The sequence below is a fragment of the Myzus persicae genome, unplaced genomic scaffold (assembly GCF_001856785.1).
Source record: "Myzus persicae strain clone G006 unplaced genomic scaffold, MPER_G0061.0, whole genome shotgun sequence".
Lineage (NCBI taxonomy): Eukaryota > Metazoa > Arthropoda > Insecta > Hemiptera > Aphididae > Myzus > Myzus persicae.
The window spans coordinates 249,621-321,709 of record NW_019103123.1 but is presented as its reverse complement, the minus strand read 5'-3'; positions in this window follow the sequence as shown (position 1 = coordinate 321,709).

The window sequence follows — 72,089 nt, the reverse complement described above, 5'->3', positions numbered from 1 at the left end:
GTTGATTAAGTTCATACATTTTTGTACACATACACAGTCTACAAATGATCATAATACGCATAAATGACAACAAAGAAGAAAACACATTGTAACAAGAAAGTTTAATTGCCTATTGAAAAAACTGTAAACTGACGACACTCGAATCCACACATCCTGGTCATTATTTCTAAGTTCACGATAAATAATTGTAAGGTATTGTCTTAGAAAGCGCAATATTGTGAGTAAATTATAACTGGCTCCTTCAGACGCTATTGATGCAGACGAACACGGAGACGCTAATAATATTATTAAATTTCAAACGATTGGAAAAAACTCAATCCTTACGAGTGCTCGCACATTTATAATTGATATTTTTTTCCCATTGAAAAAATATCGTTACAATAAAAGACGTACAAGGGAAAACGAACACTCCGATCGAAGACATATTATTATAACGTGTGAACACACAAACATGCTTATTGCCAATGATACACACGTTGAGAATTCAACATCGGAGAAAAAAGCCAGCGGCATCGACTGTACGTTTATCTTCCTATCGTAACATTTCTTTGACGGCTGTCAAAGAGAAGACTTTTATCGTCTATTGCGACGCTATAATAAGATTTCGTGGTGGAAATATTCGTTTCAGTTATTTAGCTGTATATGATATTATATAGGAACGCAATAAATTGGACCAATATATAGACTACGTTTACGACTGTGGTCGTCGTGATGGAGTTTTATTTTTATTTTACTCGAGCTTCTTTTTATACTCGACTTTTTAGACGGCTCTTTCTTTGTGAGGATGATGCTTTGCAAACAGTTTTCATTTTAAACGAATAAAAGAAGCATTTATATTTTGACGTCTGTAGATAGGTATAGATTTGTCACAGCGTATATGGAATATGTATATATCGTTATACTGTTCGTTTTCGATTTAGATTTTTCAAAAAGGGAATAGGTTTAAACTTTTATAGCATATAATGTAGCAATACTTAAAACTTATGTATATGAATAACACACATTCTATATGCACATAATGATATTATGGGTTCATACATAATAGGTATATAGTGTAAGAATAGTATGTAAGAATTAGTTTGCGTACGAATTTAGAATAATAAGCATAATGTGTAGGTATAAAAGATATTGAAAATACTCTCGAAAATAAGTGATACAGATTCTGATATTCTCAAATTCTCAGATATTTTATCTACATCAAAAATACTCTTGCAAGTGCTCCAAGTAATGGCAAATTTTATCCAACTAATGAAGAATATTAAAGATTATTGAGCGATCAAAGGAGCACACTACAGAGAACTCGCCATACAGGCGGAGGACAAAATAAATAAATATGTATGCTTAATAATAATGATAACAATATTATGTAGTCCAACATACTCGGTCGTATACAGTTACAACTAACAAGTAACAACAATAATATTTTATAGATTTATATCCAAACGTCTACGTGATAGTAGTTGTTAGTCGTGTCCACCGGAGATCTCGGCGTCATAATTTATCGCGTGAACGAATTACTGTTGACTGTCGACTGTAAAATAAAAAATGCTGACGAGTTATCTGCCGTAGGACCGACGGTTTTGTTTTTAAATATTATATAGTTACACGCAAAGATTAAAATAAAGCAAACATATCATATTATTTATATAGTTTTAATAATTAATATTATATTATCTTTACATTATATTCACTGAGCGCCGTGGGGGAAAAAAACCATCGGTTACCGTTTGATTTAAAAGCAATATTTATAAACCTTTTACATCGATAACCAAAGAGATTAAACGCTCGGCACACATCGATTACGTTACATATATGTACGCCAAGTACACATGACGTCACCGGTAAACAAAAGTCGATGGCGAGACCATAATATTATATTGTGTTTACGTCTCACAAGTATTTTTCCGAAATGAGCACGAGATTAAATTCCTAAATTTTCATCGTTTGGTTTTTCTTTTTTATTAAACATTCCGGCTTTTACCTAGAGTATAATACGCTATAATATTATTATTATGCTATGATATTTTATAGGAAGGACGAGAATCATATTTATTATGATATTATATCATATATGTAAATATTCGGACAAATATTGTGTAAAAAAATGAATGTAAAACAAAATAATTTTACTCACATTCATAAACGAAATATCAAACGTAAAATTAATAAGTATACTAATAGTATAAGGCAATCTATACAACTGAATTTAAATATTTCACAAATGTACTATTAAGCTTATTCTTATCACCAAATTACCTTTGTATGATTATTATGATGAATATATATATATTATATAAAATATAAAATGTAAATTGTTTTCCCGGCTACCTGATGACTTTATTGTTGAAACCATAATAATTGTAAATAGTATTTAACTTAAAAACCAAGACTGGCAGTCGTCCAAATAGCAAAACTAGTTCCTAGAAGATTCCTTGGATAATCCTCAAGAGACTCCAAGGACTATCCATAGGAGGAAACAATAAAACAACCAGTTGTATTACAAAGAGTGTTAGATTAAAACTACAAAATATAGAATCTAAATTAAAAGCTATACACTTTTTCCCGTTACTAAAAACAATTGCGTTTATTGATTATTAGTTCTAACTATTAGTTACCTCTTCTATTTTTGTCTATGGTAAAGCTATTACTTAACAGACTGTATGATAATAATAACTTATATTCGAATACCTAATAACTGTTGAGCTATTGGCATATGATTCCCAAATTGAAGTTAGGTAAAATCCCCATGGAATCATTTCGAGGTTTCCATTTAGTGGATTCAGTGGGAGCTATTTATACGAGAAAACTCCCCCTAGCTTTTTTGCTACTGTAATGATACAGTTAACCGCATCAAGGATAACGCTCGCTTTTTCCAACTTATTTTTTTAAAAATACATTTATGAAATTAAACTGCTTAAAAAGGCAATTTTTTTTTTAAACCAATAGTTTATAAGAATAAATCATCTACACCTAGAATGCCATGAGCAATCTATAGGGTTACTCGTATCTTGGCATGCCTACGCACCTGCAGCGCGAACACTCGCACAAAAAATGATTTGCGCCTTTGTGGGATTAATTGGAACCCAATGAAAGACGTTTTTGAATACCATGGACCTATATTTAGTGACTATATCAGGCCGAAACGTCTCGTGTTTTATTATACACCTAAATATGTTTGTGACTTAGTTGTGGTTCGAATGGGGGCTTTAGCCGTTTGAGAATATTCCACGCAAAATGCGCATTAGCCATTAGTGTACATGATTCGTTTTACTTTACACTTTACACATTTATTGTGAAAACGATAAATTAAAATAATTGAAACGGAACGCACTACCTACGTATAGGCGGTAATAACGAGTAATTCCGTTTAAATTCTTGTGCTGTAATAATTATACCACTACATTATTACATCGTGCGTGCGTTCGTCTCTAAATGCACCGTGGCACCGTACCGAAAAATTACCTATTTTTAATACGCATAATATAATATAAAATATTATTATTGCACCAGCAAGTTGTTCTGGCGACGCCGTTTAGCGAAGTGTCGGTGTCAATTTATTTGAAAGCCGTATAACGTTAAAGTCGACGAGTAACTGAGACCCGTTATTATAGGAAATCGTCAATTTATTATCGTTGAGCATCGTTGCGGCGTGGAGTGGGGGCGCACGTCGAAAGCGAGATTTTGACTCGTTCGAATCGATCATGTGGTTCTGTGTAAAGAAAAATAAAACACGTAAAACCCAAAAAGTCCCAACGATCCGACTCGGTTGGTATTTACCGCCGTAGTAGTTCCAATACAGTGTACAATAATAAGACATTATTTAAAATATAATGCTGGTGGTGGAAATGAAATATTTACCCATTTCAGCGAGCACATAATACGATTCCGTTTTGTATTATAAATATTCGCCGCCTTCGTTCGATAAATGTATCGGAAAATACGTTTTTAATTGTTTTATGTAAATCGTTTAGAACCGCTCACGCCGCCTTGCGGTCCATTTAATCCGCCAAAGTTGGTCTGGAGTTTTTAATTTACGATTTACCGAAGGGAAACATTATGTACAAACAAAGTATAAACGGAATATACACTATATATGCGTGTGTGTGTGAGTGTACCAGGTGTATGGGTGGGTGGAATGAAAAACGAACATTGTTCTCAAAGTTTTTTTTTTTCGCGAGCTCGACGACAACAAATTCGACTACGGTTTGACGGACACAGACCGATTAACAATTGAAACGTTCTCAGAGCACGTACCAATCGTTGGGTCGTTTCGTGTCCCACATCGTTCCAGGCGTTTTTCGCTGCGCTTCCCGCTGGTATTTTAACCGCCCTTGGCCATGTGTTAATTTGATTCATTTGCAACCCGTTTCCTCGTGCATTATACAGCATCTTAAAAATGTTAAATTATAACAGTATAGTTGTATCACTGTTTGGCATCATCCGAATTTCGTGCACAACCTATAATTTGAGTCGAATTGCGTACCTGTTTATTTGAATAAAAATGTCCACAATAATGTGATCAATTGTCAAATTTCTCTTACAATTTTTTCGGTCTTAGTGATCTGATATAGTCACCAGCTGACAAAGTTTAACTGGTGTGGTCAAAAGTCTTGCACATAATATTATTATATTGTACTAGTTATTTAATATACATATATGCACCTAAAATTAAGGTATAGTATGGAAATATTGAAGACATACATTTATAATAGGTACCTAGTAATAATAAAAGGATAATATGGACACTGAGTATATAAATAATATATTATAATTATATAATCTGTAATATAGATTATAGGTATATAATTATTTTAAAGTTATTATTTTTTTTATTATTATTAATAAATATACATTTATAAATAATGATAGCTCAAGTTAAATTTTAAAAATCATTTTTTTTGTAAAAAAGTATGTCTATACCTAAACTGTTATACTTATACTGATTTGTCGACCAATTTAAGCCATGCTATTTGGTTATTTTCACATTTAATATCTATCTATTACATCTATTATGAACATTTCTCCATTTTTTTTTATATATATGACTTTTTGTTTGTCTTATTCAGTTTTATCGATATATACCATAAATTAAAGTAAAAGATAATGATATTATGATAGTTATCACTTTTTATTTATACTGTACTCAACTCAAAAACACCAAAAATAAATCTCGCATACAATCCTGATGTTTCTATGTTTAATATGTATATGCCACAAGCAATAATTCGGATACACCACTATTTATATACTATCAATTTTTACTCACATTGGTATTCATTTGACCTCAAAATAAATAATTGAATTTTTCTGAAATAAAATATATGTGTAGATAGCTTACACAATATTATTACAACATGTCCAAATTACCCTCGAAGCAATGGATTAGCTGAGAAATGTATAACATTAATGTATTTGTAATCTCATAAGTCATAATATTGTCTGCACTATCATATAATATAAATTTAGTTCATGGTAGTTCATCATTATTAAGACTTAGTATTGCAGTTATAATGCCAAATTTACAAAATACAACGTTTATTATTCAAGCACAGTCGATATTTTACAATATCAAAACATAATTTCAATGTATTTATAGATCCTATATAAGGCTTAAATTATTGATGGATCAAATGTGAACTATCAGTGAAAATTCATTAAAAGTTACAAATAATGTGCTTAAAAATTAAAGGCTTCATTTTAATTTTAAAAGTCACTTCCCAAATATGCTCTTTTTATATGATGTAAAATAATTTAATAGATATAATTTTTAAAATCTAAATAAAAATTATAGTTCAAAATTGTTTTCACATAAATCATTTTTTTCTAATTTAAGAAGGTATATCATTATTTATTAGTCTAGTGCTTGGAACCTTATGTCCTTAATAAATAGGGCAGATGACTTGTAACATTTGCATGTTTGTTTTGCAAGATCACAAAAATAGCAGAGTAAGAAACAAATACGTTTCATGCTGAAACAAAGCTAGTTTTGAAATTTTGTTTTGCATATAAATGGATATTTTGAGTTTTTTTTGGTTTTAGTGCATATTTCATAGTTTATTATTAATGAACATTTATTTAAAGTTTTCACTAGATATTATTGATTCGTTTTTTTTTTAATACCTAGTTGACACATAATTTCCAGTTTTTATTGATAAATATTTAGCAAAAATAATCAATCATAAAAATGTGTTTAGTAAAATATTTGTGCTTATGAAAATTATAAGTAAAAAAAAAATTAAACTTATTTTTAAAGCATATTTGTTCTTTTTAATATAATGTACCTACCTATTTATTATTTTTTTATTGCCAAATTTTCAAATTGTATTATAAACTTGTCATTAACCATCAAATATGATCCAAAAAATTGTCAAATTAAGAAATATGCTAATAAAACTATAAAATCACTAAATATGCATTATATAGTTTTAATATTTTTTTCGTACTGTCGTGAAAATAATTTCAAGCTTACTTCGCGTTAAATATAATAGTCCAAAAACGAAACATTCAAATGCAACAACTTCCCAGCCCCACGTGAACTAGTGATATTTACGATTTATCGTTGCACACAATTTGAAAAACCCTGTATAAATAAACCGAAACTTTATATGTACATTATACACGTTATATATGTTATGATTATATGAACGTGGATTTCCAAAGTCAACTACGTGTCTACGTGTAATACTAAATGTTATTGCCATGTGCGCATCGGCTTCCCCATCGCGAATCGAGGTTTTTATGGCTCTATACGACTACATAATAATATTTTAATATTGCATTATATCCATAGCAGTGTGATTTAATATACAAGCACGCAGCAAATGTGTTGCTTGAAAGACTCGGTCGAGTGTGCAAAATGTTGTACCAAGGTCATTTTTTTTTTTTCAACATTTCGTCCATTATTATCGCAAAATAAATAGCACACCTATTATATAATGACGCCAATATCATTAATGTGTATTAGTGTCGCGTGCGAGACTGTCCTCCGCCACCGACCGAATCACCGCAGGAATGCCATATTATTATGCCCGTGTATTTTCGATGATAATAATATTGTAATAACTTGTAAGTAATAAACAATAACTATTATGGCACTTATTATTATTGGATGGCTAATTATTACCATTCCCGTCTTTTACGCACTTAAACGACTGATGACGAATCCACGATTATAAAATAGCGTACCATTATCATCGTTACCGTCGGTCGATACGTCATGTTATAATAAATAGTAGGTACGTGGCGGGTCGATGTCTGCAAACGATTATAGACTAGGTACAATAAAATGCATTTTTTTCGACCGCGTCTAGCTGCACGAATATACTAAATACGTTCGATTCGCTTGCAAAGTAATTAATCAAGCAATTAGCGCTTGCGACGTTACTCGAATATTTTTCCTAGAGTTGGTTTAAAAATAAATGTTAAATATACGCCAAACGAATAAATGAATATTAAATTACCCAATTTTAAAGAAACGTGACGCATGCCGAATTTACGGAGGTACATATATAAATCGTGTACACACTGCATACATGGTACTTTTTCGCTCTCGGCGAAACGAAATTAAAATATCGAATAAAATTAATTCATTATTATCGTTATAATTAAAAATATATATTAACCCCGCACTAATTGGTTTTTAAATACCAAAATCATTGCATAAAACCGCACTCATTAATGACGTAGATATATACATATTGGTGGACTTTATAAAGTAGACTTGATTATAATTTATTTTCCAACACACGTCAATAATTATTACTGTTATAAACATTAATTTACGAGTAAAAAATCTACCACCGCGGATTCGAGCCTTGTGTAATGGGCGATGCGTATATGATATAATATTCCCTCCTCCTCCACCCCATGCGCACGGGAACGGAAAATGTAAAATTAATTTTCTACATGCGTGGTTTCAAAAATGTCATTTCCCCGCAGGAAAATTGCATTTATATATTTACTATACTATTCCATAAATTGAACGCGATCGTTCGATTTAAAAACCCGTGAATAATCTAATCGTATACGTACGCAAGTATAATAATAATAATAATAATATACGTTGGTACCTATGATAGACGTGAAGTTGAGTAATCGACGGACTTGCCGAACGTTTCATGAATACGTCGTGTGCACAACAAAATATATGACGATAATACCGTGCACACCACAATTACAAATGTACAGCAGTGTTGTAAGCAGCCGCGGACATGAAATTTCGGACTTTCGGATTTGTAAATAATATTAATCTAATATTATACGATATTAATTATTTGAATAATATAATTACTATATCGTGTGGACCGTGTGTATACGGTCCCTGGTGTCCGTCCGTCCGAACTTCGAGTGTAAAATAAACAGACAAGCTACAATTGAATCCCAATTAATTTCAACCAAACCCAGTGCGTGTGACAATAAGTGTCTTGGTCGTAATTAAATTAAACTCTTCGCGTGTACTGCACTGCAATGCACACCTAACACTATACTGTACGTCTGCAGTGTATAAAACATTAATAATCATACACGATAAGTCGATTGTTTCTGGCCGTGTTGATTTTATTTCGTTACTAATCAAAGATCAACTTGCTCGGACCTGGTATTTCAAATGAGCTGCAATGATTCTAAAATACACATAAACGGACTTCAATGAAAAGAAAAAAAAACTTGGCAAACGACTGCAAATCGATATGCACTCTCGGCTAGCGACGCGTACGTTGTACAAAATTATCCGGTTAGCAACGTAATAAACGTGAACGGAAAATTTGTTTGAGAGATCAACGAACTTCTATAATATGTCATACATATTACATATTATGCGTAATATATAGCAAATGGCAATAAACGTATTTACGATTGTTTTTCATTGCTAAAGCATCATTTTACTTTTCCGTTAAAACGAAAATACACCGCTCGGCAAATTTGTTTTGCCTTACACGACTTGCACGCCGTCCGTATACACGTAAAATAATAAGTACGCAGTAAAACTCGCGGGCAACCTAGGTCTTGAACGCCATATAGATTGTAGCAATAAAAAAGTATATACCCACGCCTTGACATTTGACCGGGTCTCTGTTTTAGTTGTACCGCGATTGAAAAATGAAATAAACATGATTAATAAGGTAGCTATGATAATAATAAGATAATAATTGCTATATGTATAAGGAGTACGTATCTTATCTCAATTAGCGAATGCCCAGTCCACCTTAATTATTGTAACCCTACAACCATGTGAATTGATGAAAGTTTCAGACGAGGTTTTTCATAAAAGGGCAACTATAAGACTGAGTAAGACTAATTATGGTTATTTCTACTTTTTTTTTTTATTGCTACTGATATGCGCCGAAAAATGTGTGCGAAATAATGATTTCATACTCAACATTTTTTGGGACAAAATTCTAGTAAGTACAAAGTAGTATGCGGAATCACATAGTTTGTTTATCATAAAATTTCGGGTTTTAGTGAATAGCACACATATTATTATGAATTTAATACAGTATTGTGTTTCATTTATGCTAAATTAATAATATTATAATAAAAGCCCTAACCACATTTTGCCGACAAATAGATTCCACGCATGTTTACTGATATCATCCATAAATTCTCATTAAATGTTTTATATGTGCACTTTTATTAGAGAATAATAATATAGTATACATTTATATATATATGTTTATTTCAAATATGCAAACAAAATATTCAAATATTTTTTACTCGTTCGTAGTATTGTGCACAAAAAATTACGATTATAATATGTTATATGAGACGAGTACGTATGCATCTATATATAACGTTGTATGATATATAATATTTCACAAACGTTCATTTCGTTCATGTTTTTAAATTAAAGCATACAATGTTGAATGTGTAGAAACTTTAATATTTGTCTGTAACACACAATACATAGTGCCTTTTGTACATATTCATCCTAATTGAATATCCATTACATATTGCGTCCGCCGTAGAAGTTTAATTAAGTTTTAGAAAATTAATATTTTAAAGTAAGCACATAATATTTTATCATATAGCATTTTCTAGGGTGGAATTAAAATACATGAATATGAAATTAATTTCACTCACCTCTAAGCCAGCCACCGTGTATTTTGTATACTCGTATTAAAAAATAAATATATGAACGCGTATAGTACATACTTTAGACAGGTCATACTGTACCTACGAGATTTCAAAGCGTTTATTATCGTATTATAAAAACCGTTTTGACCAAAACATTTTTTTTTCGGTATTGTATTTGATTTTATTTTAATAACATAATCCACTTACTTTTGTACCTAGTTTTAATTACAAGAAATATCAAATTACATTAATTACTAAAATCATTAAGAAGTAGCTTAGAAAAAAAAGATGTATTATTACGTACTTAAGAGTTAGTATGCATCAGTAAGTAATTTTGTAGTACCTATAATACATAGTATTAGTAGGTACCTAATATTAATTATTTAATCATATTAACTACATATTGTTTTTAATTTTTTCTTATATTTTTAAGTTTATATTTTCCACAAACAAAAATGAACTTATATTGAATAACGGAAAATGCTTATAGCTCATCAAAAACTGTATCAAAAGAGTTGGGAAATGTAGGGCCTCAAAAACATTAGTACCTACCGTCTCTCGGTTCTGGTAGTGCACAATATATTATGTGGTCGTAGTAAAAGTGTACAACCGTCTTTACGAGTTTCTTAATTTAAGGTTAGGACTCGGACGATAACGAACAGCGAACAGACACACAATATTATAATATGGTCCGTAAACAGAACAAATTTGCGCGCTTGTTGGTTATCGTTTGAGAATTTTATATCTCGCATTTTACTACTTGCAAACGACACCCGGCCGTAGAATACTGTTACGCAATTCGAGCATTTTTTTTTTTTTTTTACACGACCGAATTAACCTAGTTTCTTTTTTTTCATTCGCCGTCGCCTTGTTCGCTGTGCGGTAACAGTAACGATAATAATAATATCACCTGATAGGCATGAAAATATTACGACCGGTAACGGACAGCGTCAACTCATTTTTATGTACAAGTAGGCACAATAATACGTCTATAAAATAATGAACTTATCATGAGCGAGACCGCTCAACGGTGTGCCTATATATCTATTACGTTGTGTTACTGGCGTAGGTGTATTATAGTTACGGAGAGTATTGCACTATGCCATCAGCCACATCATTATGCTCACTGCGTTTTACGGTCTTTTGTTTCGTATATTGTATTAAAATATAATCTCTCTCCCTCTCGATTTTTTACTCAGTCTCGCAACTTGTATCATATATTATTATTGTTATTATAACTAAACGATCCGATGGTTGTCCCGAGGACGGGTTATTATTATTTTCTATTCCCTTGGTTGGGAAATTTGTATCTTCTGTATACCAAACTATATTATGCATTCTCCTACGAGAGGCGTTCCGCCGATAACGATCACTGGCCGCTGATCTCGTGTGTATAGGTGTTGTTCTGTTGTGTGTGTGAAGTCGACGTCGACGTCCTCGTTCTCCTTTTAACGGGGTCCCGTCGGTCATGGGGGAGGTATTGGAGACACGATATCCATCTCGGACGAGTTAAATCCTGGTCGGCCTATTTAATATTGTATATTAGGTATATTATATTACATACGTGAACTAGAGGATAGTATCGGTTAGTATAATATGTACCTATTGTGTATAATATATATATATAAATATAGAAAAAAAACAGTGGACCTAGGTGGAACAATAACATGGACGTATAATGAGGAAAGCAAACAGGAATTTCGTGTTGTATCACGACAACGGTTATGAAAGTATGTGTATGTGTGCGTATGTGTGTGTGTGTGTGTGATACAATTAGGTACTGTTGGTTAACGCGTGTTGGTAAACGTATTAGGTAGAGAGAGACTTAATTCTTGAATAAACAGAGGCGTAGCGGCAGAATATTCAGATATACTTATTAAACAGTGTCGCGTAATACGGAGATAACGGACTACGAAGTCTTCTGTACCAAATGTATTTCAAGGGAGGAAAGATGAATGGTAAAAAAATAAAACCCCCATAAAATACCTAGCGGAAACTATATGAGAAAACGTGTGTGTTATCGACGCGACGATAAAATATACCTTTTTATACGCTTGTCGCTTGTGTAACGTGTATAGATATTACTTAATGTTGTGTTAATAATTCGGATATTAATATTGGCCGGCCACAAAGCGAGCGAGGCCTATTGTACTGCAGCACAAGAACAGTATATTATAATAGTATAACTACATGTCACAACGACCGCCTGTCTGCCTGCATGCCTTCCTCCTATACCTTACAGAACGCGTTCAAGTCTATATTAATATACACACTGTGTGGCGAAGTTATCTCTGGAATACGTCCATTCCATTCTTGTAGTGAACTATATACGTGTCCATTATTGCGCCTAAGAAAAGTTCCTTTATCGCCGCACTCATTATTACCTCCTGTGCATCTCGACCAGTTTATCGCATCCCACAACAGCGCATTATATGTGTTGTGCATGTGTAGGTGCGCTACGCGTTGTTTAACGATTCGTGTGTTACGATACGCTAGACTCCGTCTGCGGGTTATTTGAAAGGAAGATAATATTTACAAATCGGTCGTTTCGAGTGCCCCTCCAAATGGCGTACGACGTATTAAAATATCCCCGAGGAACTGAAACGTCAAGTCTACGTGTTTTCGAGAAAGGAAATAAAAACGCCTGTGGTTCTTTCGCGTGAAATAAGTAGATTTAAATTAATGAGTACTGGCTGCACATCACGATGTCATAAATAGTTGAGATGATTATTTTTAACATACCTATCTTTAAAATATAGTTTTTATAATAATATATATAAATTATTGGCTGACAGTATTTTCATAATTTTTTCGGATTGGAAAAACATTTTGTTTTTGGTATAACTGTTTAAGTATACGTATAAGTCATACAAATATTTCCATTCCTAAATTGAACAACCTCATGGCACGTGGTGATCGTATATATACTTGAACGTGATCCTTTGAATTCGAATATCTCAGTAATTCGTTATACATTCAAGTGCACCCAATTAGGAATCTTACGATTACATCCAAAATAGACCCCTTGCTGTGCTTTTTTCGATACAAAACATAAATCCAACCTGGTTAACATCGTGTTCTTTCTGTGACTAAAAATGTATAATTCGTTCCATTCTTAAAAAATATAACAAATATTGACTGATGCAAAAATTATATCCGACGAAATTGTATAATCAAGTTTAAAGCACATCAGATGAGCGTATACTGAAATTCCTTCAGTTGACATAATATAACCTTATTCCGATACTCGAATAGTCGTGTCGTTATAAAATTGGCAAAATAAAGCGTGTACTAAAATATTATGACATATTATAGGTAGTGATTAAGAAAAATACTTTTACAACGTTTTGGTATCGCTTGCATTTGAAATGGAGTGAGATTTACCAAAACGTATAAGAGGCACTACACTTATATAGGCACTTATATAGGCACTATATGTTTAATAATTAAATTGCGACAAGTTCACAGAGATTTGGTGGACAATTGTGAGTAGTTGAAATGTATACAGAATGTGATACGGACGACATACTCCTGTTTGGATGTATGCGTGTATGACACGTTAGTATATGTTACGACGCACGTTTACATAATTTTCACGTCTAAAATGAATTTACATACCTACTGTGTTCAATTATAAAACAAAAAAGGTGACATTTTTCAACATTGAATGTATTTTACAGATAGTTAGAAATCGAGTACAACTATTATTATAGAGGCAGCCAGGGCTAACATTTTCAAGTACCTGAATATACGTATAAAATGTTACTTAACTATATCACTAAAAATTGTTACAATTTAATACCAAATTATACCAATATACGACTGACAATGATTTTACCCTTGGATTTTTATAGTTTATTTTTGAATTAATTACTATCATAAAATAAAAATAAAACAACAAAATATTTTGGGTTCAAATGTTTTAAATATATTATAGCGCATCACTGGATGCTTCTTTGTCTCACGCCACCAATATTATATTGTTATGTATCATATTTAAGTTTATTCTCTCTCCTTATTTTTCAACCAAAAAGAATATATATTTATAGTTTACTCAAGCAGTTCAAAGAGAATGGGAATTTTGTTTTTCAGTCAAAATATTTTTAAGGGATCTTGAAATACTTTAAATAGCTTTGAAGACTACATGCGGGATTGTAAGACTTTGGAGAGGGAGATAGAGATCTTCCAAGCCGGCTATTCCCACCAATGTTTTAATGTTGCTCATGTTTACTTTTCGTTACACTGTGAACTGATGAACAATTGGCCAAACGATAATATTTCTATCTGCGAGCCTTTATCATTTAAGAGGGTTGAGGTATATTTTCTGAACACCTCTTTAGTTGTACGTGTGTAACGTATCATTTCAATCGGGTACCTTTACCGGCTCTACCTTATTTTAAAATTAAAACACTGACGTCACAGACTGAGATTAAAAATAATACAGTAGTGTATCTGTCCATCAGAAGCCTATATTAATATATAATATATATGTTATCTTTTATTTAGGTGGACAATATTATATTGTTGTAGATACAAAACTTTTACTACGGGCGTTGAGCTTTCACTCGATATTTCATCTATTTACAGTCTGTCGATATATATTGCACCACGGTTGTTAATGTGAATACTTAATACGAGTACGTGAATTGACTCCGGATAGGACAGAAATCTCACTCGAATACAATGGACATCCCTATAAAAAAAATATAACAAAAATAATATTTAAATCATTATTATTATTATTATTACTATTATTATTATTATTATACAATTTTTAAGAGATCAGCGTGATGGTAGTTGTGAGAGCGATTCTGACCGGAAATTTCAGGGCGTATCTGACGCAGGAACAATGATCTGATCGAGTGCGTTTGACATCGGTTCAGCGGACAATACGTTCGAGCGGCTGCGGCGGCGATGACTTGATTCAGATTTAACCACGTGAGAAGTATTTACTATTAGTACATGTTTATTAATATATATATATATATATATATATGTACATAATACACTGTATCTCCTTTAGACATCTCACTATGACGCTGAAAGTACGTTCTATGTGCTGAAAAAACTATCGTATTTAATTCACTCATTGTCATATTTAAGGACTGAATGTTATTAAAATATTAGTTAAAAAAAGATACAAATACGAAAAGTGATCTAATCTAATATGGGTATGCTTAAAATGACCTCGGGAGTACTATTCACTCTTAGTGCCACCAATCAATTAGCCATTGCTCCTCAATCATTTGAAAAAATAAACTTTCAAAGTACTTTAACTCATTACTACCGCCAAAAATGTCTTGGTTAATAAATTGTAATTCGATTGCATTAAACTTTTTCTAAAAATGACCAACAAGGAAAAACATTTTTTAATTTAACAATGCATTATTATATGCATCGTACATTTAAAAATTAAAAATAAATCAATGTGGCGCCTAGTTTAATGAACACAGTACATATAACACATTTCGTGGTTATTAAAACAGGTTGCACATTAATTGGTAATTAGTAATTACTAATTACTAATTGTTTCTTAACAAATTAATTGTTTTATAAGATATGGAAATTTTTTTATGGCAGGATTATACTTTTAAGTCTCGTGGACCTCAATGACATGTATAAATTATTCCTATACAAGCAGTTGTGGACAGTGTCAAATTGGACACTGGACACTATACCTTATAAGGTAGGCCTCTGTATCACAGAACTGTGAAGTAAAAATATAATGTAAGCGGAACGACCAATCGATCACAAAATATAGTGGAACATCAAATTTGTGAGTAGAACTTTGGCAGCGGTCCTCTTGTTATGTAGGTTAATGTAGGTATAACACCCAACGAATAATTCAATTATTATCTGTGCATTAAATGTACACAATAAGCCGCTAAAAATCCGTTTCAAGTACGATAACGTTTGAGGTAAGAATATATATCATGAACCCCACGTATACGTTGAAACAATATTATACCATGACATGATAATATTTTGAATCATCATAATATCAAGCATAGCTATGATACAATTTTTATGATATATCGCCTAATGCATTTCATATTGATATGCTACTTTCCCGTCCGGCATTTAGTAACATAAAATCATATAAGACGGCGCCCCGTATAGGCAGTATAGGTACATTGCTGTGTAGAAGAAAACTCTAAGTTAAATTTACCGTACTCAAATGCACTTTTTTAGTTTCTCACATTTGATTTTAAATTAAATAAATAAAATGTCATCATAATCATATTATAATGAAATGGAGCCAAGCCAAAAATATTATGATGCAGATTGCAGATATGTAATTGATATTATTAAAACTAATTTTAAGTGTCACGGAAAAAAAATCAATAATATGAATTGTATTATTATATTGTTATCATTATTACGAATACGTTCGGGAAAATAACACACCCGAAAATTTAAATTATTTAGAAACAAAAATATTAATCACTATGTTTTCTCTAGAATAAAAACTAAAAACGTATTCATCGGATAAATCAGATAAAAATGTATTTATACCGATTTATATTTTTCTATAAGTATCTTAACAGTATTTGATAGTATTGTATTATTATTTTTAGTGTGCAGTGAGTGTCATCAGTGGATGACTTCTCACATCAAGTATTGCCTGTTAATATAAATTAATTATTAATTGTGTAAGTGATTATTAAAATTAATTTATATGTATACTCTAACCACATAAGCCTATTGTGCCCTTGAGGTATAGATGTTTTATCCCAAATAAAGAAAAAACAATTTTAATATGTACGCTAACAAAGACAAATAATACATATTTAAAAGGTAAAAATAAATATAATATATAATACTCCACTTGGTACCTAGCATATTACATAAAAGAACAATTGTATTGAAATACATTGGGGCCATTAATCAATAGTTAATTTTAATTTATAAATGGATATTTCCCAGGGTAGGAATTTTGAACCCAGTTCGTTGAATAACAAGTAGTATTTATATAACGGTAACATAAACTGTACACATATGCAATTTTATTGTAAAGGATCATAGTACCTATTCTCATTATATTATTATTTTAAATACCTGTGGTACGTTGAAATTAAATATAACGTAAAAATAAATAATAATGTGTGTTAAAATAGTCATAATGTGGTATATAATTCCCGTTTATAGATACGCCGTCCGCGGAAAAACTTTTTCAGAATTGTTCGCCGCGTATGTTTTTTAGGCTAATAATATATTATTATTCGTGTGTAACGAAATAATATTTTCACACTAGTTTCACGTGAAATTATTATCATTCTCCGAAAACTCGCGCGGTGGAGGTCACAGCAGTCGCATACGCCGGCGTCGTCCGCACGTGTAATTAAAAATCAAACCAACGGCGGATGCGTTTTTTCGCGCTCGCTTATAGTCCTGTTTTTTTTTTTTTTGCAATTCCCACCACTAGTTTTCGCCTCATTTGGCAAATGTCATTGGATTTGGTGCAAGACCACTCTTGGACGGAAAAATAATTATAAAAAAACACAAACACACACACCACGCGATCAAGGACACCCGGTGCGTTTTAAAACTCGAAAATCGAAGACTTGTTGCCAAACAAGGTTTACACTATTATCACTTTTAGTGCCTCCTATATATTTATTGTAAATTATTACTATCGACAAATGTTTCAATACGTCGTCGTTGAATGTAGCTGAAATCGGTTTAAAATTTATTACTGGTGCTCAAACTCTTGTCGGACATGATCCATTATGATACTAGAAAATAATCTAAAAATTGACCTTAATTTATGATACGCTAATAATAATAACAGCAACAGTATCACCAACACAGAACGCGCGTAATTAATGCGAACTGTGAACTCGGTTTTAAATAATATTATGCGTTTTATATTGTGTGTGTGTGTGTGTGTGTGTGTGTGTGTGTGCGTGCGTGTGTATTTGCAGATGGCCCTATCCACAGTAAAGTTAACGGTGTTTATTTTTACACCATGTGTCCAAATGTAAGAGGGACTCCAGTGACCTCGAAATGGCAAACAGCTGCTGTTTGTGGTAAGACGCAAATGTCGATTTCGAAAGAACAAGTAACGACGACCGTGTGCCGTGCGGTTTATACCACGTCCGGTAAATTAACGTCTACGATGAAATTTTTACACTCATCATATTCACGGTGTGTGCGTTGAAACCGAACCAAAACGACAAACGACCTCGCGATTTTCCATTTTTTCCGCTGTATCTGTTTATCGTTATCACCAGCAATCCAGAAGTACGGTTGACCCCTCGTTTTTATGATATTAGTCAGGTTATATATACTATATAATATTACGAATCATACTATAAATCATATTATAGTTCGTACCTACTTAACTGTATTAGCTGGAATGCAGTTAGTATTAAAATATCATGTGCAGTGTTATTTTTTTTAATTTTATTGAAATGTCAGCTATATTTCTACAAGTGTTATTACTTATTAAAAATAAACGACATGCTACAAAAATATTTATAAGTTAAATTACACGAGTCGAACTTATGAAAAATGTATTTATTTAATTTATTTATGATATAGTATGGCTTATAGTGTTCAGAAAGGTTGATTTTAAGTGAACAGCAAGAGTTCAAAAGTGATTGACATTTTGGTGAGAAAAAAAGAAGAGTCAATAAAATAACATGACTGGTGTCACAACTGCCTACGTACAGTTAGGTTTGACGTATTAAAGGGAATGGTCAATACTCAATACCGTTTGTAAATTATAATGTGTGTAAGGAACAAGTTATATTATTATGTCCTATGTGTACGTGACATGCGTACAAGTACAACAACCACGCATTGAATCTAAACGCATTGGAAATAAATAAACAAAATTAAAAGTTGACAATTATTATCGAAAAGGTTAAATACGGTTTCGTTAAAATCGAGAATAAAAATATTATTATACTACTTACACATGGAGTTCGAGTTAGATGCGCACGCATTGTTTGTATAATATAATAATAGGTACCTAACGAATAACGATATTATTATCGTATGTGGTTGAAGTGATTGATACGTCAAAGAGGTTTTGCAACACAACACCATGTAACAATTTATAATAATAATAATAATAATAATAATAATATTATTACACGGCTAGTGCGAATATTATCGTTTTTAAACGTTTTTCACGCCACGGCCCACGACTGTTAATTAATAATGACTATTAGTAGGTATGTATTTTATATTTTTATCTGTGCTACAGCCTTATAGGTACCTACAAACACCGCTTCGTTTCCTTTTATGCTTAAATTACATTGTATTACGCTGCACGACGCAACACTGAACCTTACAAGAAAAAGTAATTTTCACAAAATATTATTACTTTAATAATACTTTTTTTTTATATTTAAAAGTAGGTACGTGTAATAAATAGTTATGGACGTAAATAAAATATATCATAATATAAATGTACAGTACGGGTACATTTCACGGAGGAGACTGATTTATTAACCGTGTCTTATCAATTATTTCCGAAGGTATTTAATTTGATTTTTATTATTGAATAGACACAAATATATTATAATTTATAGCGCGTATAATACGAGTCACGATGCACTCGTATATTATGATGCATATTGCATGATTACAAAATTGTCTCCTGTTATTAATAAATAAAATACGACATCGATCAATAATGTTATTGAATATTTTGAACTAAATGCAGTCTGTCAAAACGTCGATAGCGGAATAATAGCTTAATATACCTATAAAAGAAGCGTTGCGTGGCATAATTATAATAATATTTTAAAAAATGGACAACTAATAAAGATAGATATAATAGCCAGTAGGTAGTAGGTCGTAGTAGGTACATGGAAACTGCCATGATTATTATGTTGACTGTGACGTCTAGAACTAGGTATTTACATTATGGTGAGGGAGGTGTGTTGAGTTTGAAAATCACCCATCACTGAATTTAAAAACAAGGATTCTCTACGAAAACATGTTCTTGGAAATTACTGTAATTAAATCATGTTTTAAGCGATTAGCACCTTCTGCTTCCCGCATAAAAAGTATGCAAGACGTACTTGAATGTGGTGGCGCTGTGATTTGTGTCTTGCGTATTTTCAAACTCAAAACGTTTACAAACTGAGCTTTTAAAATCGAAAATATTTTTTTTTATTTTACAACGTTCAGTGCCTTTCTCGGAAAATTGCAAGTACCCAACTTATATTGTTTGCACATAATTCACTGACCCATAAACTGTAATATTATCTATTATATTATACGACACATATTATGTGTGTAGAGAGAAAGAGACAAATAGAGTGAGTTAATAATATTACGTACATGCGTAGGTACATTGTAGATAATACGCTCGTATAAATGAATCGAGTCATACAATAAGCGCCAATGCTTACACACCTCCGAGTGTGTGTGTGTGTGTGTGTGTGTGTGTGTGTGTGTGTGTGTGTGTGTGTGTGTGTGTGTGTGTGTGTGTATAATTATATATAAATATAATATGTTATGTAGAGTGCACGACGACTCAGCAATAAATCAATACATATGGCTATTAGAAAATAATTTAATAATCGACGTCTGTAAGTACATATTGTACAATATAAAATAACAACACGTATGATTTATCTGCCGTTCAAATTGTACGATTAACACATCGTATCCTCCCGCGAACTGATTGATAGCGGACGGGCGTCTTCCGTCGCATTAAATTATTATTACAGACACTCGCACAATGCAATCGTACACACAGGTAGGTTATTATCGTGCACAATATTATTACAATATAACATATTTTACCGTTGTACCTGCATAGTATAAATACATAACACCAATATTGATTTCGGTCGCCCACGTGAACCGTTAAAACGTAATAATACTCGGGTTTAGTCATTTCCTTCGCGCGTCTCGGAACCGGAGACGATAAAATTTAAACCGCACGTTGTGTACCTATACATACTACCAGAATCATTATAATACCTGCGTACAGTATCATGGTACCCGTGTGCTTCGACACTGGTCGTAATTAAAACAGCGATTAAATGCCTCAGCGGCGTGTTTATCGTTAAGCGCACACGATACGCGTTAGGTACCTATCCCCGGAGAAACGGAATATCGCTCACACGTTTGCGAACTCGGTAGGTACAATAATAATGCTAATAATAATAATATGTAAATGTAATTCATAATTTACCGTGTCGTTGTATCATTAAAATATGTATTATTATTATTATTATTATTATTATTATTATTATTATGTGTGTTAATAGTATTAGCAGACGTTTTAACGTTAATAGTATAACACTGTTAATAGTGGTTTCTTTTCTGTAATCGTACGCAAAACTATATAGTTTTTTATCATTGTTTTTATTTACGACAAACGCAATATTCGAGTACGTTTACCTGCAAACTACTCATAGCCATAATACGCGTGTGAACTGTAGGTAATGTTTCACATACTGTTGTCGGAAAGTAGTTTTTCCGTTTACGATTTGGTGAATTTTAGTAAGACATTACTGTTTCGGTCGTTTTCGATTCCAAACGATAAAATACTCCACCACTATATTATTATAATCATTAACAAAATTGAAAATACATCGAAGCGTAGGTACGTCATGACGTAATTGCAAAGCGCTGTTGTACAACTCATACGTACACGTGATAGCTTGACATTAAAAGTGTGACATTAATTATTGTGCAGCAGCTGATGAATCGGTGTATTTTTAAATCGTATTATTTTTCACGAGAACGACATTTGAAATTGACACAATTTGTAATTATATCGACGTAAAATGAAAATTAAAAATACAGATACACAGCGCCGAACAAAAATAACCTCTTATATCTTAATTGTATTGGTTGTAGTGTATAGCCATTAGCCAGTGTATTTTATAATTATTATAAATATTTCATTAGATTAGCTTAATAGTAATTTATTGGTCAAGTAGGCATGTAGCCGAAGTGAAACTCATTAATTTGATTATAATATGTGATAGAGCTAAAGCAAATTTAAAATGGTTTATGATGTAATTAGGGTTAAATACAATTTAATTCCTTTTGGATTTCAATAATTAGGTTAATTCTAATAAGTTATATATATTGTTAAATATTATAACTTATAACATTTAAGTAATGATGTAACGAAAAAGGCAGAGAAAAAAGAGAAGTAAACCTTGATATGAGTTGCCGGGCAAATAAAATTATATCCTACTCCACCAAAAAAAAAAATGCCTTGGGCACTATAACTTACTGCATACGGGTTTGAAAGTAGAAACGAGATATTTTATTGGTTTTTAATATTGACAAGGTTTTTGGAAAAGCTAACTTTAGGAATATTATTATTATGTCTTCCGTAGAAATGTAAGTTGGTAATGTGATAGAACAGAATGTTGTTTTCAAAAGTTCACTGCATAAAACAAGCCGGGTATAATAATACTATTTATTTTTTCGTTATAAATCTCTCGTACGCCCAACATTGAGTACGGGTCGCTTTTAATACACAATTTTAACAAAATCGATTAAGTCTTTTCGTTGAAGAGTTAATCGTGAAATCATTTTCAACAACCAATAACGGCACCTACATAATATAAACGACGACGGTGAAAACGGTTCATGAAAAAAATCCATTAATACAGCTCCGGATGAACATAAATCAAACAATTCGACATGGAGTACGATGAACGATATACGTACGGACGGAATGCGTAAATCACACACCGGACGGGGCGAAAAAAAAGATTCCAACACGAATATTTTCGATCGTGGGGGTACGCTCTCTGTCAAAGTAGTGAAATAAAAATATGATCTATACACACGTACCACAGCCCTGCGCGGTCACGGTGTATAATATATGTAGATAATACAATAATATATATATATATAAATTATACAATACGTATTCGACAGCGTACTATGATTATTTACTAGACCGCGGGCGATAATTACCACAGTAACGATAAAATAATATTATCATTCTACAAGTGCACTCTCACCATGTCTGCGTGTTATTAATTACAAGAAATCACCGAATATAGGTATACAATTAGTATATTTGAATACAAGACGGTTTAGGTAACGGCCTAACCACGAGATTTCATCGGAATAGACCTTTTTTATAATTCTATTACGACACTGAGGATAAATGTTTATCATTATTAACCAATCGTTTCCACCAATGTTAAGTTGTAAATTCAAGTAAATCGATGTTGAGCTACAGATTTTCATACAAAAACAATAGAGAACTATAGGAGAACGTGAGAAGTACGGGAAAAGTCAAACAAAAAATGGAAATCATTATCAATGGTTTTTAAATATTGTCGACACAATAATTTATGATATCATATAAAAACCGATACTCAATTTTTTCCGATATTATACCATAGTAATATTATATTCTGTGCATAAAAATCATAATTATACTATACATAATAATAATGAACTTACTAATAATTGAACGTCGGTCTAGAATTAATAACAAATATAGTTTGTAAGCTTTAGTCATCTAAAAATAACCATGACATAAATAAAATATTAAAGTATTCACTATTATTCGATAATATTTGGTGCTATTTGTTGTGACAATAGTTTCATTAAATCTAATTTCAGCCCCATTTTTACCTAAAATATTATTAATATTTACTGTTAGATGACCCAAACAGTTGGGTAGTATAGGCGAGCTTCTGAGTTATGGCAATTCTGATTCCATTTTATGGAGTAGAGTGCAAAAATAAATGACGAGGTGTATACTTCCAAAATCTATGGTTATGTTATAATCCAACATGATCTAAGAAGAATTAATAAAATGCAAGAAATATTTTACATGATATGTATATAGTATGTACGACTGTACGAGTATATAATCTATTTCGGAAAGCTGCTCATTTTGAACGGTGTTTTGTTTAAAAAAAAAATCCCGCCAAATCGTATTATCTTATCAATTTTACATCGGGGAACGAAACACTCCAATATACACCAAGATCGCACACACTACACATAAATTGTGTCTTAATTTTGGAATGAAAGAATATTATACACAGTAACACAAGTTCGTCAATCGCCAGTATACATGGACGATACAATCTTATGAATTGAATGTGCACAGAAATGAAAAATCAATGTTGGAACACGGACATTCTTTCCATTCCTCGATTGTACCCAAATACGTTATACCTAGACTAACAGCAGTGTAATATTAATACATAGAAATAATATCCCCCAATATCTTCGGCCTATTGTCTCTTTCCATAATATTATATGGTCGAAATTCTTAAATTAGTCATACTTAAAAAGCGCTTCAAAGATGATGATAATCTATACCAAACACCAATAGTTATCTGTCCAAAACACTCACCATCCATACTATTATACGACTACACGAGCATACTGTTAACTCATAGGCACTATAATAATAATATTATTATTGGTACAAAATAATATATGATTTTTAATCGCGATTCGAGTGTGCGTGCAAATTGAATGAAATGTTATCTGGTCTTCTGAACTTTTAATTTTTAGCAAGTATTCGGCATTCGCGTTGCACATATTACATAATATTACTAAAATAGAGCATAGTGAACAATTTTAGGTCGTTTGTTTTCTCAGTAAACTAGTTGTGTAATTAACTAAAGCATGCTGTCCTATACGAGTTTGATTTTTATTCTGCGGATTTCCGTGTATGTGTGTTTACTGCAATAACAACACGCGCTTACGGGTCTTGCACGCCCGCATTGTTCGTATAATTTATACTAAAATCGATCCGATTAGATCGTCAAGGAAATCACAATACGTCGTAGGTACAATACTCATAGGCCTAAAATAAAAAACGTGTTATTGAACAATCGGGAAATATAAAATATTTTGTCGAAATTATATCGTAGATACTCGATTAATTTGCATGCGTCGTTGTACGCATAAAATACGCATATAATATTTTATTATTATACTGTGTTGAGTAACTCGAATCAAAACAACAAAATACGAAAAAACTGTTTTCAACACCACCCGTTCTCGTTCGATACGCGCACGTTATTATGACAAGTGTCCCGGATGCGTACCATATTTTCGCTGCCGACATCTGCCGTTCTAGATATTATATTATTTTTATTATTATTATTATTATTATTATTTGTATTATTTGTATTAATTTTTTCGATCTGTTGTTGTTATTCGTCGGGTCACTGACCTCGTGTTCGGGAGTATAATATTATGACGAACACGTGATAATAATATTATATAGTACAAGATCTATGTGCTAAATGAAAAGAAAATGACCGACAACGATGTGCAGGAAAATACAATGTTATTATTTCGGAATGGAAACGCTGGGAAACGTCACGAACAGCGAAGACTTGTTGAGCGTGTCGGTCAACGAGGCACAGGTTCATACGACGGATTGTGACGACAACGAAACATCGCATACACAATAATATCTATTATATAAGACAGTACAGTGTTTGTAAGGTATCAAAACTTGCGGTGCACGTTTGGCAGTCGTCGAACGTACGTTTTAGTTCCGAGAGCTCAACGTGACGTGCGCACGTATACATTCGCCGCAGAGACGATTCGAACAAGACGAAAATATTTTGTGTGGATTGAAAAATATACCGAAAACAACGTAGGCCGTATTCTATCATTATTATTTTGTTACATTTATCGAGTGTTACTTCTAAACGGGGAATACGCGAAAAACACCGCGCTGCATAAACGACTATTGCATTATTATGCATCATTATTATTATTATTATTATTATTATATTTTTACTTGGTGTGCACTACGAGCAGACTACGGTATGGAAATACAAACTCAATAGCCCCGAACCGTGTTCGTCCGATGGCACAATCGCGATGCAGCAGCTCTATACATTTATATAATATAATAGCAATAATATATGCGTACGGAGTGAGAGCCTTGTGCGAAGGGAGTGGAGTTGTTGTGTATCCATATACATGTGATTTAATATATACATATATATGTGTGTGTGTGTGTGTGTGAATGTATTATGAAAAAAGATTTCGTTGATATAAATGATATAACATATTATTATTATTATTATTATTATTATATAGGTATTCATACCGATCGTGTGGAAAAAAATATGTAGCGACGGGGAGTCTCAAACCCTTATAAATCAACCCCACATCGTTCGCAACGTCATTGGTTACATCCAAATACTAATCGCTTTCGCGAATAACTTGTAAATATAATAGTATACACATATTTATAATATACATTATAATATTGTTTTATGTACACCGTATAGAAACTTAAATGCATTTTTTTTTTCAATTTAAACTGAGTATATATAGTTGTATGGTACTATCATAATATATTTAATTATTTTTAATTTATCGTGATAACTAACGATAAATTCGCGTGCACCACTGCATCGTAAAAATGGTTGCAAGCGCAACTCGAATATTAAATAAAACGAAACGACAAAATATTATCGAATCGCTCATTCACCATTTCACTCACACAATTTATATTGTGTTGAACTGTCGAGAAAAATATGTAGGTGCATAAGTACCACGCACACATCGCAACCCCGTGCTCGTCGCCATGTAATAATTGAATATTTTACGAAATACAGCAGCTGCCCGCACACCTATCTAAATTAGTTGTTAGGACGACCGTATGCGTTAATATTATTATTATAGGATAGGACTATAAATAATATTGACAATATTCGGGGCAATTCGGCAGTAGCAAGCAGCGGTTGCACCATGTTTCGTGATAATAATTTTTTTTATATATTTAAAAATTATTCGTTCACGTTTGGTCGTTAAGACCAGTCGGGAAAAATCATATTAAAAAAGCGACCCGTGTGGGTCGTTTATTTGTTTGGAAAAATTATGGTTTTTATAAAGTATCACAGTAAAATTAATTACTGGATAGTAGTAATTATTTATTTTAGAATAACCCTTATTGTTATCGTGTATAGTGTTGTTACGCAGTATTTAGTACACAAATGCCGTATTGTTATATTAACATTAAGTAGTGTAAAAAATCACCATTTGCATAATATATCAAATGACTTGAATTCGTGACCCAATAATTATAACAATGTCGTATCCTCTAAAGTATGAGATGTTGCCATGTTGGAAATGTTCGTTTAAATATTTGTCGATGGTTTAGCAACCCTACCCGTACATACCATCATTATTAGTGATAAAGCTACTCGATTATTGATGTCCGATTACCCTTCCCCCCCCCCTTTATGTTCACGACAACTGTTTCTACTAAACAGGTAAGTGCAAATAATACTACAAATATGTCTGACCACGTTTGTACGTTAGAGGTTTTAATATAATAAAAAGATTAATAAGATTTCAAGAGCAATGAACAGCAGCTTGTACAATGCACTCTAGTCCGTGTTTGGGGTCTGGCAAGCTATGACTTTTTTTTTCCGAGATCTTTTTTTCTTTAACGGGCGGCGGCAGCGGCGCCAAACACGTTTTGTCGTCGTAGTCATCGTCGCATAGTATAAGAGGAAAAAAAATCGTCGTCGCCGTTTTTGCGTGATGTTGAGAGTGTATTTACTATTTAGTTCTGTGAGTTCATTTTTTCACTCCGATCGTTTTCGTTCTTCAAGTGTGAACAACTTCGATGGTTGCCGAGTATTACGTCTTAACTTCAGACTGAAACTTAATTTAAAAAAAAAAAATAAGTAAATAAAAATATAAAATTTAGTATAGGAACAGTATATAGTAATACAAATATTGCACAATATTATAGTCGGACAAATAGTAACTGATTCGAAGCACAATAGGTACTATATAATACTATTGAACATAGGCGCATACAAATATGACTCATAGCGTAGCTTGGCTTAAATATTTGTATGGGCCATATATCATATTATATCGTCCTAGATAAATTTATTATAAAAACAATAATATTACGTTTAACTTGAATCAATATGAAAAGGTGTATTTCCTAAAAAACAATTGCACGTAATATACTCGTTGTTAACTTTTCGAAATATTATTTCTTACTATATTAAATTACTAAAATCGAATTATATCATTGAATTAAAACGTCCATATTTTTTAAGCAAACATGTTTTGTACATTGTCTGAATCAATTAAATGTGACAAATATTTGTCGATATGATGTAGTAGATACTGGAAAATTTGAAAACTAGATAGAAAATAAGTCATTGTTCTTTGAGTTCAATTTTTTTCTTCGTGTCGTAGAAAATCACAGTTTAGATATTTCTAGATCTGAACGCATCACCTGAACATAATATAAATACAATGAATCTTTCAGAGCAGTGGCACACCTGGGGGGCTAAGAGAGCCGTGTTATGGTATAAATCGTACGTAATAAAAGGCAAAGTACAAACCATGATATTTATTAAAAGAGTTTTGAAGAAACATTTTGCGCAATATCAATTATTTGTAGAGGTTATTACGGTTAAGGGTTGTATAGTAATAAAGGCCCAGTGTAAGGTAACGGTATATAATATCGTTTGATTAATAGATCAAATTCTGATGTACTCTGTTTATACCCCCCTCCCCCAACCCTTCCAACCCATCAATAATCACGGGTACGCCATTGTATCCAGAGGGTTGTAGTTTTAAACCTAACTTGACCAACCTGCACTAATTCACTATAATATACTATATTCATAAAACTTGACTGATCAAAATTAATATTATGTATCATATATTCTTATATCATATTCAAATGTTACACTATACTAAACGTTATAGCAGTAAAAACACCAATGCTAATAATTATATGATATTAACGTATAGTATACCGAAACTGGAAAGCATATTATAATTGGATACAAAAACAAAACCGAGTGGGAGAATTGGTATAAATATACATTTTATTATACAAATTCAAAACCTATTCAAATTTTAGGCTAATAAGTAATAACATTGATAAGAGGGGAGGTAAAGAAGTATACAACGGTGTATGCATGCATGTATGTGTGTGTGTGTACGAGAGAAAGACAGAGAGAGAGAGAGAGAGAAAGTGCGTGCAAAAGGATCGCGACGACTTGTGGCATTGGAGAAAAACCACCATCAAAGTGTGAAAACACGCGCACAACGAATCGTTCAATACTGCTCGAAGCTCGCTTTTCAATTCACTGCATAGATAATATTAGCTACAGGCATGATATGTTTTTATGCGTGCAATAATAATGCATGAACAAAATGTAATGTAATATTATGCACGCACAATGTCCCGTCGCGCAAGTAGGACAAGGATTTTATCAGCCTTGTAAAATGCAAATATTATTAATATAATAATTTTCTTTTTCCTAAAACGTCAAAAAATCACTTTAAATGTTTACTTTGACCTGGCTGTGGTGATGGCTAAACACGAGGGCACGAACTAATAGTCATTTGCGCTCTATATGAATAATATTGTTTGTTGAAGACGTATACGTACATAAGTAGTAAAATAATAGTAGTAATGCACACGGCTATTAGTTATTAACGTTTAAACTCCAATTATTATATTAGTGCCGCGGTCGAAATCTGACCATCGGAACAATTAACAATAGATAATTGTTTTGGTTCTTCAAAAAATCGTTCTAATTATGTTTTAATGCGCTCAATTATTGTTTATAATCGAATATAAATAATATAATACACTAAAATATCGTTTTATTATTACGATTCACTTTCAAATAATATGGTAATAATTGCCAATGCGACAAAACGAAATTCTTTACACTCGTATTAATTCGTATTAGTTATAATGATATATCATATATATACATATTAGTTTTGAACAGTAATGTTGTTTTTTATTTCTGTTATAAATTCTGAAATTATCTATTATAAATATTTGATTTTGGGATGATGCATTTTTTTCTGTTATTTGCAATAACCATAGTATGCTGTTTTTATGATATAATAAATGATATTCAATTCATTCAAAATCCAACTGATCGGAAATTAAATTTACATTAGTCTTGAGGTTTTCTAAGATGTGAATTTATTGGTAACATAAAAAAGTAAAAGACGAAGAATATAAAATATTGTATCGTGGTGTATTGCATTGTGTTTTTCACAGATTTGTTTTAATTCGGAAAAAAAAATAAAAATAGAGACTACACGCAAACATGAGTATTATTATTTTTCGATTTGTTATATAAGCTTATTGAATATTAATAAACATTTTAATCATATAATATTAAGCTATTATCTATATTTTTTTTAATGCACTAAAGTCTATCAAATATATGTATTTATCAGTTGTTTTTTTTTGTTGACATGTACTTTGGTGATACCCGTGTTTGCTAATTGTTTTGTGCGACGCGTATTCAAACATTTATAGATATAGATACATAGAGACATTATTCAATTATTATAATATTACGATGAGTAAACATATATCTATGTAAAAAAATATGTAATATTACCATATTGGTAATCCTCACGAGTCATGCGAGGTTATTAACCGAAGAAAAATTACAATGTCTTTGCATCTTTCTAATTCAATATTCCCATAATACGTTTTAAAACTTTTTTATCTGACAAATATGTTCCAGTAAGTCAGGTAATATTTCAAAATAACACATTTCGAACCCATTTACGCATTATATATTTGCTTATACTATATCCGTATTGTTCGTTTGGCATTGTATATATGATAAAATATTGTGAGACCTATGTTAATCCTCATGGATTTAAGTAAAGCATGCAAAAGGCTCTTGAAAAATTGGATATTCTGTTAAAGTATAATTCGATTTGCAAAGAAGTTTGAAATTTAAAATAAAAGGCAATAATAACTGTGCAACGCATTGAGCGAAAAATTACACCACTGACTACAATGTAACGATGAAAATGGATATAATTTCATAGTATGGTTTACGGTTACAGTATACGTGAACTGCGAGGGTCACCTACTCATCTGAGTTCACCGCGGCTCGACCAGAAATGTCAAGTCCCAGTCCTATCGATCACTGATATATTTTCACTAAGACTATGTTATTCGCTTCGATGCATTATTATATATTTTCAGAGCGCCCGTGTGTGTTTTCATAAAATTATGTCTAAACAGGTGGCACAACGACGATCGCGTTAATCGTCGACGGTATGATATATGGATTCCTTTATTAAGTATATAATAGAATACAAACTAAATGGCTGGTGTAAACCACGGTTTACAATGGATCAATGCACTGTAAAGCCGGGTCCTCGCTACACCGTGCCGTACCTATATAGTTGAATATATTCGTCTTGTAGGTAACGTGTTACCAACATTTTATTACCTTCGTATTAAATATACAAAATACGACACGACGTGGTATATAGTGGGAATCAGTGAACCAGGATTTATAATAAAGTATCTCATATAAACCTAGCTGTGGTATCATTTTATAGAATATATATAGTGCATGTATAATTTTCGTTACTCGAGACCCGTGTTCAGGAAGGGGAGGGGGTGGATTTTAAAATTAATTTGAAGTTCGTAACCAAAACTCGTGCTCATGTTATACCGAAAATTATTTTTGAATATAATTATTATGTAAGTCGATATTATACGATGCGGGTTTGCGTGGTATTTTGAGTCCAAATGACGACCTTAAAAATTATTTGTACGATCCTGATGATAATTTACTAAAATAATTGTATAATATTATTTACGTATATTACACATACTGTACAAACGACGGAAAACTTTGTACGGCATTGAATGGTTATCAATTTATTTTAGCCACCAGCCCTCCGCAGCCGTGAAAAGCTTAAAATAACATAATTTTACAATTTTTTTAGTGACAACACCACAGTCTAAGCTCGTATCGAAAAAGTCACTAACGACGACAACGACAAGAACGTTGTGCCCGACCAGAGACCAATCTAGTAAACATTAAAAATGCGCTCTCAACATTGTGAAACTCTATTTTATATGTTTTGTTTTCTATCCTTAGCGTTTGGACCAGTTTTTCGACGGTTGTTATTTTTGCCGGACGCTACTTATTGAATTTTATCAACGGATAGTGATCAAGATTTCATAATTTTTAAATAAACATTCATTTAGTCTCACAACTGCACATATAAGGTTAACTATGACGGCCCAGCATCTATACAGTTCCTTATATTATTATTCAACGAACAATATCAAAAAAATAATTTATAATTTTTTTTAAGTATAAAATATATACTTTGTGGCTGCATAGGCATTGATAAAATAATGATTATTTGGCAAAATTTAAAAAAATAAATCATCATAACGTATGATTACAGATAGTGTCAAATGTCAATACATTAGTATCAAAATTAAAAAAAATAACTAAAATCGTATAAAAAATAATAACTAAATAGTACTGTAATACTGTTAAGTGTATATAAATATTATTTTTATCAGTTTTTATATTACAGGCAGAGATTGCTTTTAAATCATTACCGTTATTAATATTAAAATTACTTATTAAATCACCTTGATTTATTAAAAATATTTGTTTCTGAATTTTCTCTTCTAAATAGTTATAAAGTATATCGGATTTCACCTCATCGGTTCGAGTCATCAATGGTGACCATTTGTATACAAAAAAAATAAATAACCTAATTTCTAGTATTTTATAAAACTAAACTACTGACCAAATATCATACTCATAGCTTCAGTGGCTCCCACTAGACGATGATGAATCAGGCAGGACAAATTATTATACAGAGCCTCACCATGTGTTGTCCTAAAACATGTCCACCCACCTATTAGGTTATTCATTTATGTACTCTGCAGCCTTTTAAAACCTTAAGTTTAAATTACTTTACCTACCCACCTATTATGTTATATTATTTATTTGTATACTTTATATCCTTTTGTACCTAAACTTTAAGTTACTTTACTCAACAACTATTAGAACACTTAATTAACTTTCAAAAATTTAAATCAATTGGTCAATAGTTTTTGGCTGGTAAACATGAATATAAATAGGTACCTACTTTAATTATTTTGTTTTGAAATTATGCGTAAAGACACCCAAGTAAAATAAATTATAATAATAATTTTCTATCTCAAATATTTATAAATAAATGTATAAATCATATTTAAATAAAAAAAATTGAAAAATTTCATTGGCCAACATAATAAATAATAACTTATTTTAATTACAAATTATCACTTCATCAGTATGAATGTACAAATACAAAGACAAGTATTTTGTTAAGTTTCGTTTATTTAAAAAAAAAAATCATGATTCTCAATAATAATATATAATGATATTTGAAAACGTAAGTTATGATTCTTCAAAATCCATTGAAAAGGTTTTTATATCGCATATTATCCAAATCATATTTAACTAATCTTTAAAAACAAATTTCTTTAGTAGCCACGGTCAATTTATGACTACTTCATATCATATAAATAAGAATACTATTCGAGGTAAAATATCTGTTTTCGTTATGTTTCCCTTATATTTACTGCTATATATATAATATTATAGAATGGTGAACAATTTGTCTGAATTCACATGATACAATAGCGTGGGCGGTATAACAAATTTATATTTTTCAATTCATCATTGATTACATTTTGCACATACGGTTTTCTACAGTATAAAGACGTTTCGACTGGATTACAACATGGAATCTCAGGAAAGAACGCATAAAAAAAAACTGGTTTCCTGTTTCAAGAGACAATCATTAGGACGAGATATAATTAAAATCGGATACAAAGACCTTTCTTTTCTTCTACCCACCTACACTGTTCTCGGATTATTTTTATTGCTTTTACAAAAGGTAAACCGACAATGCTGAGTTTAAAGAATTGTGTCGATAAATCCTCTGCTGTAGACGGACTTTTAGATTATTATCAAAGCCATGTAAATTACACAAAACAATCATTTTCTTAGCGTCTTTACTCTTTGATGCAGTTGGTTCCGATGCGGGGAAGGGAATAGTTGAGGAGTAGTATAAATCTCGTCTAACCTAAGTATTCCTTTTTATTTTAACAAAAGCCAGACGATTATATTTTTAATCTATCTGTAGAACATTATAATAACAAGTAAAACTGGATATTATATAACGTGCTATAATAGTATTATCAAATGTTTTATCCAAACAATTGTGTATTAAATATACTTGTTAATCAACGGTCAATGGTCTCACACAATCGTTTAAGTAAATTTTCAACTAAGATCCGTTTGTTAATCATTTTATTTGTTTTTTTAACAACAATAATAACTCGCAACTGCCTTATTTAGAAGTATGTTACATTATATATACCGACAATATTAAAACATTGGTCGACGTTCGTCATTCGTAGGCATTTTAGTAGCGAAACGTTTACACCGGTGTAAAACCACTGTTTTTGAATATATTATCCCTGTCTATTAGGAAATTAACCATCGACTAAATGCTATACGCGGTCAAGTCATGTAAAAACAAATTGAATTGGAGTTATTCAAAAAAAAAAATATAACACTTGGTCGTTTTTAACTACCCATGGGTCATATAAGTACTAACAATTGTATAGACTACTCGATATTCAGTAATCATACATTCGCAAGCAATCATGAAATTGATTTTAGGCATGTGATTATAGTGTGTGCAGTGTGTGTACATTATGTCGAGAACCCGTGTTTCTAAACACTGGCCCGGTGAAAAAACAAAAAACGGCAATCTCTTTAAACAGAGATGATTTTTTAAAAAAATGATACAATAACATAGGTATGTTTTAACGGTATAATACGAAATGACCTTCCAACGGATATCCATACGAGCGAGATAATACTATTATAAACTCAAATCCGTAATTCTTATATTTTAATATTATGTACGCGCTGCATGTTCGAACAACACTGGTGCACGGCCCTCCTTTGACGATGGCATTTTGCTCGTCAAATTTACGACCGAGTTCTATTATATATTTTATATAGGGAAGCTACATTATATGCTGGCTGCTGCTGCTTCTGCCTGCTGCGCCATATTATAGTGCACATGTACATGGTATTGTGTGGCCGACCGTCGTAAAATGTTCTCCCCCGAAATGACGACGACGAGTCTCCTCGACGTCGAACCATCATCATCCAGCTGCTGTCGATAATATTATATATATGTGTGTGTGACGAGTGTCTGTACCCGTATATATATATATATATACGATGACGATGATAATAATAACAATAACAATAACAATAATATTATGTAGGGCGCTATATATATTTCCATCCGGTTTAGTCGTAATTTTATAGTTCCTCCACTCCTCCCCACGTCATTATTATTTTTATTATACACTGCAGTGTACTACATTTTTGGGTGTTCGGTGTGAAAGAAAAAAAAATATAGCGCGTTTCGAAAAACAATGTGCCATTAATTATCAAATCCCACAAAAATGTTTTCACACCGTTTACCATATCTATAGTAAACGTAACCACGCATAGGCATTATATTTTATAATAACAGCACTCGCATGTATCCAAGCATATAATAAAATATCATATTGCATTTGACATGTGTATAATACAATAATATTAAGTAACCTTAATAGGTTAACTTAACCTAACCCAACCTATTAAATAGGAGGCGAAATCCTGCTCTCGTCAAGTCCTTTATTTTTGAAGGGTACAGAAATATTTTCAAAACTAAAACACCGAACATTTTCATAATAATATTGGTAAACTTCAAAAAGACGTAAGTTTTTGTGTTCTGTTATTATGTATAGCGTGGAGCGTAATTTCATAAATAACCTGTGTTATTTGCTACTATTTTTTTTAAATACTCAACAGCTGTATAATGTGAAGATTCATTTCCCTATAAAACTCTTTTTATAATCATTTCAGAAAAAAAACCAATGACAATCGATTGGCGTTACTTCAAATTCGTCATTCGTTTTTTTTTTCAAGAAAATGTTCCTAAAACGAACCATTTCTGATTTCACATATTATAATAGATTTACAAGTAATATCGACATCAACTGAAATCAACCATTGTATATTGTATATAACATGTGTAATTGTGTACCCTAAAAAATGATCAAAACAAATAATATACTTGAAAATAAATGCCACTTATTAAGTGTTTTAGGATGAATCTGTATATTCCTACACGACAGCTACAGGTCATCGGCTGTTTCCTCAACATTTCTTGATTTATGATTTAAACCTAATGTATAATACTATAATTAAGAAATAAATGTTCAAAAGTGGTGTACGAATAGCTTTTATAATGTGTTATCAGTTTATCACGTCTCATCAGCATGACTGCTCGCATTACAATAAAATATTGCATAGCTATTTTAGAAAAATATTCCAAAACTTTTGGTTTTCGATCGGCATAAAAACAAACAATTAGACGAGTTCGTTGAACCGTGTTAATGGAATCCAATAGATTTTGTAGGACATAAATTTAATTTAATGATGATCGTTAGTTTGAAATTGGATGTTCTTATTGTTATGGTGTATATATATATAAAGAGGTTTCTCAAGCATCAGAACGTTTTTTTGGCCGTGTGACAATAACACGAATTATTATTATTGTTTCACAGTTATTCGTCGTGTCGTACTCCTTGGACCAGAGTGTGCAAATTAATCTTTCGACCGATTTTTACAGCTTCTCTTCAAAACTAAAAAAGTATAGTCCTCCGCGTCATCGAACGTTGTGCATTTCTGTCACAAACATACCAATACACCACTATTATACAATGACACATCGTTCGCGTTGCACTTGTGTCCCAGATAATATGATTATAAATTATAATAACGTTATATTTCTGTTGTGTTTTGTTTTTTTTTACTAACATTTGCTTTACAAAAATGCATTCCGCCGAATTCACTGCAACACATTTCATTACAACCATATGTAAATATATGAGAGAAAAATAATTAATTCATATTATATTTTCCACAGTTGCATTATTTGTATGCGTTTCGAAACAAAGACCTACATTGACTTCCGAGATGTCAGTTTTGATCATAAAACAATAAAAAAAACTAACCCAAACCACACATACGCACACATAAATGTGTCCCAGGTCACGAACTCCCTGTTGGAATGCATTCGTCATAACACACCGATCACGACTGGTGCAGTCCTCAATCTCAACGCTTGACATGTATACATATATATATATATACACGTATATAAGGTGAATTGGGTTGATGAGGAGCTGTGGGGAGGTGATGTGAGTTGAAAAAAGCACCGAACGCCTACACCGTTGCATTGTTGTCCCAGCGTGATTTTCGTCGTAAGTACAATAATAATAATTGGTCGACGGCAGTTAAACATATTATTTGACGTACCTATATACATTGGTATATAGCAATACATCGAGTCAAGTCTCGTATGCACGCAGTATATAACGAGACAAAACGTGACGGTTACCTGTTCGCCGACCTCAGCAGCTCATTATAACGGTTGTTTTTTGTTGTTTATTTTTCCGTATTATACAAATTATTGCAACCTGGTAAAAATCGAATCGGTATCATACACGTAAATACATAAGTATACTATCATACCTTTTATATTACTATGTGATGTACAATTCTCATTGTTACAATAAAACTACGACAGTGTGATGTCTGTCAAATCGTTAAATGTGTTATAACTTATATTTCAATAAATAATGGTGTGGCACACAATAATAATTACACTGTGATCAACGGCAAAATTTAACAAAACATTCTCATCACTAAATGCGATTGTTATATTCGATGTAATGAGCTACCTGCATTTATGTCCTATTCAAGGTTATAATATGACTCTGCCTCAATAATTTCTCGTTAATTCAATTTTTATCTTTTCGTAACTTGACTCGACTAATACAGTTCATATAAAACTCAAAATTTAGAAATCATAAAAAACGTTACATTGTTGTTCTTTTTCAAATCAAATCATCGGGTTAAGTTCTTATTATATTATTCCAATTGTAAAATTTAAATAAACCATTAAAAACACGTCATGTACGATTTTATTCGATGGATAATAGCAGAGTTATACTAAAAACTTTAAACTTCCGAAAAGATAATGCAATAATGTTGGCCATTAAAGTTTATCAGTTCTTCCAAAATGTATTTAACATTTAAAATTGATAATACGAACTACATTAGGGAACCGTTTATCAGGGTTTGGAAACATACTACTTATTTATGAAATCTTTGCATTAGCAATCGAAGTACTTTAAATTCACGCTTTTTGATACCTAGAATACGGGAGAAAATCTCACTCCAAAAATCGCACAAGTTCAAAAGTTAATTCGCTAAAAACCCTAGTCTATTTCATTTTTATCTTCTCAACTTATCCAATATTAACACTTTCCTAAAATTAGTTATTGCAGAAAAAGACAAAAAACTTCTCTGCGGACTTTGTACTTTCCAAATTAGTAAGCTGAAAGTTTTCGAATGCATAAAAAACGCCAACTGAGAAAATATAAAGTCTACCAAATACAATTTCTTAATGTTCAGTAGGTAGTTAAATTCACAAACAATAAAGACAGTCGGAAAACTGATTAAGCACTTAGCCAATTTCGTCGTTAGAAAAAAACCTTTTTAATTATAAATGTTTTCATTATAAATTATGTACGATTGTATTTTCCTTCAATATTTAAGGAGAATATATATAATATATTTCTTTTTTTGTCAATTCCAAGAAAGTTTTCTCCGTACAATGTACATAGTTTATGTATCCTACTTACTATAAAGGCATTTTTTTAAGATCGCTAAATTCAAACCACTCCCCTCCATCATAATTTAAAATAGTTATAACTTATAAGGACACTTTTTTTGATCAATATTGAATAATTAATATAGAGAAGAATAAGAAATATATTTACTAAATTATTCAATATCGTTCATTATTTATAATAGTAAACGAGTAAACTAGTTAGATTAAACAATTAGTTCTAAATAATTTTAAATTTTAAAGTAATTTTCTAAAAAAATTGTTTGAGCACCTAATTGAAAATGTTCGCAAGGAATAGTAATATTAGAGTTCAAGACATTTTGATCTATTTATGTGTTTTCATATTTTTTTAGAGTAAGTTTGATGGTAACAAGAAATTCCAATGATTTTTTTACCATAGAGAGTATAAAAAAAGTTTATATTGCAATAAATGTATATTTTAAAGAAAGATATATTTGAAGAATTTATACATATTTTAGATTGTATATTTCAATATTTGATACACAATAATTTCACAGAATAGTAAATTTCTTTTAGTGCCTCGATTGGCTTATGTATACCTAATAAAATGTAATAATTTCTTCAAACACAAATGATAAAAAAAACATTTTCCTACAAATTATTCATGATTTATTAACCTTTATATTTAGGAAATTGTTTTAGAAAGATGTTTATTTCATAAAGGAAGACAAGATAAATTGTATTAAATACATTTGATGATACATACATAATATGTATATTTATTTATTGTACCTACTTTTATGGTCATGTTGATGTATATGATCAAAAAATTAAATTAATTTCTTTATTTTAAATAAAAACCAATATTCAATTTTTAATATTTATCAAAGTAAAATTATGCAATTTTTTGATAAAAGATATTTTTGACTAAAAAAACATATTTTAACATATTTCTTAAAGTTTTTATAGCATATTACTCGCATATTTCAAGGTTTTTTTAATGAATAAATACATATCATTAGAATTTGATTTTTTTTTGCTTATTTAGTGCATATATAGATACGGAATTGGATTATAATATAATAATATTTACACTTAGAACACATGAGCAATAACTAATTCATTGACGTCAAACATTATGCATTTGTATCATACATCTGAATAAAACGATAAATAATTCTGAATTTGAAAATTATTATTTTGATTAAGAAGAAGCAACCCACCTGTAAATGATAGTGTGAAAACAAAACTTATTTATTGAATGAAGCTGTTGAAGGCTATGCAGTGATAAAATCCCAAAATTTTCCTAAACTGCAAAAAGGAAATATTATCGTTTCGATTTTTTGTTGGATAAAATATTTTTTTTTACTGTGCATTTTTAAAACGTAGATTTGTTTTGGATTTTTTAGTAAATTATTAATAATTAGTGGATTAAGTTATCAAAAATATAAAAAGCATAGATAAAGATCTCCCATATACGCGGTACCTATATAAAATTCCATAACTTTAAATTCGAGTAAAACTCTATTTTTGTTACAACAACCACTTTGAATCTACACGAGCGCCACATTTATGTTTATCATTACATGGTTTCGTTTGTCTGTGTAGCATTTTCTTAACATTTAGATCACGTTTACGTCTTTAATATACGAATATGGTCTAAATACGATTTGCAAGTGTCTAGAATCATTGATACGTTTATAATAATGCTAAAAGTTTACCCCAAATCAGGTATCCAAGGTCTACAGGGCGCTAACGTCAAAAAGTTTTACTACTTCCTTGAAATACAAAAACTATATGCTCTTTAAAATATCGTTTGTGTAGAGTTTCCAATAAACAGAGTGGCTTTCGGGTGGTGTGAAACTTTTCTAGAGTATTCTTTTCATCCAGAAAAGTAATTATGAAATAATAGATATAATGTAAACAAAATGGAAACATTTTTTTTTGCTTTTCAAACAAATCAAAATATAAAATCAAATTTGAAACTTTCTTTGCTTCATATATTTCCATACACCTAATAAAATATTAGATAGTAATGATTCACCAGCATAATATTATATGGTGCACAACCTATATTAAAACGAAATAATTTATTTCAACCTAAGTATACTATGATGCTTTACAAGAGGTTTTATCATTGTTACATCAATACATACAGACCGCGCAGAAAAACGTTGAAATTTTATTTTCAAATCACCTAATTTAACAATCGAGATAATTGGATTGGCATTATAAACAGATACGGTTTTGACTGAAGAATTCGATTTAACTATGTATTGTCGGTAATTTCGAGAGAAGTATCCGTCGTATGTTCACTTTGTATATATATATACATTATGCGCTCTATATATAAATTACGTAATATAGTGAATAATTTATAGGCGGGATGTAAATAGTATAAATCGTTCCGCTTTCAAACTGCAGTTGCAATTAAATTCCCAATAAAATTATTTTAGTGAATCTATAACACTGACACACAGTCAATTAACATTTTATTCTATTTACATATACCTATTATAGTTCCAAGCTTACTAAGCATATAGTAGTTTTATACTTATATATTATGATATTTGTATGTATATAAACATTTTATTATATATATATACGTAGTTATTTTTAGACTTAAGCCCCACGACTCACAAACGTAGTGGCTTAAGTCGAGGGAGGAACGACTCGTCGCTAAAATACTAGCAGCATCGAAGCCCACTAAAAACGAGTATATATAATACTAAATATTATAATATTAGGTGTATATTACATCAGGTACGCTTTTATGTGGTGCAAACTACGTGCGTTTTTAATATCGTAAAAATGCCGACTCAGCGTGGCGTGTGGTGCGTTTATCAATGATTCCTGCGACCTTTTTATAATGTCAAGGAACAAACGTTTCGATATACGTATCAGACTGTGACCGGCACGAAATGCGATGGTCCAGTACGCGTGTCGAAATGTGTAATGTCAAGATAAATAGTTAGATGTATATCACTACATTTATATAATATATATATATATATATATATGAGTATAATAATATATAATATAAAGATAGGTCGCCTTGAGGTTCCGCGATTCTTTCGATTTCACAGTGCCGGCGGTTTCAAGATCATTATTTGACCGTGATCCTAAGGGTATTACGTAAACGATTCAGTTTTGTCAATCCGCTGCGTGCCATGTCAATAAGCTGACAAAAAAATTCTATTTCAAATTCGAACATCATATTATAACAATATTATCATACATCATAAGCCTCTTCCAGTGTGCCACGACAATAGATTCGGAGTAAAAATGATGATAAATAATATAAGGTTTGCTCCGTCAACCGTCACTACTGAGTCTATACAGCTTCGGTTTCTCAAACAGTGTCAGCTTCTCCTGAACGGCCCGCAGCGTGTATTGTATTCTACGCTTGTTTGAAGATCTTTGTAAGAATATAAACATTTAATAAGGATTATGTCACTCCGGAGGAAAAATAAATGTCTGCTACCTAAAATGACCTTTCAGACCTGCGGCAACGAGCAGTTCGGACACACGGTAGCCGCGTCCGTTTTCCAAAACGAATGATCTAGCGTTCCACTTCGATCTCCACGCCCAATTCGGTCCACATCGCAGCGCCAAGACTCCACTCAGTATCCTTGGTCACGATTATCAACGGTTTAACGTCTCCAGGACTCGTCTCGGAGCGTGCCGCTGAAATCGATCGTTCGTCGTTATCGTGAACACTACACAAACGCATTGTTAGCATAATTTCATACAGTGACGGAGACATTTTAACTTAATTATTATTATTATAAACATAAAATATAGTAGAAAATAATAATCTAAACTTGTTATATAAGCAATACAAAAAAAAAAAATTCCGATAAATATATATTTGCTATTATTATTATTTCTACTAGTTTTTACTATGTAATATATCGTTACAATTATTATTATACATATTTTTGAATTTTTCCTATACTGAGTAATACCGATAAATATTTTCTCTAATCATGTCACTTCGTAGTGTTATTTTAAGTACCTACTATATGGTAATATTCTGTACGCCTGTACATATACTTTCATCAAATTTACTTATTGTATTAAATTATATGGATTATAAATAAATAATTTTAAAAAATATGTATACAATAGAACACTTATGAGGTGATTATTTTATCATGAAATGTATAGGTTATAGAAAAATACAAGATATCTGAAATAACTTTTTCTGTTTGTACAAATTACTTAAAAATAATAATCACAGAGAATGTAAAATAGAAGCTATATTTTTAAACGTTTAAAAAAAATGTTTAAATGACTCGTATATTTTTTAAGATCTTGGCTTATTGCCTAGTTAACGATAAAATAATCACTCTGACACTCTGTACAATATGTATATTATAATACACCTAATATACAGTCCAATATTATATAGTCTATAGGTACGTCCAATAGCAATCACGTCAAAGTGCAGCAGTAGGTATAGGTACAATATTTGTATTGTATTCCTATATTTTAATTTTAAACACACACACATACTATACTAAGGCGATGACTGTTTAAAATTCCAAGTAGTTTATCGACTCAAGAATTCATAAAATGTAAATCTGATTCGGTTTTTGAATATAATATTATTATATAGTTTCATTACCCTGCACTGCGATAAGAGATCATTAGGCAAATGAATAAGAATAAATTGGTATTCAAATCGTGATGCGACCGTTTTACTTTTGATGACTTGGCTAAAGATAACCAAATACAAAGATAAATAAGAACAGTATAATAATAATAATAATAATAATAATAAAAGTATATATATATATATATATATTATATTTATAGACATAATCAAATACTGATCTCACGGTTGATCTATAATAATATATCACATTATTATATTTAAGCAACATAATACATATTATACTATACATGAGCAATGAATACCTATAGGATATTATAATATAATGTTATGAAATTTGACATTTGATGCTAAAAATTAGAATACCAAACATGCACTTGTATGTAGTGTATAATATTATGCAGTATATAATACAACAATATTGTGTTTTCATGACAGTTTTACTAATTATCAAGTTTCTACATTTGATATTTGTATTTGAATAGTTATGAAGAAATAAATAATTGGATTTATAAATCAGAAAAATAATTTTTTGAATCTTCACAAGCCCTTGTTTAAATTTAATTCATGTCGTGACACGCAATACAAAAATAAAACCGGAATAGATGACTTCGGTGTTGGAATACTTAGTTTTTTGTCGAGAAACATGGCTCTCATTAAAATATTCTCATTAATAATAAATATCATATAAGTTTTTGAACAGAAAACATATCAATGGAAAATATTAGCATTAGGAATTGAAAAAATTAATTCCATGATCCCGCAAAGGCAGTAGGGCAGCCAGAATTAGTTTACGGGAGGGGATCCATAATTGTTCAAATAAAGAGAATGCATTTTAAGAAAAAAATCTGATATATGCTTACTAGCAATAGTACGATCCGAGGGGAGGTCTGGACCCAGTTACCCCCCTCCCCTCCCCGTACATCGTTTATGTAAGATAACTATAATAATTAAAATATGGACGTTAGTAAAATCTGTACACCTTGTATGAGTGACAGAACAATACTACCATACTTAACAAACATATGATTATATGAGAGAATGAACCGTGCGGTGATAATTTAATTTCAGAGTTGTAACATAAGATTGAAAAATATTTCATAGATTTTACACATCATAATGCGTTGAATATAGTGGTAATTATTATTTGTGTGAATCTATTTTAACTTATTTTATCATATGACTATCTACATAAATTAATATTTACATTAATCACTGAAAAAAAAAAAAACAACATGTAGGTATGTTTTTAATGCATTAATAGATAAGAAAATAATAATATTGAAACACTCTACTGTAGTTTACACATAGACATAATATATTATATGATGTTAATACATAATGCAACCTATTTAATTAATATAGTGAACACTACAATAACGCACAAAATACATCAAGCAATATTGTTCTGATAATAATAATTATTATTATTGAAATTATTTCTTTAGATTAAGCAAAAATATTTGTGCTTCACGCGTCGTCATACAATACAATATCTATATTATGAATTGTAATTTATTAGCCTATACCTATATAAAATTATGTACATCGGGTAATCAATTAAAACCAATTTTCCCTTGGAACACCATCTTCCTAGGAAGATGACAAAAGTTCATCAAATAAATTGAGACATAATGTACAACAAATGGAATAGAACGAATTATGTAGAAATGTTAACAATTGTTCGTAATTGAATGATTCATTTCTGTGTTTCTTTTAAGCGCTTAATAACAAAAAGGATGTCCTCAATATAAATTATTGTGGATTAAATTGTAATTTATCGGAAGTAAAATTATTTTCTGTTCATGAACAAAATGTTTATTAGTCAAAAGCTAATTTCGTGAATATTGTTCAGTTCGCATTTATGTGAATTAATTGCGTAATCCATTGGCCCAAGTAATGAGAAAATAATTTTACCAATTCACTTCAAACCAAATTAAAAAAAAAATACAAATACAGTAAACCGTGCGACAATATTATTGAGTGTGGACATTTAAGTTTGAACGAACAACAATCTTACGATAAATAAGTATGGAAAAAAACGCGATAACTGTGCAACTTTAAAATTGGTTTGTCGAACTCGTGCGTGGCAGTTCAAACGTCAATCCACGCCAGATTCCAAGGAGAAATGAAAAATAAATAATTTCTACACAGTGATCTCAATAGTATTGTATCAATAACAATGTTTTTGGCATTTTGATTTATATTCGAGAATGTTGTTTTGTATACCACTGTCCACGATGTTCTCAATATATAAAACACAGGAGTCGGTACACATTTATTGTTCGCAGCTTTGTAAAGTTGTAGCCTATATTTTATTATTATAATATGTTCAATGTCATTTCTTATTTTAATAATAATATTACCTATTATAATGATGCGAAAACATACAAGTAAACCCATAACGTGAAATCGAAAGCGTTACACAAAATATAATGTCATACACTGAACGCATTGTACAGCTTCAATATTATTATTTATTACATATTATTATGTTATTAATTTAATTGCGATACGGTCGGTTACAAAATCGATTGATGAAATAATAATTCTGTAAGCACTTTGTACACGTTATTATTTTAAGTCTGATTTTAAGAAGTTAACCATATGTGTTTTTTAAGACGCTTGGCTCGTATTATATTATTGCACTCATTGACATCCAAGTTAAATTAGCCACATGTTGTATCGTTAGTTTAAACACGCTGTTCAAAGGTTACTGTAATATACTGCTCCTATATTCTCATTGAAATTATATACGATATCCCTCCGATAATCGGTGGAGGAGCGGATGGAACTTTCTCAGTAGATTTCGATAGTAATACTATATATTTTTATCATTGGCATTAACATTTTAATAACAATAAAAAACAATTATATTTAAAAAATAAATATATATAGTCAATAGTCATACATTTTATTATTACGAGTCTTATTATTGTATATTAGATACGAGACGGTCCACCGACGTTTATGAATATACAATAAACCACAGCTAGTTTTCTGTGAGACGTAATGATTATTTTCCGCGTTATCAAACGAGACCATAATGTATAATATTTTACTAACATACCTAATAATAATATTAGACATTATTACTGTCTATCAATATTGTTGTTTGCCAAAGCAATCAGACACGGAAACCTATGGCTAGACGGGTATGCGATTGGCCAAGAATCGAGACGCTGTATATTACGAACTGTTTGTATATTATAATAATATGATGTGAGTTTATTATAATAATCGTATTATACAGCAGGAAAAGAGCAATAATATTATCACACAAAACGCGATATGATGGTTTTTTTATACATATTTTTCTTATTGGTATCAATAAAAAAAACTCGGTAAGAATAGACTAAAAAAAAAAAAAAAACAGTAGAATATAGTATACCAACCTACGTCTATTATATTATCAATACCTGTAATATATTTTATACGCTCGAGTCTATTAGCTGGTTTGCATATTCAAACGGTCTCCATGACGTTCATTTACGTTCGTTTCGTACATTTCTCAATGTTGGTAGTTATATTAGACTGATTAGTCAGAGTGCAACACAGTGCAATCTCATAAGTGCATAGGTAAACTGCATAATCGTATGGTGTGACATACACACGTCAGATAATATCACCGAACCTCATACAGCAATGATTAACAACAGTGTATTATATACGTCTAATACAATATTATGTATAGCATTAAGGAATATATGCTTACGGTGCTACAGTGTATGTGTTATATTATATTATTATAATCTTTATAGTATCTACCTACCAAATGAATATGGTTTTTTTTCATCGTTATTATTGAACGACATTGAAACACGTCGAGTGTCGACCGTGATCTTTGATCTCAAAACCGTAGACATTTTCTCATTACCAATAATTACGATTAGAACAAAAAATTATTTCACTACATTTCACGAAATTCGCGAACAAATTAGTGTTAAACCTAAATGTATGACGTCTCCGTACATTTTCATTTTTATTTTGACGAATGTGATTTAAAATCACTGATTGTATTGCATGAACAACTACTGAAACGATTTTCTTGAAAATAAACTTTGAGACTACTAAAAAAAAATCGAAAACAATCAAGTTTTTAGTTTTACTATAGGTACTCCGATCGTCATTTATACACAACTCGGTAATATAAAAATAAAGTGCACTACCTACCATTAAATATAATATTATCAGTATAAATGACGGTTCGCATATATAATGTGTAAATTGTCTAGTGTCTACGTGATCGTCTGGTACCTGTATAATATTTTTAATTACTCGCTCAATATATTGAGGTATGTTCCGTCCGCTTACTAACTACCTTTTGCGTATAAATGTATTGTGTCATAAATCATTTTAAATAACTTTATAGTCTTACAGCAGAACATTATACGTGTACCTATATTATCATGGGACATCGATATTTGATTATTGATAAATAATAAATATTTACTAAGTAGTAATAAATATAATATAAGTAATACGCTATATGAGTAGAAAAATCGAAATTATGTTTTTAGTTTTGTTGTGTAATTAGTTTCGATAAAATATAATACATTTTGAATTATTCTAACTATTTTTTAGAGTAAGTACACAAAATCAAACTAGTGAAGTCAACACAGTCATTTATAATGCATCAACAAATGAGTAGTTTACATTTATAATCTATATCAGTTGCATTAGTGCGGCACACTATATACAACTTCAATACACATATTATATGTAATGAACTTTTAGAACGATTATTCTAAAACTGATTTCAAATCTCACACGTTCTTGTTTACATAACCTTGTAATTTGTATATTCTAAAATACAAAACAAAAAAAAATATAGCTTGTTCCACTGAATAAGTAAATAATTATATTACTATTTTAATCAGTTTTCAGAACTACACTCTAATAGTCAATACAAAACAAAATCATACGAATAAAATGATTTTTATTCTTAATTATTACTTTTATTGTGTAATCTAGATAGGTATTATTAAAAGTCATGTAATGCATACATTTATATATTTTAGGACATTTTTATGTATTGTATATACCTACTACTATATACCACAAGTTATTTATTTTTCGTGAAATCATCTCTACATTAATTTTATACATATAATATAGGTACTAAAAGTAAATATGTACACACATTGTTTATATTTATTTGATTTATACTAATTATACTTTTAAATTCATTAAAATTAAATGATTTTCTTGGTCTTCAAATATTGGGTTGATTCGATTAATGTTTTGGAATACTTTGGAAACATTTAAAAAATATCATTGTCATTAAAACATTCATCAAATGTAACTGAAATATTTTGAAAACCTTTCTGTTAGTTATCCAAATAGTTTTTCATTCGTTCTGACTAATGTAATATATTATTACCTATTTGAAATATTGTGTTCTATAATATTTTCATTTGTGAAATTATGAATTCACACGAATACACTCTGTATACAGGTATACTGTAGATATAAGATATAAATTATTAAATTAAAGTTTATCGTCCACGCCCAGATTAATACATATAGCTTCAGTCCAACAATATTAATGTAACAGTGTTGCATGTAAACTGTTGTAACAAAAAAAAAAATGTATAATAAATAAAAACAATCAATACTACCAATATATATTTTATCAAACGATTCTAGTATAAATATGAAACATGTTATTTTTTGTTATTTTTAAAATTATATACTAGAATATTATTCATAATTGAAGATACCTACATAATTCGATATACACTGAACGAGTTAAAATGTAACAACGTCAAGACCGCGCTACATGGTAAGAGAAGCAGTCTAAATAATCATAAGATATTTAATGTAGGTAAAAGAACTTAGAGCTCAACCCAATAAATGAATGGTTTTATTCTCGCAAGGGATTCAGTGATAATAATAATATTGAAAAAAAATTTAAACCCTAACCACAATAAAACCTAGGTACGTGAAAATAATATTATCAAAGAAACCCGATAGAAAAACTCAAAATCAAGCGATCCTCAACTAATGCGTACGAACAATTTTTTTTTTCGAAACAAGCACATCATAACAAAATAGTTAGGTATATAAAAAAAATTACACACACATATCCGTACCTACGCATTAACACGTTGCACATTTTTTTTTCGTTCTAATAATTCTGAGTGTTATCCGCCTGCGTTGCGCGTCGGCGTGGTAAATGCGATACCGATTTTTTTTTTATAACGATTCTGCTGTGCGATACACGTCGCGACTTGCAGCTAAATTATAAATACGAGTAAAGTGCAACGAACACATGCCTCTAATGCACTTTCCTGGTATGCATTTGTGCACGCATCCGAGTCCCTTTACCTACTGTGCGCGTATACAATATACATCGACCTTGACATTTTATGTCTAAAACGTTCTGAATAAGAGAAAATGCACTTTGCAATAACCTCGGAATCTATCGGTCGCCAGATTTTTATGTCCGTCATCGTTTATTGGTGATAATGGGCCAAGCATATGGAAAGTATTTAACTATATTATTAATATATGCATTATACCTATGCCTATTATAGCATACAGGTTCATTGGTTACCACGACATGATATTATTGACCATTTTATTTTTCTGGTTCGGTGCAGTTCTGATTTTCATTCGTTGACCACGAGAAAGATGTAGTGTGTGACCGTATGATCTGACCAATCAAAATTATTATTGAAATGAGGCAAGCTTTTACATAATACTATAAAAGTTATAGGTACCTATAATTTCGATTATAATTTGCCACTTAGTGTAAGATAATCTGATGATATACATACTGAAAACTTTATTTTGTACCACTGACTCTATACAATTATTTCATATTACCTGTTTCAAATTTCAACATTATCAAACATCAATACCAATATGACAAAATTTAACTTTAAATTCATGACTTTTTGCCAATACAATTTAAATCAAAACCTATCGAATCCGGACATTTCGGTGTAGTCACTTTACATTTTTTTATATAATGTTGGCATGAACTATGTTGTACTTAACCATTTATCAATTTTTATCTCACTCTAGTCGGTTACATGCAGGTATACCGTATTAACTGTATATAAACCTATAAAAGTGGAATTGGGATTATACTATCGCAGAACATAATCTACATTACGTTATAGGACATTAGCCATTAGGTTAATAATATATAAATTATAAGCTTAAACTTAAAATACAAACTTATTATATGATGAACTGCTCGAAAAAATATTCCCGCTCTTGGAATGGTTTGAATAAAACTGCATTGGTATAGTTATAAGAAATCGTCGTCGCAGCCCACGTTTTCCTCCTTTAATTTGGAACGTTCATGAATGCGTAATACTTTATAAAGAAGATCGAACAAATAATCATGCAGAAGCTACTAATCGTCGCCTCAATCTTCAAATGGCAGTTGACCCCCCGACAATTTGGGCATTTATATGATGTTTAAGGAGAATACAAAGTGGCTGAGACCCCCTCTTTCGCGAATGAGAAACAGTAAAAAGTCCACCAAAGAAAAAAAAAATACATCGACGTAGGTAAACGTATTTTAAAAATAGTTAGTGATTATGATAATCATAGTATTATTTTTAAGAGGGAGCTCACATCATTTAAGTATGATGAACTGAATATTTGTATTTATAATTAATTAAATTTATATTCAATTTAATCAATTTTAAGTATAGTTTTCTAGTTATTTAATCATATACAATTATAATATACAGTCTTATATACAAACATTAACTTTCTTGAAACATAAGTAAATGATAAGTTGCCCTATGCCAAGACGGTCCTACGCCGAAATGTCCTAGACCGAAAACATATCAATTATCTTTCTAAAATTAATTGATTTCAGATTTTAGAACTCTGTTAATACCTATATTTAGAATCTGAAATTAATTCCTGGTTGCAACATATACTACCTACTGTACAACTATACAGTATTGTGCATAGATAATATGAATATAATATACACATAAATAAAACAACGAATAAAATATTTACAGGTTAATATCATACATTTATATATTATATATATATATATTTTTTATATATATTATTTTTATATCATATATTATGACACCAACGTTTTGTATAGTATATTACCAAAAAATTTAACATTCGCTGTAAAAAAGCTCTAAAAAAGCGAATATTATATGCACGCTCTATAACCCAAGTACCTGTTTTGTGTTTAAATATTCTGTCCTGAAGACTGCGTTTTTTTTAAGTCAATTTAAAATAAGTATTATAGTTTATTATGTATGCATAAATTATGTTATGTTTGTAATTTAAAATAAATTGTTTGTATATAATAGCTATAATATCTAATAGCTCAGAGGAAACAAAAAAAAAATGTATATAAAACAGTATATAGATTATACATCAGTTGACAAATTATTTACAAAATGTAATTTTATTTTTTTTTAAATAGGTACTTCAATAAACCTATACAGGTATATATTTATTAAAAAATAATTAGCAACTAATAAGTATAATGTATGACAATTACAAAAATTTGAAAATAAATTATCTTACAAACATTAATTGCTTATTCCGTGACACAAATATACATTTTAATAAGGCTAACAAAGACACAAATTACAATCTAATAAGGTGTTTTTGGCACAAATTACACATATTTTTACATAATATATATATAATATGATTTATACCTGACCACGTGACAAAATTGTATAAGCTATTTTTGTGGCGTAATTTGCCATCTCCCACGTGTACAACATTGAATCGATTTTTATGAATATTATTATATTTTTCATTTTTTAACAGTCGAGTTAATATACCGGTCCACAATATAAGCTATATGTATACGCTTAAAAGCCAAACACCCACATTTAACAATTTTAAGCCATGTCCTGTAGTCAGTAATGTATTAATTATTATACCAAATTATTGTTTAAGACAATTTTCATCATAATAATTGTATGCGTTTTTTTAACATTTATTTATGACAACAACCTTACTATCTATGTGATAGAATAAACGACACCTTAAGGTGTGTCGAACAGTGACGTGTCAATTCAATTTTTAATAAGGTGGGGTGAAAATGTTTTGACCTGCCTAAACAAGTAAAAAAACATACACTCACGGCTATGTTTCATATTTCAACATTACATACAAATATACAATATATCTTAATATCTTATATAAACTCCAGTGTGTCGATATTATATAGTATATAATATTCCATTTCATTATCATTGTGACAATAATGTTCACGAACACAATATTAAATATATTTCCTGAAAATTATAAAACTTTGTATGTTTTTTTCACATGCAACTGGTAGATTGATCCGTCGCTCTGCTTTTATACTCAGATAGATGAAATATCTATCTTAACTCTTCCCCCAAATTACTCAACTGATGTCTAACTTGATATCATTGACGTAGAGACTATATTGTGTGCCAACTAAAAGAGATTCGTATTTCCTATATAGACAAATACCTTTCTGGTTTCATTATATCAATATAACGATGATTACAAAACCGACATTTTACATTTCGTTTTTTAATAATACCTAATGACGGATCGAGGAAAAATGTAAATATTTAACTATACGATTTAAGTGATATGACTGAAAAACAATAATTGCTCGTATAAATGTATTCGCTTTATGAAGCAGGTTTGTGTACATAATATAGAGTTCGGGGAATGTGCCGCGTTTAACCATTTATCTCTCTCTATCTCTCTCTATCTCTAAGCGTATGGGTTGTATAGTACAACATTCACAGTACATCGTAATAAAATAAAAATAAAAAGTGTATAATGATGGTAGTTATTTCATCAATACGTATGGTTGCCGATGAAAAATAAAACTCGGAAAAAAGCTGAACCGAATAACAAGTCTTGTCAAACGGTTATAATATTATACCATATAATTTATAAGTACTGAGCTGCCTGTAAAATAATATACCTATGCATAGTATAATACCATCTCTATGCGATTATAAAACAGAGGCAAAATCATCCCAACAAGCGATGTCATGTGTTTATTATTATTTTTTATGCGAGAAAATTCATCAATTTATAATTTCCGAACATCGCGATTGTAATATTATTATATTTTCTTTGGCATGGACGGTGTATTTTTGTTATCATCAACGTGACCATACTATCAGTTGAAGAACGTCGAAGATGTTACAACAAAATGGCGTGAACGCACGCATGTCTCTTATGGATGGCAACTACCCATTTGCGTGCACACTTGTTAACACATTGTAACGAATTTCAATGAATAAACGTCCGTATAGGTACAATAATAATAATAATAATACTTTACCTGCGGTGTACGCGTGTGTCTGCAAATCGTCTGTGAGGCAATAAAAAAAATAAAAAATGTTCGCTCAGCACAATGACATTATAATAATATTGTACCTATGTATTGAGCCGTTCGATAATGGGTAACATATGCCGCTGTATATTAATTTAGTCCCCATACCTGAAAGGTAAAAAAAAATAACATACTAATTGAGTCCGGGGTATAAACGAAAAATACAAATCAAGTACGGAGATTGTTTTGAGTAAAATATAAAACCATAATACACTTATCGTATATTATAGAGACGAGTAATGACTAATGAGTATACGTGGTATTGTTCATATAATTTAACATTTTTATGACTTAAATAACACCGTTAGACAATAAACAATTTATAACCCATAGATTATTATATCATAAGACACTTCAAAAATAATATTTAAAAAAACATATTTTTAAGTTTTTAACCATATCTACTGTAGAAGTATATGTTACAGACTGTCCTTACTCTTAAATCTGTTAAAAATTGGAAGATGCTTTTTTTAAAGTTTGATGGGACACAGTTAGTATTAATACATGGACTCAATTAGCATTACATTTAAAATTTCAAGGGACTTAATTAGTATATACCTTAAAACAACCCGGGACTCGATTCGTAAAATAATATTCCTGACTGTTTTCCTCAATCTGGCCTCCGAATCGTCTAAAAAGGAAATTATTGTTTCCCACAAGTTGCCGCGCCACCCGCTGCGCTTTCCCGCACAACTTTCAACCGTACAGCAGTTTTTGGACGCGATGTCGTTCGTCGGAATTAAATATAAATAATTCTTCTAAATCGGGTTTGGCACGTTTTATACCGCTGCTATAATAGAGACCGTCGTGGTGATTCATATGGTATCTATTGGTATATTTGGTATATTATTGTATTCTATATTTCTATAAAAATATAAGTTGACTAAAATAAGGAGATATAGTATACTACGAGTATATAAAATATACATACAACTAAACAATTAGTAGCTGCCAGATTTTTCATCCACTTTAATTAACGCAATTAGATAAATATATATACTTATTACTTCTAAAAGCTTCATAGAGTTTGTACAACTATAAAATGTGTTGACGAAATCTGATTTAATTGGTTCTAACGTTTAAAACGGAGTTATATGTAAAATTATAATCGTATCATTTATTATTAACCACAAATGAGGTTAGGTACTTTATTCATTCAATGGAAATTCGACAACTTAAGGTACAATTAAAAATTTGTTTCTACACCAAATCGATGCAAAAATTGTTTTCTGGTCAAATTCTTCTGAGGTATTGGGCCTGTGCCCACATAGCTTCATTTTGATGCGACCCGAGTCGTGTGTTGAACTCGGTCACCAAGCTCTTATTGGGCGGCGCGTGGCGCGTGCGATAAATATTTCAAAACCGTTCGGTGAATCGTTGTGTTCGCGCGAGAAAAACAAACTGCTTAGGATTGCAGATTTATACCTATGTTATTTTTACATTTTGATTTACAGCGAACGGTCCAAAAAAAACTTACTCGATTCCGATGGCAATCTAAGGCTAAGGTCATATGTTTTTTTTTTAATCAACGGTTCCAACCGTGTCATCTGTAAACACCGCCAAAGTGACAAATACACATTTTATTTTACAACAAATTATTAATAATAAACCAATTCATCTATATACAATCATATATATACATCTATATCAAATTTTAGAATATTTAGCACATATATTATGTAAGATTAATAATAAATGAAACATAGAAGTTTCGTTTTCCATATTGTCTCATTAAATTTGAAGGCTATATGTGATTCCAAAATAATACAAATTCTTAATGAAACTAACATACGTTTCCTCATGATAATAACCTGGGTTATTGTTAAAAACGCTCTGATGGTGCTTGCTTGTACATTTTATCATAAAACTACACGTCTCTAATAGCTTAATGTGACCAAGTTGTCTTGTTTTAATATTTTACTGACCAAGTTTTATTTTAACACGTTTAAAAATTTAATTTGTAATAATTTATAATTATATTAACAATAACATAATTTTATATTATGGAAATAAATTCCGATTACAATAAAATACAATGTTATGATGGTATTGTTAATTTTGTAATTTAATTTTCGAATAGTTGTTTGGAAGGTTATTTTGAAGAAAAAAGTGTATTTTAAAAAGGTTATCCCATTTATTTTAGATTGGTAGTGAAAATTACCTCCTGAAGGTGACAACAAAGACCTATAACTGATAGAGCTAAAGGAGGACATTCCCATTCGTACGGAAGTGCAGTCAATAGACGAGGAAGTGATGGGACGAGTGTGGCAAGGCTTCAACACCTGATTATAAGATTCTACCAAGCAAAACTGACGTCACATTCAAGAAGACGTGATTTTTGCTCCTTTAAAATAAATTGCATAACCTCAAGAACACGTAAAAAAAGGAAAATACGTTTTTGTTTCAAAATTAAGTTCATTCTACCTTTTTTAGCTAAATGTAAATAGCAAGTTTGGTACTTGTGATCTTATTATAGTACAAGCGGTACGTATTGTTATAAAAGGTAAAAGCTGAAATTTCTACTAAAACTGCAGTATTGACTAAAACTATACCAGTATCAGTTGAGATAGGTCAGTTGAAGAAGAATTTTGATCAAAATCACATTATTCGTTTGTTAGATTATTTGCTAGATATTTACTACTCGGGAAATTGCATTGATTATGTCTAAGAATTTTGATCGAAAACATATTAGGTCTTCAAATATTTAGATATTAAAGCTGTAGCATTTACTTTCATTGCTAGTCTTGGCTCAAACCTTCGATCATTGGTTACCAATTATTTGGGAAATCGCATTAATGATATCTATAAATTGTTATAAAAAAAACATATTAGGTCCATAAATATTTAAATATTAACGCTATAGCATATTTTTCTTTCATTGCTGGTCTACCAATCAACCATCTAGTGATGGTCCAGAGGGGGGGAAGAGTAGGGGATATATCCTCATCATCGTCCCATAAATCCCTTTATTTGTGTCTTTGATATTACCACCACCCAATTCATTTAAATGTATTATTAGTTATAACGTCCCCCCTTTCATTGAAAAATGCCTAGACACGCCACTGCAACAATCAATCATTATAAATTATTTAGTAATTACTCAAAAAGTCTCAAACATATCCATAAAGCATTTTGATAAAAAAACCCAAAATTATAGATTTTTTCTAATTTAATATATTAAGTTTCATGAAGGGTAATGCACAGTCTGGGATAAGCAACAGATTAAAAAGTACATAAAAGAGTAAATTTCAAAAATTATTTTGTGCTAATAAATAGTGTAGGGTTACGGGGAAGTCTCTGTTGATTTAATGGATAGATGGCTCTGTCATAGGATGCCGTCCGAGCGGTTTTCACAACGCTTTTGAAATAAACTCGGAATTTTTTCTTTCGACTTCTCAGAAGTACCAACTAGATTAACATTACCACCATAAAAATGCTGAAGTTTAAAACCAAAGAGTTATTTCGACTACTCATCGTTTACACAAAGGCAAACAACGCACACGTCATTGTCAAATCAATTCATTCATTGCTCTACTCAGAATCTGAAAGATGGATGCTATTCAAACAAATTCGATTTTGTCGCACTCGAGTAGAAAGATAGGTCAAAATAGTACTACTTTAATATTTTTTCCCGTAGACAATGCCCGTGCTTTTTCAAGTCCCAAGTTTATACAATTATATGTGTTTTTAATTAATATAACTATAGCGTTCACATTTTTCGTACAACTACAAATCATAATTTTTTACAGTTAGGTACCTTACCATCTAATTTACTGAATTAATCGAACCAATAAGAATAGGTATAGCATACAGAGTAGTGCGAAATTCTTCTACCAATTTCATAGTGCTAATACAAAAGTCTTCGGCTCCACCAAATCCAATGACTATGGTGATAACGTCAGACTCACAAAAAAATAGATGGGTACTATTGATTTTTTTTACATTATAATATCGCTACGTCATATTATTGTCGACAAGCAATCCATGTTTCTATAAATTCATAATGTTACGCAATAAGGGGCTTATAGGGGGCATTTACCAAACATTACTGCTACAGTCATTTATAAAAAAAAAATTCAAATAATTATATAACTAATTGCGCTACATAAAAACATAACACATAATAATATGTAATTATAGAAATTAAAACTCTAACACCAATTTGCACTTATATATTAAACTTGTATTATTACATTTTTAACCTTATGTTAATTAATCATTTTCCAAGTTTGATAAGACACATTATCGTTAGTTATATTAGTTATTACTTATTACCATAATGACGTATTATAATTATATTTTGTGTGAACCTTGTCTTTGTGTTTAATGCTCTAACATAAGTCATAACCTAATAACATTTAAAAAAGAGAGATTAAACTTAGACTTCGTGTAGTATTAATTGTTAATTGTTAATTTGTATTTTTACTATTTTCGATTATAATACTAAATACTTTATTACAAGTTTAAAGTTGAGTGCGTCATATTCATAGGAACTTTATAGCATACAAGTTAAGCCCTAATTATTATACATTATTAATAATTAAATCAAACGATGTATGTGTATAATATTAAAATGTTTTCAATTGCTAAAGAACAAATTTACATAAACGGTTATTTAACTGCAAATTAACAAATTTTAATCTTAAGTGGTTAGTTTTTACATATTAAAATAATTTTAAGTCTATACAAAGATTATATTTAATAAAATAATTTTGAGTTGTATCTCACATTATACTTATTTTTATTCTACACCAATAATCATATTTTTATGTAGTCATTATTTTCAAAATTGTTATAATTACAATATCAATAAGTGATAAAAATTATTCAAGGGGTGGGTTATATTAATAGTCTATTATATTCTATACTAATCTCATTTGAGGCTCATCTGATTAAAACTTAGTCCGCTATTTAATAGAATTTTTGTGATGAACTAAAATGTATTCGATGATGATCACGATCGACACAAGTCAATAAAAAGTATTGTTCTATCCCTTTGTCTGATTTGTAGATCAGTCGTTTTCGATCAATTATGTAATAGTCTTTTCAGTGCGTTTAATATAAAACCTAGAGAATTTTAAAATTTAAATTGCCGTCATTGAGATTCAAAAATAGAGATTGATTCAGAGTCAAATGTTTAAATTTAACAATGTCATTGACCACTAAATATATTGTGCACCGGGAATAAATTCCAAAAGTACCATAATAGTATACCTACCTTTACCTACATCATGGATGTATTACATACGAGGGAATATTAAACGTTAAGTATACCTTACAAGTTTTCTAGACACCTCATACAATTAGTCTTGTTATGTATAAATTTAACACACTTATATATTTTGTCGATTTTTAATAAAAACATCAAACAATTATAAATGATTACGTTTAATTAGGTTTATAATTGTAACAACAATTTGCAACTTTAAATTATGTTGTACAAATTGGATGTGAGCTCATTTACGGATATAGCAGAAAATATTTATACTGCAGGATAATACAATGAACACTGGATATTTACTCAAATTTAACTAGAGGAAAATACGCTTTTATCATGAACAAAATTTAATAATTACTATACCCATTAAAACTGTTCTAAGCGAATAAAATACACACGGATTATATATTCATACATGCATGAAATAGTAGTATACTATTTACTGTCAAACTTCCTTTATAGTGTTAACCTTGACGGTTCGAAAGGGAATATTAATGATAATATTATATTTATCAAACTGTCATCCCGCTCAAATGACTGTTTGTATATTATAAAGATACGAGTACAGTCATTGAACCATCTCTACAAGCAGCGTTGTAAAGGATATTATTTTTAAAAAAGGGAGGTATTCAAATTAATAATTGGATACCAAATACTTAAATACCTTTTAACCAGTTAAAAAAAATAGGGTAACATACCCCAAATCATCCAAACATAAACAACTAATTATATATAGTATTAAAAAATACTGTAAGACAATAAAGTAATTTTATTCTAAATATTTCTATTAAAATACTTCTTTCCGCTCATACATGTATAACAATACTAAAAAAAATTAGTTGGTAGTTTGTATTTGAATTTACCTTTTAATCGATTTTAATGATTAAAAAAACAATATTTTATAGTACCTAAATAATAATTAATAATAACCAACAGTGAATATTTTTAAAAGTTATAAATGCTGAACATACTTAAAAGCATGACCCGTTCTAGGCACTAAAGTAGTAGACGAAACTTAATTATCAAATCCGAGAGTTCTGAAAACGTATCAAATCGTAACACTCTGGTCAAGTATACTCAAACTCGGTAGGTTGACAAACCGTGAGTCGGTTGAATAAAGAGACTTTTTAAAGTGGCGAGGGCGACTGTACATGTACCCTTGGTGAACGAATTAATTGGCGACAGTGTGCATGATGGTCACACGGAATTCACGATGGTATTGCTGAAAACTTGACTGGTCACAGGACTGAAGCGATCTAAAAACAGGACGGGAGATGTAATCGAATCGCGTGTATCGTGACCGTTGGCAAAAGTTCTTGGGATGACGAAAAGGTCAGAAAACGGACAAGGAAAATCGCACTAATTTATACTTATACGAAAGCACAACCCTTTACACAAATGTATCACAGAGACAAAAAGGCTCAGTAGTCAGTACACTATGTTATATTATACGTGATTTTAGATTAATTTGCGAATTTAAAACTTGATGTAATTCATAAGCCATTAATTAATTTTGTACTGCCAATATAATAATCAATTATTCGGTGCGTCATTTAAACAGACATTGCGAAAGCGGTAAACGCGTTTATATAACACGTAAGAAATACAAACCGAAAAACATTATGAAATATAGAACCTAGTAAAATATACTCGTCGTATTAAATTTATTAAAAGTCGATACAAACAATTCAGCAAATCGTATAATATAACAATTAACCTACCTACAGAGATTATAATATTGAATCGATGGTAGACGGTAGACGCCCTCATTCCAGCGTAATTCTAAGCACCCTATTGTTAAAGTGAAAATCAAATCGACTTTGAAATTTTTTGCGCTGACCAGCTTTTGCTACCGCACCAGAAATCTAATGCGGCATTCATCATATTATACGCAGTCTAAATACATCATAAGGTATGTAAAAAATATAGCAATATGATTTCAACCAGCACGTCACATAGTGAGACATTTTTTTAAGAATCCGGACACTTAAACTTTAAAATTACATTTAAAATTACATTTTGTCGATAGTACGTATACATTATACGTAAAATACATAATCTAAAACAGCTGTTTATTTTATAGAGTTAATATCAATAATGTTTTTTATAATTAAAAGACAACAACTACACGTTTGTAATAAACAAAATATTAATAAAATACATACTTACAAAACGTTCGTGCTTTCAGTTTTTCTGACTCACAGACGTTGTAGTCACTAGATGCTAACTTATAAGTACATGTATTAGGTGTGTATCATTTGAAGTGTAAAGCGTATGCCCATACTAAAAGAGGATAAAGAAAACTGCATTACTATTGTTGTCGAATAATTAGTAGGTACCCATAATGACTTTTAGATCACGTCTTTTGATTGACTTTCTTCAAAATATGGTCGTCCTTTACACGATGCTTCCTTAAAATATTAATAACAATATAACTCACCTATAACAATAATAACGATAATATTATACGAATCGGTTTATTAATAATACGTATTATTATTAAACTTACACGCACTTTGGCAAACGGCGTGGTGGCGGGGAAGGGCTGGCGGTGATGGCGCGTGCCAAGTAGCGTCGTCCGGACGTTAATATTATATACGCGCACGCACACGTGTGCACCTCGCGCGTGTACGTCGTTCGGGCGGCACGGCCGCGGTGAAAGTCGGGCGCGTGCGAGCCGCATTAAATTCCACCGCCGTCGCTGGATTGGTTGGGAAGAGGTTTAAAATTTTTCTTTTTCTTTTGTTTTTTCTCAAAGCGCCACTGCGGAAGTGTGAAATGAGCACACGAACGGTACGATATCGTTCCTATGACTTTTATAAATAACACATTGTAATAAATAATAATACGATAATACAACTAATATAAAACGATACGTGCTCACCGCCAAAACCGAAACACTACAATATATCAATATAATAATAGAACACACACACGTACGACTGAAGACGCTTCGTCGTTCCCGCCAAAATTACATGGTTATATTTCGAGTAGTGTACAGTTGCATGGCGTAGCCATGGTTGGCAGGGGGGAGAGGGGTTCGCCCATAGCATATAACCCATAATATCACCTTATCACCTATAAGACCATAACAAAAATATTAATGTTAATTTTAGATTCAAGTAAAAACTTAAAAATATACTTTGATACCCCCCCCCCCCTCTGATGAAATTTCTAGCTACACCGTTGTGTAAGTGCAATACTGTAATGTACTATAGTACGACACCACAGCACGGCTATAGATACTATAGTATGAATAGCATCGTGTTTATATAGCTGTGTTCTATAGCCTATGACTTCCCTATGACTATTACACGCTGGTCTCTGACGAGTCTCTCATATCTAACGCCCGTTCGTGCATCGATATTACGTAAATTATATCGTTATGTTATTAAATGCAATACAAATTATGGCGTTGTATATTTTAATCGAAAACGTAATTATTCGTAGAGTAATAATATAATATTATGTTTTCGTCATTAACGCGCTCTCACACACTTCAGTGGTGGCGGTCTTTATTTGTATATCTTGGTAATATTTAAATAATAGAGAAACACTTGCCGTAAATAGATTGACGAAAACCAAACAACCACGACGGTCAACAAATAATTAAATTCGATCAAATCCAGTGGTGTAAGTATACCTGATCGGATTAGGATTGACATCACACCAATTGATTGTAATTAAAATAATATGTACTCACAAAATATTTTAATATTATATACATGGTCAATATGTCATTGATACCAAGTAAGTGTACAGTTGTCTAGGTTGTCCAAAATTCTTATATTTTGAGACCTATGTACGAATGCAGTCGAAGCCAGTAGGTGCGGTACGAGACAGACTGACGCGGCGCGGCGCGTATAAGGAAAACCAGGGGCTAACCGTATTTTGATGTTATTACCAAATATATCAACAATTGTAAAAATAAATTTTAAAGTTGGTATTGCATTATTAATTTAAAATCAAATATTCTACAAAACACTTTATTAGAACACCGGGTACAGATTTTATTCATTAATTTACAAAACAAATGTATAATAATATAATCAACCTAAGCATAATACGCCAGAACGCCACGAATTGTTTGGGTTACACTTCCTGATAACCCCGCCGCCGTGGGGTTACAAATGTGCTTGATGTCGGCAGATGTACTGCGCACAAAATTAAACATCTATCCAAATTGAGGAACTTATAACGCTTATAGTCTCACTAAAACAATAGCCGTTGTCTTAACATTTTCCTAAGACATTATTGATAACAATATGTTATCAAAGTGAAAAGGTTTGTCGAAAACGATCTCAACTTTGCTGAGAAAAATTCAATCAGATGTTTCACACGACACCTCTAAGAATTTATGTAAAAAGTGAAAATACGAGTTCACGGGCGGTAAACATATCGATTGATTTTTCGTTGACAGTTGACACGTTCACGTTCACGAGATTGAATGTATCCATCACGTGGATATCAAAGTAAAATATAACCTTGTTTTTTCAGCTATCTAATATATATATATAATGAGATCTGCAAACTGTCAAATATTGTTATTTTTTTATATATTATATTATAATTATTATTATTCGTCGAATTAGGAAAAGTCACACCTGCAAATATGAATCGAATAACATATACGTGCGTGACAGTATAGAAAAAATAGAAAATACAGGTCGTCCAGTGTTATGAATAATGACATTAAGTCGTCGTGACACGTGTGTATCGTTATTAATATTTTTCCAATATTCCGTTCGACAAAAATAAATCGCTCTTAATTAATAGTTAATTAGGTATATGCAACTGAACGAAAACATTCCCCAGAAATGGTATTTATTAATACCACCGTGTATTAATGTATTATTCCTGTATTTCAACGAATAGTGCCATACAATTTAAAAAATCAGTTCCGATTTTCCCTTCTAGGCGGCCAGCCAAAGAGATTTACCAGAATTTGTTGAGTAATTTAGCGTATTGATGGGAGAGACAACCATGGATAATACAATGTTTTTTAAACATCAAAAATATTGATTAACACTTGAAAAGTTTTCGAATGTATCTATTCATTCGCAACCATTATACAAACTGCAGGTTAAGAAACTCATGTCCAAATTTAATCACTAGACACATATTTACATCCTACATGGTTATACAGTCTAAACGATTTACAACAGAACTCTTTACTATTGTTTTCGTGAACATGCTCCTTAGCCTATTTATTTAGTTTTAAACTAATTGTATAAAAATGTTCTCATCGATTTGATCAAAAATCGACACAGCTATGAATTAGGATCTTCTAGACTCCTATGTGTAGTTGGAGTAGGTATGTGTAAACCATGTACACCGTATACACATCGTATTACACCTTATACACACCGACACCGTATAGTTATAGACTTTCATGGATAACTACAGAACGCACAACGTTCTTCATGTCATACATAGTACTACTGACTACAGTAGGTATATTATATCGAGATTAGTATTATGAGTTAAATCAATGCATAAGTTGTCTCAGTCTTGAAGTTTTATACCATGTAATAAAAGTGCTCAAAACTCGTTTAAAATTTAAAAATCTTAAAAAAATAACGTACAAACCAGTATATTGTTCTTAAATTTAACCATTATAATATAGATCAATTCGCCGTAATATTAAAACAAATGACACAAAAACGGTTCTGCTCAACGCAAATTTTCAATTTAGTATACTTCCGTAAGGCATGGTCATAATGGCATGGCATAATCTTAAATAATAATGTAACCGTAACGTACCTAATATTGTACCTACTTGAAGATTTAGAAAACTAGATATTTTAAACAGGTAAAAAAAATATATTGTATGTATTTACATTTTTTTTCACCCATCAAAATATAAAATAAAATAAAAAGTATTCATCATCACAACTCATAATAAGTACTCTCACTAATAAAGTAATAAGTAATGCCGGTTGGTCACAACAGAGTAAAATTAAGGTCTATAGTCTATACCTAATACATACCTAATATACCTGGCTACCTAATATTATTGTTGCATGTAATACGTTATCGTTTATATTTTTCCCATTCCGTAGATAGGTCATAGGTACACGATAACCTTTTACTTAATTATATATAGCTGCACTATAACATTATAATATGTTATCACTCATCACCGTCAAATGTTATTCCTTACATATTAATCACAATGTTAATACACTTTGTTGAATTTTTTGCGACAGAAACATAATAATATACATTAACATTCAGCATGCGCGCAAAAGGCAATTCCCGTTTTTTTGTTGCCGATTGAACTACATTAATTTTACGCCATATTAAAGTATTTTTTGTTTGACGCTCAGCACTCATTTTTGTTTTCGATTCGATGAATTTTATGATTTTAGGCACCTGTCATTCAATTTTTTCCAAATGTGATTATCATAATATCTAGTTTAATTCCCATTTCAGAACACCGTCATTAATAATACTGCTGTGAAAACTTATTTATTCGATAACAAATATAATATGGTTCTAGTCGAATACTCCCGGCCTCCACAGTTAAAAAGTTAAAAATGACAGACCTTTGAGATAACGTTGTTTAACAATACTATATAATATGTACATTGTACAGGAGGATTCTTTCAACAACGTGAACATTCACAATGTATCTCTTTTTTTTTTATTAAATTTAAGATATTTATGCAATCGTGTATATGTATACTGCCCTTATAATTTATTTTCACCGTTATCGTTGCCTGTTGATAGTTGGTGAATCATCTTTTAAATTTAAATTTTGAAATGCAAGGGCAATTAAAAAAAATACTCTTTACTTTTGATTATGAAATCAAAAATCAAAAGTTGATTAGTGGATTGACAAACAAACAAGAAAGTGAAAAACTAGGCCAATACACCATTTTTATATTATATCTTTTAAAATGTCCTAGAAAGTTTATACTTTCCGAAATAAGTGTTTACAAGTTTGTTCTTCTCATAATAACACAGTATCTAAATATACTTACTACATATTGGTTCTCATTGGAAGAAGAATCAATACAAAAAATAAGTTTTCAATAATTATTTAACATATAACAGGTATCTGGTGTTCAACAACAATTCTTATTAAAATACCATAAATGTATAATATTTTTTTTATAACAGTGTATTACTTATTAATTATTGTACATGATTTATTGGATTTAATTTACCAGGAAACGTATTGGTAGTATAGTGTTATTGATATAGTGATAACTTAGAACTAGACAGTAGACACTACTATCAAATATTATACTCGTATTAATTTTAACATGTATTTATTATAGTTGTTGTACAAGTACAACATAACATTAAACGATAAGATAGTTATATCTATTATAATACTATATTGATTAAAAAATATGTTACTATGTTAGTATTCACTATTCAATAAAATATATTATATGTGTTTTACAATTTCATAGTGTAAATATTATTTTTTCTTTTATTAAATAAAATTTCAAAACGCATAATCATCAAAATTATTGTTCTAATAGTTTTTTGAAGTAATAAACAATACAACACGAGCGTTTCAAAATAAAACTAAAATATTTTTATGTAAACTTGCCAACATTTAATGTTGATTAAATTTGCATCTTTGAATTTCAAATTTTCAACTATATAAATTTATATGATTTTGATGTTTCATTTTTATTTTCTATTAAATATAGGAAAATAGTATTGGCTCATTGTCTTAATTTCAAATGTATTGTCGAATGTCACAATAAGTTTATGTTTGAAAAATATTAAGGGCGTTATAGCCGTTATATAGGTAAATTGATATTTACAGTGACTTGATTCTTTTTAACGATACTTGAAGTTTGTTAGCTTGGAAACATCCAAGCTTTTATTTTACACAATATTAACAAATCAACCATTTCAGACCGTACAATATATTATACTATCTACCTATTCCACCTATCATAACAGTTGGCACACATTTCAGAGACTCTGTACTTTAGCTGATGTCGTTAGTCATAACTGTTTATATAATTTAATAAATATTGTTATGTTGTCACGATCCAGGTCAATATTATATTGATTCATACGAAATAAACCGGACAAAAAGGATATTTTACTTACTAGTAAATTCTTCGTCGATATCTCAAACTTTGTTCTGCCCTCCTTAAGTTTCACTGTTTCAGCATAACGAGAGTTTATTGTGTTTTTAATGTCCTTTAAAATACCAAAACAAATTTGATGCAAATCTGAAAAAAACCAAATTTATGGCTTGAACTATGAATCATATAACATAGGTTATCTAACCGTTAATTTATAAGCCTTCGTCTTAAATATAAATAGAATATACACCAGACCTTATAAAACAACAAATTAATTAAATTTTAGTGAAAAAAAAAATAGTATTTGCCTTGCAAAAATCAATTTTTTACTCAACTTATAATAGCGTTCCATTATATTTTTTTTTTTTTTTTGGTTTGAGACGTTTAAAAAAGTACTCAACCGTAGGGACGTAGTGTGATCCAAATGGTCTATGTAATGAAAAAATAACTGAAATAAAAGCACGACGAACACAATATTATTATTATTTGACACCAACGCCGCAGTGTTACAAACATCAGTCGACGTTTATGTTGACGGGATGTACAATAATATATTATATCAATAGCAACTCATATATTATACATTATTTTTTATGTATAAAAAAATAAATACAAGAAGTATAACACCGTAAATACTAAAACCGTAAACGAAAACTTTTTTTTTACATCAATAGATATAATTGAAAATAACATACTCCTAAAACAATAAAAAAAACAATCCTTCACGCGAGCACGGAACTTCAATGATCGAGCACTCCCGACGAGTATAATATGTTCAGTGTGCTTACAAAAATATTAAATGATAATATAAAGATTGATAGTAATTATTTGTTAAAAAAAAACGAAAAGAGGTGCGAGTGCCGACGAGATGGCTATGAAGTTCTCGGCAGAGTCGTTTAGCTCATCGTTATTATTAATCATGAATCACAATCCCCATACACACTACGTTATGGCAAATAAAACGGCCAACTCTGTAAAAATTCATCAGCTGTTAAGACACAGTTCCCTCATCAGATAATTTCCAACGGCCTCAAAAATACGTAATACTGTAATTTGGCTATTACAGGTGCCTATAATAATATTATGTATATTGTGTACAGCTCGCGCGACACGTCACGTGCGCCTGTAATTGTTATACGGACGGTTGACGACCGAAAACACGGTTTTAAGTTTAAACACGGTTTTCCGTCGATAAATCACAGACCAAAACAATGTTTTTTTCTTTTTCTTTTTTTTTTTTTTGCTCTACACTTCGCCCCGCCGAGATCAACGACCCGAACTCGGATTTTTCGCCAAGAACCTGCCGCCGCCGATCCTCAACTTTCGCCCGAGGTTCAACGGCTCTTGAAACAATATTCATCCGTCGACGTCATGGCCGCCGCTGCCTCCGCCTCGGCCGTCGTCTAAGGTATAAAATATGTATCATGAAGTGTACGGGAATTATGTAAACCGTCGGGGCGATCATGTGTGTTTTACGGTAACACAACATTTATACTGTAAAAGAAAAAAAAATAATGTTTTTAAAATACGATTTCGTCGAGAGCACGTGCACGTGCACTGCCGTTGTAACAACATGTACACCAAAATATACAAAATGACTAATATTAATGGCATTTCAATCGACATCGAAACAAACCGAAATATGGCACGTATAATATAATGTGATGTTGTATAGTTTTGTTTGTTTTCACAAACCAACACACACATACGCGCGCACACACACACACACACATATGTACGTACGCTCGTATGGGGCGGCGGAGGAAAATTATTATTACACGCGCGTATCGACGTTTTCCGTGGATAACACGCTAAATTATAATATATTTTAATACGCTGCTAACGTTTTTAAATTTTTTTTTTCCATTAGCGCAAAAGCAACAACACTGTTTGACGCCTCCGACGGATAAATACAAAAACTGCTCGACAACGTCAAAAAAACACGCGGCATTGTAATATCAGTTATACTCGGCGAATTAAGTATTTAATAATAATATCATCCATAGAAGCGGGTGTTAGGAGTTACGTCTAATTCTAAACCCCTTCAAAAAATTCACGTTTGAGTATTAATGGTTTATATGGTTTGTATAATATTGAAACAATCTGTTATTGTCTTAAAATTATTTTTAAATCTGTTTCTATTTTAAGAATCCAACATTTTTATCTATGGCCCGACCCATCTTGTTCCAGAAATAAAACATAGTTTGTATCATTAATTGTTAAAAGATTCAATAACAGCCATAAAAATATTTTGTGTCCAACAATATTAACTAAGAGGACGTCAGTGCACTATGTTTTTTTCTCTCTGACCCAAATGCAACATAGCAAATTTACGTTTAGCACAACCAACCCTATATGTTGTTACTTTTAATATTAGAATGAATTCACCTATTATCAAACTTTAAAGCTAAGAAAATTACCTGTGCCCCTACGTTGGCTATTTTATGATATATTAATTTTCATCCAAGTAATGAGCATGTCAATTATTACAATTTTTAAAGTGCTTATAAATTATATAAAAATAAAAATATTGTAAAACAAGCCAATTCGGGGACACGGGTAATTTTCTTAGCTAAAAGTTTGATAGCAGGTAAATTCACTCTAATATTAAAAGTAACAACACAGGTCACAGGGTTGGTTCTATTAAACATAAATTTGCTATGTTTTGGTTGTGCCATAGAAAAAATAAATGGTGAGCTGACATCCTCACAAGACATCAATAAGAGACTAAAGAGTGTTATGGGAATTTGTTTGAATACTGAAATATACGATTTTTTAAGCCACTTGCTAAAATATTACTAAATTTCAGCCCACCTAATATAAGTAATATTATTCGCTGGAGTGTTCGTTGTCGATTTCACGTTATAACAAAAGCAAAACTTAAACGAAGTAACGATATTTTATGACTAAGCGCAACTCATCGATAATCTGTTAAACACACATGGACGATAACACAAATTTAAATTATCATCTATATTCTGTACGAATATTTAGTATCTAACATAATCATCTGTATCTAACTCTAACCCATGTCTATCTAAAACCTACACCATAAGGCCCATAAGGGTAAGACCATATTTTGGTGTACTAGGCACTTCAAAATAGTTCTAAGTATTCTAACTAAAAACTGAAAAGTGATCACTTTCAAAAATAAAAACAATACAACACTTTGTACCGCTACCCACTTACATACATTATAGTGTGTACTGTGTGTTGTGAATTGTCAATTTATATCGTAGTCACTATAATCTATATTACTTCAATTTTATCACTTAAATTAATTTATAATTTTAAAATAAGTTAGTGGTATTTTATACAAACAACAAAGTTATTAGTTAATTGGTTTAATTGTATAAATAATAATTTAATAGATAATAGATCGGTGAAAAAATATTTTCCATTTTTCTTGTCTCTATAATTTCATGTTGTATTCATAGTTCAGCCACAATACTATTGATATCTTTTAATTCGTATATGTCGTTCAAATAACTGTTGTCAATTATTCATGATCCATACAGCATATTTTAATATCAATAATTTTGCTACGGTTTCCACTTCGTAATTATTAAATGTATGTTTTTCTTGATAAAATAAAATATTATATTTTGGTAATCTACTCTATTACTATTATGAAAGTATTAATATTTAGTTGAACTAAATATAGGTTAAACTACAATTTAGGCACCAAATGTAATATTATTATTCTGCTTATTAATTTGATTAAAAACATCAATTACAAAATAAATGCATGTCGTCATTTTTAATGATCGCATAGTTTAGAAAATAATTTAAAGGAGGTGCTGTTGTTGAACGCTTTCCCACTCAAGCTAATCAAACTATCTTTATCACTATTTATTATATAATTATTAGTACTTATCACATATACTTTTATACACTGATAGATTGTAAATAAAAAAAAAAATTATGCTAAATAATACGTATACAGCTGAATTGCTGAACATAGTACAATACAATATAACTGGTTCAATTATTTTTGATCCTTAATGGAAAGTCTGTAGATTACAAGACATTTCAAAAACAATAGTCATTAATCAACAGAATATGTTTGAAAATTTGATCAGTTTTTACTATTTTCTAGTCGTCTTTACAAAAAATACGGATTATGGGTATGATAATTATTTTAGCAGTTCATTATCATTCGTCGGTACTCTGTACTAAAGTAAAATGCGCATTTCTAAATGGTATTCAGCAAGAAGCGACTTAAACTGACAACATTTGCATTTTTTCTTTAAAATATGGAGTTGGCCAAAGACCAAGATATGTAACCTAAAAAACAAACCTACAAGGTGGTAACAATAATAAATAAATTTATCATATAATTAAAATATAAAACGCAATAGATTAAATGTATCATAATATTTTACATTTTTGTATATTTTTATAAAACTATAAATGAACAGTCGATAAAATTTTGTTTATTTTCGAACACAAATTTTGATCGTGTCAGAGGCCCGGTTTAGGGTCATTGAAACATTTATTTATGGACCAAACCAAGTTCTAGAAATCTTGATTAATGATTAACTTACTAAATTAGCTATAATTATGCTATAAATAAAAAACTATTATTATAACATAATATATAGTAATATTATTGATTAGTTCTAGATAATGGTACTTAGTATTTTATTGATATTAAATAATATTTTAACTAAATAAGTTACATAAATAAAAAATGTATAATTTTTGTTTGTGTGTCAAATTTACATTATGAGTTATGATACGATGAAATTAATATTTTAAGTTGACATATTTTGTAATATTACAATGTACGTACAATCGTAGGAACTCAACTCAACCCAGTTGTTGGCTGTTCTAATTTGATGTAAAGTTGTGCAATGAAATAGGTACAACAGATTACAATTTGGAAAATGTGATATTTGTATACATACATAGGCAATAAACTTACATTGGAAAATAAACAAACATAACCCTCAAAATAAATGTAGCCGATTAAAACAATAATATTCAAAATATTTTAGTTATAATAAAGATTTGTTTGAAAATATTAACTCGTAAATCATATGTTTAGTGTTTACGAAACGATATAAATAATTAATATTGTATTGTGTAACGACGTGGGGGTCGGGTGTAGGTACAAATAAAATAATTTTTGAGTAATATAAGATGCATATAACGTTGTAACCGATAGTCAAGACGGTAATTGACTGTCGAACACGAAAGCACCAGGTAGGTGTTTATTATTATTATTTTTAGGTGAGCTTTTATTATTTTATTGTCAACAGTAAGTTA